Below are 60,948 nucleotides of genomic sequence, written 5' to 3'. Positions count from 1 at the left end.
GTGGATAGTACTTACGGGTTAAAAAGATCAATGGCAAGAGCAATGCATTCCTCAAGGGGGTACACAACATTACATGTGCGTTCATTAAGAGATTGTGAACCAAACAGTCCCAGTGATAAGCAGCTCATTCTGCAGTGGCACAGGGAATGCTTCATTCATTTGGTTGGTGGGTGCTTCTGCATCCAAGACATAAAATGACTGATGCTTCACAGGGAACAGTCTCAATGTATTTTTGGTGTTCTGCAACTTCCCTGAAGAAACAAGGCAGGAAACCTCCACATAACCCACACGGACAACATGTAACTTTCAAATTAACTCACTACACTGTCTCTACAGACATAGCATTCATTTCATTCACTTCTCAGCAGCAAACAGGATGTGCCTGACTGTTGATCTATTTTATTAAAAAGATGCCCAAAGGTACATTTCCTCATTGAAAACCATCTGTCACTTTCATATGGACACAGAATGTAATAACAAAGTTGCTGTTCAAAACTTATTTCATTGTTATAAAACATTTAACATCTGAATCTGACTTCTTGATAACCCACTATTAGGTGGTAAAATAATTTCTATTGAGGAGATGAATACTGTCTCTTAGATGACCATGGTCCACTGCACAATGACTTGATTCCACATTATTTCATTCACTGATACAACTGGCTGCAGCCTCTTTAACCCTTCAGTCACTGGCTCTTTGGGGGTTTATAGTGAACCCGACAGCGCTCGTTAAACACCTAAATAAAAAATACAAAAAGAAATTTTAGACCTATTTCAAACTTCAGGTCAGATTATAAAAAATAATATTAAAAAAGGTCATTTATAAGTCGTTTCATTTTAGTTTTGTAACATTTTTGTGTTCTCTTACCTTTATACTTCTATCATTAACCACCTCTTCAACATTCAGTTCTGACTGCAGAAGCTTTACCTGATAAGATAAAAACGAAATAAGAACATTTGTATTTCACGACATGTACAATTATATAACTGAAGAGCTTGCAAGAACGTAGCCAAACATGTTCTGGTTTTGGTGGTTAAATCATAGATTACCTTGGTTTGCTCTTTTCTGAGTTGCTTTATTAGTGTTAAATTGTCAGTGTCCTTCTCCCTCTCCCCTCGCAGTTGGCTTACTACACAAGATGTCTGGGCTATACAAGTTTTAATGGCTTTGTCTCGACTGCTGTGAGCCTCCATTAACTAAAAAGAAAAAACACATTTTACTGTCATTTATACAGTGAAACAGGAATTTAACATACAGTATGGAACAGATTCCTTATTAAATCTGGTTTTATATCTAAACTACAATATTATTATTATTATTATTATTATTATTATTATTATTATTATTATTATTATTAATCCAGGGCGACTTACAGTTGAAACAAAATATCACAATACAGAATATCACATTACAGATAAAAGCAGTTATAAAGTACAGTAAAATCAGTAGAAAATAAGATCAAATTCAAATAAGAGCAAAATAAATACAGTAAATAATTATATGTAAGAGCGAATTCAACTAAGAGCAGTTAAACTTCTAGTAAATACTTGCTTATAAGAGTAATCTCCATTAAGAGCATGAAGTAAGTATGATAAATGGATAAGAATGATTTCAAATAAGAGCGTGAATCACCTATAAGAGTAAAATCAAGTACAAGATACAGGAGATGGTTATAATTAAGAGCAGCAGTAGAATACGGCAAAGTATGGAGCAGTTCAGTGCAAGTACACATTGCATTATGGCTGATAACGGAGTGATCATTATAGATGATCACTCACTTTTAAGGATAGTAAACATTGTATTTTTAAGTGTTACGTGCACTAATATCTGCCCTTTTGCCAGAATACATGTGCATGCTAGCTCCACCTTTAAGACTCTTGGTCACTAGTTGCATGTGTTTATTCAAATCTAAAACAAAATACAATTACATTTGGGCAAAGAAAACACTTTAACACAGACCTAGTAAATACTGTAGATACTGGGATGAAAACCTCCAAAAACTTTTGCTTCAGTATGCATTGTAAAATACAATTAGGATACATTTCTAGCAGTTTATAAAGCACTAACTTACTATTCTGAATGAAGAGGTATTTACTAAAGGGATACTGAAGGCAATGGAGCACTTGGTTTAACTTAAATCAAGCAGTTTGCATACTTACAGATTCATAAAGTTGTTTACATGTTTCAGTAGCATCAACCTTCCCTTCAAATGAAACGGTGGGAAGTGAGGTGTTTAATTTATGGATTATTCGGTCGTCGATGGTTCGCATCAGCCTGAGTGTTTCCTGAATCAAACACATAAGATAAAGTTAAAACAATCTATTCAGGCAGAATTTAGAAACAAACATGCAAAAGTACACGGCATCACATTGCATGTTTACACAATTAATTTCCTAGACCAGATGTCACATATTTGGAGGCAAATAGGCAACCTAGAACATCTTTTCATTCATAATTTATGTTCTAAAACAGCTGCATTGTTCATTTCAGGACGGCAAACTGCAAATGATCAAAGGGCATAGTGTCATGTACCTCAAGATATACACAAACACATTATTTATTTATATATATATATATATATTTTTTTTTTTTTTTTTTTTTAGTCCTCTGAGTCCCTGGAAGCCCTCGATCCAGGGAAAATTGTGACAGGTCAGTGCTAGATGTACTGTACAGGTTTATTCAATTTTGCAATTCAAATTTAAAAATTACGTATCAAAAGTTTCAACTAAAAAACAACAATGCTGCATGTTATTTGTTGTTATGCAAGCGTATTTATGACATATTTTAATATTTACAAAACAACAAGTAGCTGCACGTGTGATCATTCTGACTGGAAACTAAACAGGTAGTTGAACTACAGAAAGGGTCAATGGAATTACAAGTACAGTAACATAATGCAATCAAATGAATCGCTCAAAACCTTGCTCATCATATCAGCAACATGCCATTTCAAGAGGATCGTGCACTGTTTGTAACGGCGTGGGTTTCAGTAATAATTGTGCATTTATTACCTGAAACTCCGAGAAGTCCTCACAGTTAAAACTTGTGCTGGGCGCCGCCATATTAGATAAACCAGGGTCCTTACAACTCAGTGCAGTGCAGGGATAGCTAAAGAAAAGCCTGGGTAACCGATAACACAAACATTAATAATAATAATAATAATAATAATAATAATAATAATAATAATAATAATAATAATAATACCTGCCCATATCTGAATCGTGGTTTTTTTTTTAAATCACAGCTTTATGATGTTGTCCCTGAGTTTTACCAGTCTGTTGGCTATTTTCGCTGCTCTCACTTTTTTTTTTAGTCTGTGAAGAGATCTGTCTGGATCTCGCCCCCTTCTGAACTCCACTAATTACACTCTCAGTAGGGCGCTGGGTCGCAGGAAGTGTTTTTAATGGGCAAGCCCGGGCACCTTCCTGGCCGCTGCTTTTCCTGTCACAGCCACAGGGTCTCGACTGACACACCGGCCTGTCTGACTTTGAGACCGGACTCTTTCACAGGAAGCACCCGTGACTTGTACCGCTTAAGAGTCTTTAAAATATACCTGCCAGCATGTTTTTAAATCAGATTAGCGGAGTTCGCAGCCTTAGTCTTGTCCGGAGTTTTGCTGTTAAGTAGAATCACAGTACACTGTTTACTGTAACTTACTGTCGTGTAGTACTGGCTGTGTTTCACATTGCCAACTTTAATGAAATAAGAACACAATAGTGTTAGCTGTTTATTTATTTATTTATGTATGTATTTATTTATTTGAGCCGTCACCGTTCCGTTGTTAAAGTGTTGATTGTGTTGAAGTTCACTTCAGTTATGTCTCCTGTGATTGAAGTTCACTTCAGTTATGTCTCCTGTGATTGAGAAGATGATTCTGTTTCATTGATAATGATGTATAACAACAGTGGCAGCTCCTTATGTTTAATACAAACAGCGAGTGGAGTTAACTGGATTTCATTAAATCGCAGTTAAGCGGTATTATTTGCAACAAGGCTATAACATTTTTTTTTTTTTTTGCTATGAGTCATTTTAAATCCGGTGTTACGGGAAAAAAAAAAAAAAGTATATCGCCTTCACTGCGCTTGCGCGATTTCCTTACACAGGGTGGTTTTCCTTCCTGAATTTGTAAAATGTAGCAAAATGTCGTCAGAATCTCTGTTAATTATATTTTGCGTGAAAAATATTTCAGTAATGTTGACATAAATCACATCGTTTTAATATACCGTTAAATTAATATAATAGACAGTATTTTGTTTTAGTGTCTTATGATTTAATCATAGTTTTGATCTTTACTACCCTGTTTAGAAAGGGTACAAATAAGCAGCAGCCTTTTTTACATTATAATTGAAACAGGAGAAAAAGCAAGTGATCGTGTTTCACAGCTTTTAACGCTTTTCCAAGAGTTTATTAAGTAATGGAGCTGGCTGAAAATAACTTTAAAGTGACATTACGCGATTAAAAAAATAGTCAGCCTGCTAATAATGTAATCTGTATTTTACTAGCAAGAACTCTCGTGTGTTGTCATATATGACTGAACTCCTGTTTCGTTAATGGGAAATGTGTGTTTTGTAATTATATACACACACAGTGAAACTCTGATACAACGTACCGCCTTGCGACCATAAAATTAGTATGTTATAACCGAGATATATAATAACCAGGTACTGTACCACACACACTACGCAAATCTGACAAATTTGTGCAAAACCGTTGTGAACAAGCACTAAACCCTACAATGCATTGCACTCGTACTGTAAAATAATAATTAATTTATAATTTTTTAAATAAATTAATTAATTTTGGACAACCCCAGCTCACTACATAATTGTGCCTGCTTTCGTCCCTTTTTTGATTTCACTGATAACGTAGAGTTTATCCTGGAGCGAGATACGCACTCGTTTAGCGCTCGCATGTTAATACACTACATGTACTGTAATCAACAGCAACGTTCAAACAGCAGTACATAATATCCACCACACAGACGAGGTGCGTGTGTAATAACAGGAAGTATGTACTAAACGAGCTTTTTAAAAAGGATTTCATACGATATTTATTTGGGCCCACGATACAGGTACATTATATCAGAGTGTAGGTTATATACCGGGTATATTGTAAACGAATTTGACTCTCTGTATTGTTCTTGTTCAGTTCTACGGTTATGCCCCCATACAGCGCTGTGAACACGGTTTATATTTTCTGCACTCTTAAGGGTATTCACTATTGGGTGGTCCGTCAGCTGGTCCCTGTGAGATATTCAGATACAAACAAGCCCAGTATATAAATTTGCTATGAATCATATCAAAGTTAGGGGAGTACACTGAAAATGACATAGGAACCTGTTGAACCTGTTAATTGCAATATGATATTAACGAACTTTTACTTTATTTTCAGTTCAGGCCTGTATAGGCTTGACACTCAAATAGGTGTGTTTGTTTTACAGGACAGTTTCGAAGATGCCCCGCAGGAATTAAGACTCACAATGCAGTGGAACAGAGTGCACAGAGGAGATTCTGCATCAAGTCTCCAAGCTCTGAAACAGGCTCCCAGCCACAAGCTGTGCAAGGGACCGGAGGGGTTGCAGCAGGTACATGCAGTTTCTTACCTGATGTCCATATAAAACTGTGTGGGGCCAGGGGAGCCCTATTACATGAAATGCAAGAGTTGAACTGGCAGCACAGGATACTGAGATTGAAAAAACAAATTGTCAACCGCAAAACAAAAAGGAGCATTATGCTAACGAGAGGAACTAAAAAAACACACAAACATGGTTATTGTCCTTATTGTTATGCTTGTCTATGATCAGCATCATAACTGGGATTCCTTAAATACATGTTAAATTCCAGCCCCATAACTTAATATGGTATTTGGGTAAAGTGTCATCATTCTGCAGTGGCCTTGTGATGGCTGTATTGCTGAGCCACTGCAGTAACAGATTTGCATGCAGTGCCAATCTAACATGATATTGTATCCTTCTGGGCCGCTGCATATGTAATTCCTGAAGTAGCCTATTGAGAAATCCAATTGAGGATCGCCAGAATTAAGAGTTGATATAAAACTCCCAAGAAGAGTGAGCGCTTATATGGGACATGATAAAAACAGACAAGAACTTTTGCAAAAAACAACACATTCCTCTATTTCTTTTATGTTTAGCTTAAGCAAATAAACACATTTTAGGTAGTTTCTATTTTTCTTTTATATTTTATAGTATTTTGAGAATAGATTCAGGGCTTTTGGATTCTGACAGATTGACATCAGAATAAACTCCACCCACCTGCACAAGAGCAGTTGTAGGATTCTCCATAGTGGTTCTGCATGGACATCGCTTTTAATGGTCACAGTGTAGCTTGGTCAACATGCTAACGAGCAAGACCTTTCAAATGGAAACCTATATGTCAGAGTGAATCATTGTTGATTTTTTGTTTGTTTTTTGAATTGCACATATCTCCCACAAAGATCTCAAAAAAGAACCTGTGGTTTAATCCACTTTCAGCAGACTAACTACGACACCAAAAGACAATCGAAATTTAGTGTAATACATTGTAGGTTGGTGGTGTTAAGATCTATTGCGTATGGCCTATTATCCAAATGCCTGATTGGTGAGAAATTACTTGTTGTTTTCACAAAGAACAGTGTTCCACAGCTATGGAGGATGGCAGCACTCGCATACCTTTCTTTAAATGTTATTTATTTGCATATGCATCTTTTCTGAGTATGGTTCAAACTTGTGGAGTGTGAGGGAACATGGTCAAGTCTACACTTCCTGGCACACCAGCTAAATAAAATTAGTGAATTTAGAGGCTTTGTGAGAAGCATGCCCAAAAGGGGCTCATTTTTTGCTTGCAGTACGTTTCTGCACTTGCTGTTTTACACTTGCTGCATGACAGCAGACAGGTAATAGATATCTCCTGTATTTTGTTTCCTGAAGCTCGTCCTAGCTTTAAGGTTCCTGGATACAGACCTTCAGAGTTTGATAAGACACTCCTCATTTGGACAGGCCGTTTCAAGAGAAAAGAAGATGTACCAGAGCAGGTTTCGTAAGTAACAAGTGACAAATGGAATCTCAAGGTCGGCAGAAATATTTTGCAAATTTGGCTATTGCAGTTTGTGTAAAGCTCAATATATGTTGTTTTTTTATCTGTTTTTTAGATTTGAAATGATTGATGCAGCAAGGAATAAGGTGAGAGTGAAGGCCTGCTACGGAATGGTCATCCTGTCAATTGTAGCCTGCATTGGAATGGTCATTCTGGGAAAAGAGGTGAGTTCCCTATGTCATGACATCAATTATTAGATGTGCCTCAGTGTTACTCATAATCCATGACTGTAATTTCATCTTTTAAGTAAGTTAAGTACTTGCCTGTTAGACAATGCCAGTATGAGTAAATGATCTACTAGAAAAGAATAATATCTTCTACAGTGTCCACGTCCAGTCCACACATAACTTTGGGTCAGTTTACATACTACAAGGTTGAGTTCAGTAGGATTACAAGTAAAACATATGCACTGACTACTCACTGATCAGCTGGTAACAGGACCAAGAGGAGTATGACTTTTGTGACTTGCAGGGGAGAAGATTGGTTTGTCTAATAAACAAAATAAACTGCATCTTGTCATTGCAGGCAGCTGGTCGGCATGAAAATCTGACAGCCCAGAACATGGAGAAGAAAGCGCGCTATAGAGAGGAGGCTCGCAAAGAGAGAGAAGCTGCTGCCATTGATAAAGCCCAATAAAAAAAAAAAAAAGTTGTTTTTTTAAAACTTTTTTTTTTTACTTTATTTTCAGAAATACAATTCTATATCTATAAACAAGAAGGTGGCCAAATCATCCTATTTGATTAATTTGGGTTTAGAGTGCTGTACGCTAGACACCACATTACCACTGCTAATAGGACACCCAGCTGGCTTTGTGACCAGAGCAGCAGGCAGTTGCCAGTGTCTGCGGCCATTCCCTGCCTGTTTCCTGTGCAGAACAGTAAACAAGCTTAATAAATGCAGGACATTTCCAGCTTCCTCTCAATCTCTGAGTGCAGTCTCTGGTGTACAGTTCCTACATGTAAATATGAAAGCATAGTGTTATAATGGAGATTCTTGCATCTATCCACCATGTGTAGTATTGCAGAAAGTCCAGCAGGGATGCAGACAAATCCAGCAGGCACCACTGTTAAAACCAATGTATTGCCTTGTTTGTGTTAGCAGTGCTTCTCCTCTGTTTTGCCCAGGTAAACTTACGCTATAATAATACACCCAAACAATAGTTGCGTTTGCATTAAATTGTACAATTACTTGTCTCAGAATACTGTTTTTGCCTTTTCCAGATACTATAGCAAAGCTTATACAGGAGCTTGCTTGTCAGCCCTGTTTTTTTACTTCACTGATCAGCTTTGTGTAGTGAATGTCAACGCAGAACATTACTTAAGCGTATAAAAACATTCAGTCCTTGAAATGATTACCATCAGTGCTGGGGATCTTACTATAGAGACAGACAGGGATGTGGATAGAGGGAGCAGTATGATCTACGTGAATGGATTGCTCTTGATTGTATGAGCAAGATCTAACAATGAGGATGGGTATTATTATATGCACTTTAATAGACTGTATATTTCTTGAATTTACTGTTTCAAATAGAGATTGCTGCTTTTAAATGTAATGCCTAAAACGGTACAAAAAAAAAAAAAAATTTAGGCCTATATGAACTTGGATGATATTTTTTGAAATTCTTCTATTAAATGTAATAAAACAACAGCAAAAACTCCTGTGTTATTTTCCTGCACTGTCACTGTAAAGATATGGTATGTTTCAGTGTTTGGACAAATATCTGAATATTGTAATTTTTTGAGATGTTTGTATTCACTAGAAATGGTAAAAATACCTTTCATTATGTACTGCTATGAATGATGGCATGAATTATTAGTATATAGCTGTCTTTCATCCATCGATATATTATTTGTTGACTGGTACATCTCCCTGGAATCTGCAAGAATAATTGTGATTGTCTGATATCTAAACCATCTTGGAAAGAAAAGCACACACAAATGTATCAGAAAACAGATTTTATTCAGAAGACAAGCTTGAACCATCTCACACCCTACATTGGTACAATTTATTAAACCGCACATCTCTTCAGCTTGGCATTCTCTGGTCCTGATTTCAGGAGTTAGAAATACACAATCTCGTCATGCTGAGTCTTGTTGGTCTGCACACTGTGTAAGCTCACTGGTTTGTTTTCATGAGGAAGAGGCTGGTGAACACAGAGGTGCAAATACTCATCTCCTCCAACATGGACCTGAAATGCAAACAGAACAAAGTGAACTCCACAAATGAGCATGGGATTCAAGACTGGTGGGTATGAGCAGCAAGCAAAAACAGCTTGGTGATTATCAGCAATGAGGTTGAAGCAAAAGGTTTTTAATCAATGGAAAAGTTGTAATTATCTACTATCAAACGTTGAATTAGGAAATTGACCTTTTGCCTTGACTAAGGTGTTCTATAAAGTCTGGAAAACCTACAAACTGATAGAAAGTTGATAGTCTAATAAGCGGTTACCGCTTTTAGCACAAGCAGCCCCTGACTTTGGGTATTTCTGCTCAGGAAATGAATGAAAAGGGACTTGTGAGAAAGTTGTTATGCTGGCAAAGGGTAAGAAAACTGCCCCTTTAAAAAAAAAAAAGGTAACAGGTGAGAATAAAAGGTTTCGTTTTACCTTTATGAAGTAGTTTGTACCTGCCACTACCTGTGTCTTGAACTCCTTGGCAGCGAATACAGCAAAAGTCTTGGCAGCATGTTCTTCTGCCTTAGGCTTAACCTGAACAAAACAAAAACCACAGGAACGTCAGTAACAAACGGCTGTAAAGTCATGGAAAAATACAAATGCAGTACCTAATGGACAAGTGAATCACAAGGTGCCCACCATGACATACAGTATGTTGAGAAACTACAAAGACATCTTTAACAGCACCAAACTAAGACTTCAGCACAACTGGATAAGCAGTTCAAGATGCAAAACACACAATATACACATGTGGACGTACACAGCAAAAAACAAAACAAAAACCAACACACATTATATAAGCGTTTAATCATAGTCCAGAATATGCCTTTGCATTGTATTCATAAAGCCTGGTGCATTTACTTCCCTGCTTTTAGGAATATGCTTCTTATTTCTACTCCTGATAAAAAGCCCTGTTAAGATCTGACAAACTATTCTAAAACCTCAAAGCTGCCACACCCAATTCTTAAATCCTTAGTAATACACTTGCATTTCACAAGCTGAAGCTTTAAATACTGGAAAATGAGAACTAAAAACTACAGAAGCAACCGGTTTTTTTTTTTTTTTTTTTCGCCAACAACCCTGTGATAATGGCTCATACCCCTCTCCCTTTGATTAATAAAACAAACAGGGTCATGTGATCCTTATGATTCAAATTACCTGTGAAACGGAAAGAATTTATTAGAAATGCTTCCAGTCGAGAAGTCTGTCAAATAATATTGCCAAGTTTTACAAAATATTCTACCATGCAGTGTTGTTTTTAACTTATGAGGAGTGACTACTGTAAAACATTTCTACTGACAAACACACAAAGCGTTCTAAATTCAGAGAGAATCTGAAAATCTAGGCACAGCTAAACATACACACTCGAGCAACACTATGCTAACACGTTTGGCAACAGTTGCTTAAAAAAAAAAAAAAAAAAAAAAAAACACGTTATGGTACAAAGTAAAACAAACAACAAAGCCCGAAGGGATTCTGCCATACACCCCGTCTCGGACCATCATAAATATGTGGAAAGTGCTCCGCAGCAGAGCATTTTGTTAAACCTCCCTCAAGACACCCTCGTCACTGCTTTCCAAATAATGTGGAATGAAAAAAAAAAAAATAATAAAATAAAATAAATGAATAAATTAAGATTGTCACTAGATTCTGGTGTACACTGCTTACCTTGTTACATATCTGCTGCACTTCATCGGTGGCTGGTTTAGATTCACTGGTTCCTCCACACATCATGGGCATCTTGATTACTGGCACTTAGACTTGCTAAAGATCGCAAAAACAGTAGAACAATGCTTCCCACAGCGCAGCTTCGCTTCTTGTGGCACAGAGCTGTCAGGTGACTACAGCAGTCTCAGCAGTCACGTGTTACGGTTCTGCTGATTGGCTCAGAACTCGACCATTTCCTAATCTAGGAGAATATACACACCTACGAGAAAAGAACTAGAACTGGGGTAAAGCGTTGTGTTAAAAAACAAATACATTTCTTCTTATAATTCATTAGGGAGCTGATAGAATATAATGTGTGTACCTCATACACTTTAAATTCTGCACTTCAAATATGTTCGTCCCCAAATGTTGGTATTCTTAATAACTTGCTAAAGAATGTCCTTTGAATAAATGGATCGGCCAGGTGCTGCATTGGTCTCTGGTTCAAGTGGGAACCGATGTCACCGCCTGATCTCCAGACCACCTGGCTGGGAAGTGGGTTATAAAAGAGACAGAACGTACCAAGGCCCAAGTAATCAGGGGCATATTCAATTTTATTCTGTTATTTTAGACAATGTATGATTTGTTTTTGTATTTGAGTAAGCTACAGTTCCATAAAAGAGAAACTCCACAGTGTTTGAGAGTAATAAGATGATGTAATCTTGTTAGGCACCACTATATATAGTATTGGACACATAGATGTCTAAGTGAAAATGGAACAGGACATAAATGTATATTTACTACACAATTTACTTCCCTTTGAAAAAAAAAGTGTCACAAATTAAGAGTCTGGACACACGGGGACAACATGGAGCCTACAAGATGACTGTAGTGAACACTTGTTTACACATGTGCATGCCAAGGGTTCATAAAACCCAGCCTGTGGGACTGAAATACTGCATTGCACACAAACACTGTAGTTCACTTAGTAGGTGATGTGTTTGTTTGGCAACGAGTCAAAATATCTCACTGCTCAAATGTGAAAAACATACAAGTTTGATAACTTGAAATGACAAAAACCTTAACAGCCTCCAGAGGGAGATAGTAGTTAACCGCATGACCAGCCTGCTACAAGTCATGGGACGGGAAAATCAATTTACCCAGCGTCTCTCTCAGCTAGCCCCGGTCTCCCCTAAATATTGTTATTGTATATCAGGAGGAAACACTGTCCCATACACTCAGTACAGCACGCAACCCATTGCAATTTCACCTTTTCCAAATATATATATATATATATATATATATATATATATATATATATATATATATATATATATATATATATATATATATTATATATATTTTATCTTTGGTGCAAATAATAAGCTTCATTGGCTTGTTATGTAAACTGGCGTTATTTTATCACGCGAGACGCCGTTCTCTCGCACATGCGCAAGGATCGCAAGGAAATCACCTGGTACTGGAAGAACAGGAGCAGATGCATTGCTCTGCTGCTCGGTACTGTTTGTTTGAATTTAGACTCTTAACTATATATTGCAATCCGGCGATTTGAAGGTGTATATAATATATTTGCATTACCCTTTCTCAAAATATAAACGGATTTTAAGCACCTTTTTTTATTAGATTTGTTGCAGCTTATCGCTGCACATCCACCGATACAATTGCGGCCCCGATATCTAACAGGATACCCGACGAGGATGACGATCCAGGCGTAAGTTCATTATTAAGAAAATTAACACAAAATACTCGTTATAAATGTGGCTAAGTCTTTGTGTTTTAGGTATTCGAGTGGAGGATACCGTAACCGCATTCCATTTTAAAGCAACACTGATGTTTACTAATCACAATTATTAAGCTAAAGATATGAACAGGAAATGACAGAATATATATGTATTTTCAGGGCCAGTGCCGTTACAGTATTAGAGTGGAATTAGGATAAACGCATACCAGAAGCACAGTAATGTTGGTGAGCCCATTTAATAGGGCATGCATTCAAGTCACCAAAATGCATATTCAGATAAAGAGCAAAACCTGGTTCAGTGCTTTTAGGTGTGGTGGATATGCACAAACCCCTTTGACAAAACTTGATACACATCGTTGAGAGTATAATAGTCTTGTGGGTGTTTTTTTAAAATCAGCAGTTAAAAATGTACTTTTCATTATCTAGTGAAAAAATACTTCTTTCCTTTTAATTCCAGTTTGAAGAAGATATCGAGGAGGCAGGTAGCGGAGCAGAAGGTCAAGGAAAAAGAAAACGACTGTTCTCAAAAGAACGTGAGTGCTTCTGTAGGAGGAGTAAAACAACTTTTTTGGAAACGAAACAAAAACAATGCAAGGAATAGGACCGAGTGTTGAAATTATTTTCCACATTTGAGAGAGTAATATAATTCTGTACAATATTAATGTATCTGATCCTGGGAGGCGTTGTCATGCTTTATAGATTGAACCACTACTGTGTGTCAGAGTGGATCAAGGAAACCAGAGTCTGCTCTTAAAACTGTGATGCATCTAATTCTACAAACAAAGGGCAGTGCAATAACAATTCATAGGAAATCTAGCAAATAAAATTAATACTTGTAATTGGGTCTTGGCATTCTTGTTTTTTTTTTTTCACAGTGCGGTGCATGATGTATGGTTTTGGAGATGATCAAAACCCTTACACAGAATCGGTGGATATTTTGGAGGACCTAGTTATAGAGTTCATTACAGAAATGGTAGGTGTGGATGAGGCGTGGGAACAGTGCTTGCTGACTCATTATTAAAATGAAGGTTGAATAGAAAGGTATGATTCTTCAAAGTCGTTTTGAGGCGTCAAATTATTCAAAGCATTTGTCATATTGCCCATCTTCAGTACATAGACTGAAGGTATGTGTTTTTTTGTATGTGCTTCTGTTGCCATTTTAGAAACTTTTTTTTTTTTTTTGCTGTAATATGAAAACAATCCAGTAATAGTAAATTACTTACAAGGATATATGTTGGGAGCAGGACTGTCTTTTTTCACTTTAAAGTTAAACTTGTTGAATGGATATGCCATACATATATTGAAACATAAATGAAGTGCAGTAGATTGTATGAGTAATTCAGATGTTTTTTTTATTTTTTATTTTTTTATCCCCCCCCCCCCAGACACACAAAGCTATGTCGATTGGACGACAGGGCCGTGTTCAAGTTGAAGACATAGTTTTTCTGATCAGAAAAGATCCCAGAAAGTTTGCCAGGGTTAAAGATCTGCTCACAATGAATGAAGAGCTGAAAAGAGCCCGGAAGGCGTTTGATGAAGCTAACTATGGTTCTTAGTCTGTCGAATACATGAGATTTGTTGGAAGCGTTCATATTTACATTTGCAGGACCACTTTTTAAAAAGATGATTACTTTTCAACTCCAGAAGCGCAATCAAAGATTGACTTTTTACAGTGTTGGGATGATCAGAACGTAATGTTTGTTCACTCATTTTTTTAATGTAAATACAAATATACTTTAAAATAAAGAGCCCTTCAAATGAATTGACCGTTTTAATTTTAATGCAGCAAAGCTAACTGCTGTTGCAAAGTTTATGAAGAACAGTTGTTAATTATGTATTACTTCCTTAAACTCCTTATCTGCTGCATTACAGGATGTTTTTTTTTTTTTTGGGGGGGGGGTGCTGCTAACATAATAACTTTGCATGGACATGCATTACATCAAGTTACTGTACCCTGCTCCAGACAGTTAAGGGATATTCAGAGATGTGTATATTAACGGATATCCATTCCCAAATACTGTATTGAAGTCATGCTTGACATCCCTTATCTGGGATTTACCACACTTAACGTGCATAGGAGAAACATGTTATTGTCTGGAGCACTGTACTTGCATTGTTCATCATAGTGAGATAGATATATATAGTTAGTGAAGTTGTCTTTCAGTGAGTTAAGTATTTATTTATTTTTGTTACAGTTAAGATACCTCTAAGCTAATGAAGGCTATATTGATATAACTGGCGTGCCAACAATGATGTCAAGTCCTTAAAAGTGAATGGGGTTCTGTTTTGAGGAGGGCGGTTTTAGCAATGCAGTTCTCCTGTGCTGGTTACACTGGAAATGAGACAGTAATACCAGTCTGCCTGGAGGTCATTAGGATGTGGATTCAGGTAATTGCATAAGACCGTGATGTGATGTGTGTGTGTGTGTGTTTTTTTTTTTAAACATCTAATAAATACTGTACATTTACCATTTTAAATAACAATGTGCTAACTATGAAGTGATATAAACGTGATTCTGATTTCATGAAATACATTCTTCTCCCAGTTAACAGCTTTTTTTTCTCGAATGTACATTTGGCTTTAAGTACTTGAGCCACCAAATGTCAGACCCTGGCACAGAAATTAAGTTTCAACAAATGCTTGGCTAACGGTTCACTTTTTTTGTGAAATCAATCAATCTTTATTTTATATAGCACCTTTCATAGTGGACCACCATCGCAAAGCGCTTTACAAGATGCAGTAACAACACGAAATATATACTGGACCAATACAAATGTGTTGGAAAAACAACTGATCAATGAATTAAGGTTTATTGTAGGCTATATTGCTTTAAATCACACTGAACCTATTTCGCTCCCCATAGAAACACATTCAGTGCCTAAGCGTCGAGGCGCGCATGCGTGGGGAGTGTTCCATTCATGCGCTGTTTGAGGCACCGAAAAATCAGGGAGCAGGCGCAGTATCACACCGGCAGCGGCCTGGATAGAAATACATAGCAATTATACAGAAAACACAGGTAATCAGCTTAAATACGATGTGCTGCTAGATGGAAAAGATATATATGTGATATCCAAACCAATACACGCACGCGAGGTATATGCGTAAATATTGCTAATGTGATAACATTCATGGTGTGTTTAGAGTGGTGTTGAATGAGCTCGTTAATAAGATAGAATAGTCGAGTTCTGTTTTCGGTGCAATTCCTGGGTGAAGCATCTAGTTACTACGTAACTGAAAGCAATTGAAAAGCAGTTATTTAAAACCGCAATACATGTTTTAATATTGCATTGCGGTTTTACTAAAATACAGTGTGTTTAATAGAATATATAGGTATTCTGATAATATATCCACAGACTGGACAAACCGTTTGAGACAGCCACTATGGCCGTGATCTCCTTATGTAATATAAATGACTAATAATGTATGGATTGAACGAGTGAGCAACCCAGAAACACAAAACTCGTTACCTGCCAACAATCCCGATTTCGTCCCGAGGCGTGATCTCCTGTCTCCCGGTGAGACTAACGAAACCCCCCGAGATTATTTAGCTTGTCAATTGAAATGCACTATTTATTACCTTCATTTTTAGTTACGCTGTATTACTGATTTAACTTGATAGTTCTTGTATCTCTGAATATACCAAGTTGATTCTTTTAATTATTAATTTAATGGTAATTAGTAAATGTGGGGACCTCATTCAAAAGGGAAAAAAGAAAATAAAGATTACAAACTCAGTTTATGTATGGTGCGGCAACATTGTCTGCTCTATCGTCCTGCATAATGGGCGTGGTTTCGTTTGCTATCCGATTCCTTGTAACTCGCAACAAGTTTTTTTAATATGAAATTAAACATTAATTATTATAATCCATATATTTTAGTATTTTATATATACATATATGTGTATATTTCAATTTACAATTTGAGTTTAAAATAATTATGTTCAGGAATATACAGATTTTCAGAATATATTTGACTGTTTATTTCAACAATGTTCATTTAGTTAATATACACATTTTAATACAAGCACGCTTTAGTTACACCAGAAATAACCTTCAATATTCATCCTTCTGAAAGATACGATTTTTAGTAAGTTACACATAAGAGAATCAGTGAGGCCTAATTGTAACAATGAAACCACGCAATTTCAACAGGATCTGATGGATGTCCCAAAGTGTCAGGAGTAACATTACAAATAATAATAATAATAATAATAATAATAATAATACAACATGAATTGATTCTTAGTACTGGTATCACTGCTGCACAATGGCATTCCAAATTGAACCCCTGCTTTTTCCTTATCCTGTACAATGGGAATAAAGTGGAGGGGATAGAGTTAGAGGTCAAACTCATTCAGTTGTGTTTAATGGATATCTGTTAGTTCTTGGTAGTATAACAATGATGTAACCTATTTATTCTCCTGGCTCACGATTGGCAGTGATTTATCGATTATTACGTTTCACAATATTTCCTCAACCTACTGTAGTTCTTATTTGCATGTTCCTTATTTATTTATTTATTTAATCTATATCTGTATCGGACTGTGATATTGGTGTACTGATTCTTATAATCACAATATTCTTTGCTGTTCTTGTGGTGGCTGTTATCTGTGTGCAGACAACATGACGAGCTCAGGAAAGGAGAATCTGCGGCTGAAACGCTACAAGAATAAATCTCTGAACACGGATGAGATGAGGAGGAGGAGGGAAGAGGAAGGACTGCAGCTGCGGAAACAGAAGAGAGAGGAGCAGGTGCAATCCTTCACCCCTTACATAACTGAACAAATGCTAGTTCAGCTCCAACACAAGATAGACTTAATGAAATAAAGTTAAAAAATGGGTGTGTCATTTCGTTTGAACCTGTGCTGAGGTGCAAACAACATTCCCTTTGCAAAGTCATTCCTGTTTTTATTTCTGCACCCAGAGCCCTTACCTTACCAGGTCATTCAAATTCCTGTCTTGTGGCTCAAGCTTCTTCATAACCTTTCATGACCAGCACAGACCTATCTGTTCTTGTTCTAAATCTTTGAACAAGTTGAAATAAGAGATGATGGAGCTGGAGCACTGTCAGGGAGTGCTGTTTGCGCAGTCTACTTTTGTGCCTCTTTTCAGCTGTTTTTTTGCATTTACAGTAAGAGCACCCTCTCTATTGCAGTTATTTAAGAGGCGTAATGTAGCAACAGCAGAAGAGTCTGGGGCAGAGGTGGAGGGGATGTCGGACAGCGGCTTCCTCGAGTCTCAAGTCAATAACATGGACATGATCTCAGTGAGTAACCCCAAATGTACATCATTGTCACATTTTCACTGCACTGTGAATACATATACTGTATTTGTAAAGTGTTACATGTGTTAAATATAGTTAAAAGGTTATTTTTTCAAAGGGCTAGGGAGTGTATTGTTATCCAGCATTCTCAAGCAAACCTTGATTTCATTTCTGGAAAAAGTCTATAAAATAAAACATCTCTGTTTGGATTGCAGACAGGTGTCATAACAGCAGACATGACACAGATGATCTTTTCAGAAACTCCAGAGCAGCAGTTAGCCGGCACCCAGAAATTTAGAAAACTGCTTTCAAAAGGTGAGGACGCACCTGCTCTCCCATCACGTAAGCATTGCAATCGCATTCTAGGGTTTCCTCACTGATGTAATGGCATCTTAGAAGAAACAGTGCAGAAGAAAGCCCTGAGCAAATCAGTAAATCTAGAGGTCTGTTCAAATATGCTTAGAAAAAAACATCAGGATGTGTTTGAGTCTGATCAGATTGTGATTAATTCAAATGAAATGTCGTCCTGTAGCTTTACTCAGATACAAGGATTCAGTTACATCCACCATTCATAGTCATTTGGGTTTTGCTTTTTAGAGATCACTTACAATAATAAATCTAACAAACAAATGAAAAAAAACACTATATACCACTATATACACATACTATATATATATATATATATATATATATATATATATATATATATATATATATATATATATATATATATATATATATATATATATATATATATATATATATATATATATATATATATATATATATATATATATATATATATATATATAAAATATGTATTGTCTCTTTCTTTTTGTAATTTTTTTAAACAGAGCCTTGCCCTCCTATTAATGAGGTAATTGCAACCCCAGGTGTGGTTGAGAGGTTCGTGGAGTTTCTCAAACGGAGAGAAAACTGTACCCTTCAGGTAGCTGCTGTTTTCTTTTAATTGCTTATGAGCCTAAAAAAGGTTGTGCATTTTAGATTGATTCCATGTGAGCTGGAGCCACTGGTGTATCAGAACAGTGTCCTAATATATTCTCTAATGGTCTTACTGGGTGGCAGGTTTGCTCCAGTGCTCAGGTTAGCTATGGGAACACATTTCTGTATGCTCATGTCTTCTGTTCAGAGTGTGAAAAGTGTATATGAAAACCACATGAAGAACACACACCAGGAGCTTAAAGCACAGTATTGTACATGGCTAAACTTCTCCAGTGTTGTGTAGTTCTGAGCTTTCAATGTGTAAAATGCAGGTGCTGTAAAGTGAATGTTTGTTTTCAGTTTGAAGCAGCATGGGTGCTGACAAACATTGCATCAGGAACCTCCCACCAAACCAGGGTTGTGATCCAAGCAGGGGCCGTGCCAGTTTTCATAGAGTTACTCAGCTCAGAGTTCGAGGATGTGCAAGAGCAGGTACAAAGCACTCCCTTTTAACCAGTGTATTGTTACATTTCACCACTCGGTGTGAGTTGCTACTTTTAGCACTTGAACCCATGAGCACTATATACTGCAACACGAGATATTTCTATCCTCTAATGGGGAAGGAGACACCTGTATTATGTCACCCTTAAACTTTTGGCTATTTCTGTGTTAAGGGCTACTAAAATCTGAATGTGTAAAAGTACATCTAAATTGTTACAAAACGTGCAACAAGGAGGGATGTAAATTTGAGTTAATAAATTAACTTTCAGAGTTTCTTGTTTTTAGTTTTATAACAATACAAGTTGTATTTTCTGTTAACAATGAAATAGTAAACCATGGTTGTGTTATCTTTGGGAAACCCATAGAGGCTGTTTATTGACCCTTTCTTTGCTGTGCGCCTTTTTAACTTCTTGTTTGTGTGCTGCAGGCAGTGTGGGCGCTTGGAAACATAGCTGGAGACAGCACTGTGTGCCGGGACTATGTGCTAGACTGCAACATTCTGCCCCCTCTGCTCCAGTAAGTACACCTAGCGCTGTGCAATCACGAAAGAAACACATAAACCATGCATCCAAAGGGAAACCGTTTAACAAAGTTTAAGAAAGCTAAGAAAGTGCACCCAGTGTTTTGCCAATGCCTTTGTTTCAGGTTGCTCTCTAAGCAGAACCGGCTAGCAATGATGAGGAATGCAGTGTGGGCCCTTTCCAATCTGTGCAGAGGGAAGAATCCTCCCCCAGACTTTGCCAAGGTAACAAGAGCCATCACATTTCAATAAGTGATTAAGTGTTTTTACATTGGGGGTGAATTGGAGTAGAGGTGTGCATTGCAGTGGAAGTGGTATTATACCGAGCTGTGCGAGTCTGGCATTGAATCCATTACCTTTGTTAGTGTCCATTTTCTAATTCATTTGATCGTGTTAGCAATGGCTGTTATAAACACGTCTCTGCCTGTGTAATGCCCAGGTGTCCCCCAGTCTCAGTGTGCTGTCCTGGCTGCTGTTTATCAATGATGTAGACGTCCTTGCGGATGCCTGCTGGGCCTTGTCATACCTGTCAGACGGACCCAATGACAAGATTCAGGCTGTCATTGATGCTGGGCTCTGCAGGAGATTAGTAGAACTTTTAATGTAAGTTAATTCAATTAAGGGTTACTAGTTTGGGGATGTTTTTGTGTCTGAACCTTTTAAATATATAGTAATAAAGCTTACACTTCTTCAAAACTGCTCATCCAGTTGTGTGAACATTTCTGTTGACATGACATGTCACAGATTCTTTATTTTTTATTGTTACCTGCTTTTTGTGTGAGTTCTGGTCTTGTTTAGGCTAATAGCTGATGATGGGTTTGGAGAAGAACCTCTACAAGTGACAGTCAGTTCATGCTAATAACTGTGGTCACTTTGACCATAGCTGTATACAAGTCTCTTACCTGCATTGTGCATTTGTGTGTTCCTGCAGGCACAGTGACTACAAGGTGGTTTCTCCATCTCTCCGAGCAGTGGGTAACATTGTGACAGGAGATGATGTACAGACACAGGTACAAACTGCCATGCTCTCAATGGATTGGTGAATGTTTACATTTTAAGAATCCTGTCTCTACTTTTAAATTAAATTTCAGATTAAGATATGTTTGAATTATTTACACTTTGATCATTGTGTAGATTGTTTCTCATTCTGTATTTTGTTATTGATGCCTTTGTCCTGCTATTCCAGTGGATACCTAAAAATAACTGCCTGTTTTAGACTCAAGCAATGGTGGGTACAGCCTTAATCTGCCACAGAAGAGAAAAGCCATTGGTCTGGAATCACAAAGGTTGTGAACAAAAGTGTCTAATTACTGCCTATACATTCTGCACCTTGTTTTTTGTAGGTTGTTCTAAATTGCTCAGTTCTACAGAGTTTATTGCACTTACTTAGTAGCCCTAAAGAGTCCATTAAGAAAGAAGCCTGCTGGACAATATCAAACATCACTGCTGGTAACAGGGCGCAGATCCAGGTAGGAAACGCATGGGCGTCTGCTCAGCCTGTCAGTGACTGCTATGTAATCTGTAAAGCAGGAGATCACATTGTGCAAAGAGGAGCGTTTGCTTGTACTTGAATGTATTCCTACGGTTTCATGCACTGGCCCGTGAGCTGACTCCGATATACTCACAGTGAGTGCAGATGCACAGTTTGGCTGAGATGTTAACACAGGTTTATTTTATACGTGATTTGCAATACAGCAGTATTTTAAAAAAGAGTAAGGACCCAGGACATGCGTATACAACACCAAAATTGGATATGTAATATGGAGGGGCAGTTCACTAACGCAGGAGATAAACAGCAATCGGTAATGGCAGTGCACTCCAGAGTGATAGAACTGACATTTTATACACACCAGGGATTCAATTACAGTAACCTAATATGTTTCTCAGCAATAATCTCATATGTATTTAATATTTTTCCCGTTTTACCTAATATTTTTTTTAGACTGTAATAGATGCCAACATATTCCCAGCATTGATAAACATTCTACAAGTAGCAGAATTCAGAACAAGGAAGGAAGCAGCATGGGCTATTACAAACACAACATCTGGAGGCTCGGCAGAACAGATAAGGTATGGACAGGAAGGACTATAGCACGGCTTCACTCTTAGTGCTAACAGTCCTTTAAAATGAGTGAATTTGTACTCCAAATGCAAGTATAAAATATAACAAGACTACCACTATACACATCCTAGCCCTGGGATGTTTGTTTTTTCTTCTGATTGTTTTCATAGGATATATTCCATGAAGCACTGTGTGTGTTATTTTCACCACTCCTGCATGTGGGCTGGTAAAGTGTGTTCTGAGATGTGCTGGTGAGGCTGGGTGTTGTTTCTCCAGGTACCTGGTTGAGCTGGGCTGTATAAAACCCCTGTGTGACCTGCTCACTGTCATGGACTCGAAGATCGTGCAGCTGGCTCTCAACGGCCTGGAGAACATCCTGCGGCTTGGGGAGCAGGAGGCCAAAAGGAGTGGCAGTGGTGTTAACCCTTACTGCGCCCTCATAGAGGAGGCATACGGTGAGGCAAACAGAGCTGCAGGCAATGGATTTCCAGGACAATTCAGCATTGATTTGTTTATCCTGCACCCGTAGCTAGATTGCCACATCTGTGCATACAGTTATCCACTGCGTAAGCTGCTGTTGTGGGAAACACATTCAGCTCACAGCTGTGAAACAGCTCAGTATGGCCAGCATCAGTATAACATTACAAATATAATACAGCGATTTCACCCTCTGATATCTTTTATGTGTTATTGCAATGTCTAAATCGTGGGTAAAACATCAGATACACAAATTTACTTTCCTTACACTGTCTATCAAAAAACACATCAGCCCTAACGTGCCTTCACCTATCATACAGTATGCTATAATGGCAGAAGATATCTTATGCTTAGTGTGAAATTGCTCTGACCAAGAGTTTCTTTTCCCAGAGTTACATTTTTTGATAACATCAGTAGGTTGGATTTAAAGAAAACAAGCCAGAAAGGTTGATCTGTGACCCTCTTGTGTTTCAGGTCTGGATAAGATCGAGTTCCTGCAGGGCCACGAGAACCTGGAGATCTACCAGAAGGCCTTCGACTTGATCGAGCATTACTTCAGCTCGGAGGATGAGGACACGAGCATCGCCCCGCAAGTGGACCTCGACCAGCAGCAGTACATCTTCCAGCAGTGTGAGGCCCCCATGGAAGGCTTCCAGCTATAAGCATGCAGCCTGAGCACTGCATGAAAACCAGAGGAGATGAGAAGACGATGTACAAAAGTGACTTGTGCTCCCCCAGGGAACCCCAGCCCACTGTCCTGGAGAAATTATTTAATAATAAATAATAATGATAATGATTATAGGAACACGTGCCACCGATTGCCTCAAATGACAAGAATTCTTTGCCTCTCATTCCCAAACACTGAACAACAAAATTCATTTTTACTCAATATGTGTACTGAATTTGGATGTGAAATGGACATTTTTCAGAAAGACAAGCAATTCTTTAATATCCATTCCTTGTCTGTTACCGGCACTAGCTGCATTAACATTGATCTCCCTTTTCTTGCACTAAACATCCCTTGAGTTATTTTACTAGATAAATACAAAACAATATATTGAGTCAGACCATGGAAACAAACAAAGGACCAAAAGATCTTCAGCACACCATGGGGAATGGTGATAATGCTGCTGTGCTGACAAAGCCTTGATTATCACTGTGTCAACTGACAATTGGATTGACCTACTTTTTGAAAAAAATGACTGATCTTTTTTGTGGAGCTGGTTCTGTTCAATATGGATTCAAAATATATCAATGGCCCCCTTTTTTACATTGTTTTATTACCAGGGACTCATGAGCAAATACAAAGTATACAGGAAGCCCAAAATCCACTATCGCATCTTAAATGTTCTTCAGACTGGGATCAATAGAACGATTTATGTTCTTATTGCTGTGTCTTTCAAGATGGGGTCACTGAAGACAAGGATTGAAAGACTGTCAGGAAGAAGGCCTTCATATTTTTGTGTCGTCTATTATGAACACATGGGTTATAGTGGTCACATTGACATCATTAACAGTGCTGTGTATCATCGTGCCTATTCTGGGACATCACTGCTACTGTCCTGATTTTACATGAAAAAAGGGCCAGGATCGATGTTTGCCTGCTAGGTTTCCGAGACCCGTAACCATTCCTCTGTCAGTCAAAGCATCAGCGTCCAGCGTTGCATTCTTTGACGCGATGCGCTTGGTGTAAAAAGACGTGAAGCCTCGTTTCCACAGTAAAACCCCCATAATCACAGCCTTTGCTATTCAGTCTTGAGCCTCATTGCTTAGCTGACTGTATAAAGTGAAATATGTAAAGGAGTATAATAGGCAGCGCTGCTTGCTTCCCACTGATCTCTTCCTATTGAAGCGAGCCCAGTAACCTGTAGAGTCACTTCATGTCTAGTTAAATGGCATCTTGTTGAACTTAATTTGAAAGATTGTATCTCATGGTCATTAGATTTAGTCCTCCCTATTTTTTTTAAATGAACACTAAGGAAAATAGAACAATAATAAATTGAAGTTGCTGGATCCATAAACAAGACCAGTTGAAATGTTGCAGTTGGCACAAAAGAATATTTTGGATTTCACATTGAAATTTTGAGAAGGCTTTTCATTTGGTACAGGGTTCTATCTGTATATTGCCAAATCATTTTAGATTTTACATTACATGTCTGGAGTTTTTTTTTTTTTTTTTCAAAGGAATGTTAATGTGGGCTGCCTTACCTATACACGGCATAGTTGTCTTATAATTGCTAAGCCTTGGTCATAAGGATTACCATAAAAACAGATGGGTTTTTGTTGAAGACATTGGGAGAATTCACAAAACCTTTTTTTTTTTTTTTTTTTTTTTTTTTTTTACTCTAAATTGTGATTAGCACCTTTTTGTGAAATAAACCACTTAAGAAAATATTATTTGTGATTCTGGTGTTGTTTATTTCTAGTTTTGTATATAACCACCCCTCTCTTCAGGTTTGGACTGATTTAATCATACAGACAGAAAACTGATTTTTAATATATTTAGGTCTGGAAGTAACTGAAAAAGCATTAGAGCACATCCCCCCTTAGGTATTCTGAAGACAGTTCTAGTTAGTTCCACTATTAAACATCTGAACTGTATAATGATATGATTATTCCACTCATTCAGGGAAAGTAGGCTGTTCTTTAAAGTGCTGATGTTGCATGCGTTGTAATATTTGTGTGCTCAATCAATGATGGGTTTCATTCTTAAAGAGTTTTACTTGTATTGAAATCATTGCGCTTTGACAGCCACTTTTGTAAAGTAAAGATTCAACATCTGTTATGCTACAGTATTTCATCTTCTGGTTTGGATTTTCAGACGCCCTGCCTAACAATTAAATGACACAGAGAATGTGACTCAAGAATATAAAGTGTACCCTTCTATACACAGCCAGTGTGCAATATAACAAATACAGCAGGAGGTTCAAACCTAATACAGTCACTTCTACAGAAATGTGTCACATTTTATTTTTGGATTCATTTTTTCTGTGCTTCCACAATGAATGACCAATATTAGATAGTGATGAATACTTTTGTGTAAAAGTTGTGTTATGTTGGTTTGCATAAATGCTGCTTTCATGGTACAACATTGCCATCTACTGTCTACTTTGATGACGCATACTCCCATGCTCGTTTTTTTTTTTTTTTTTTTTTTTTTTTAAACAAAGTTGGGTTTTGTGTATCGCCTGTTTGATCATTTGAAAAAGTTTTTTGATCCCAGGTGCATTGCAGAATTGAATGGAGAAAATACCTGCCTGTGTGTCAGTTTTGAAGTACAGGTAACACACTGACTAAATTCAATAAAATAAAAATAAAAATAAAGTACAGTGAGAGAGATCGGTGATAGAGCAGGGTTACACGTTTCAGTATTTTGTAGATTACAGTAAATTTTAATATTTTTTTCTGCATCATGCAATACGCCATTTATTCAGCACGCATGATGCCACATGTAAAAAGTCGCACCTATATTGAAAACCTGTTGAACGTAACTGAAAATACATGTTTATGTTGTTTTCCACAGTGATCTCTTTTCGCGTGTCCCAATAGAGTCCGCTGTAGAATTAATGGCAAAGAAAGCACTTTTTTTTTTCTTTCAGTAATGTTGCCCAAGCGCTCAGGATCAACTGGAGAGTGCTGTGTTTGAAAATAGCAGTTACACCACAGAGACATCCACGAAACAGCGGCGACGGGTTCCTTCCACGTTACACTACAGTTACTGACGTACTGACGTCAGCACGCAACGGTGGCTTGCAGCCACTCTAGTGTTTGTGTGTGATATCTGTGGAATGCGCACCAGGAAGGTAAACAAACACTTGAAATGCGTTGGCGAAATTGTACAGTATTTTGTAAAACTGTAACATGTAATAATATGTGCAATGAAAGTGACTATTAGCCCAAGTTGTCGCATTGAATGAAACATATAAAGCAGCTATTGTAGTTAGCATGTTTTGTTTATAATGATAATACTTATATAACTGCTGGTCCGGACGCCAGTGTCTGTCGCAGTACAGTGTTCAAATCTACGAGGCGACAGTTACACAGTTACATCTCAAAATTACAACCCCGCACTGAACAGGTGAGAACTCCGACTGCGACTAATAATGCACGACTCCAGCTGCGAACTGCAATGTGCAATCAAACGGTTACAGTAAACATTTCGTTTTTCTATGTATCTGTTTTTGTTTTGTTTAATGTGTTATAATTAATACAGTACTCATAATGTCAAAGCCTGTGTCGTTTTTACTGGTAGTATTTCCGTACAATTTATGAAAACTATATATATATATATATAATATATATATATATATATATATATATATATATATATATATATATATATATATATATATAGTGTGTTTATTACTATTTTGTAATCTCTTTATATATTCTTTAAAGAATTACTGTTGATCAAGTTAGGCAGAGGAAGTAGCGATGACTACAAGAAAGGCGGGCTCCCGTTCAATGCTATAGTGTTGTGCCTTTTCACTTTTCAAAGTGAAGAAAACATTAAACATGCAAAGTTGAATAACTTGTGAGACTTTAACCTATGAAGTTCTGGGATTCGAATCTGGTCACAGATGTTTGATGGTCTCAGTTAACGACAAAAATGGGTACCAATCCAAGATTAGTTCTGATTGGGGTCTGTGAAACCAGCCACTGAAGGCTCTTAAAAACGATGTACTGGCAAGACACAGTGTCATTAATTTGTAAGAGCCCATTACAGTAAAAAAAGAAATCAGATATTTTTATTAGATCCAACCAGAACCTCATTTTGGAAAACAAAAGTTACCCTTGAGCATGAATACAATGGAGAAGGCTATAGTTGCAAAGGCTGGCATTTGGAATAATTAGCACACTGTGTGTTTTACCTTGCCAGGTTGTGCATGATGGAAAGTGCTAACAGTAGCATCGCCTATAAAATGAGAAGAAGGACACGATCAGAGGAAAAGACAGTGAAATCCCGTATTGACCGTCGAAGAACCAGGATTGGCTTTCTGTCTCACTTGCAAGACAGCGATGATGATTCAGATTTGGGTTTCAGCAGCAAAGCTTCAGATATCCAGTCCCAGTTTGGCGAGAGTGATTCTGTTAGCTCTTCCAGCAGCAGGGCAGAAGAGGGGAACCCAAGTCAGGAAAACCCTGTCGGAGACGACTGTGACAGGGAGTGTGTAGCACCCAAGAACCGGCGCAAAAGGACCTCTTCAAACGCTTTTCTTGAGAGCGACAGCGAATCGAACAGTGGCACTGAGGGAGCCCCAGTCAGGAAGTGCAAAGCGAAAAAGCGTTATGCTTCCTTTAGAGAAGATTCTGAGGCATCTGATGAAAATACAGAGTGTGATAAATCTTCTTTTAATGAAAAGAAGGAGAGAGAGGACAGTAACAGGGTAAAAGAGAGACAGATTAAGCTGAAACAGCTTTCGCAGAAGATAAGGGCCAGAAGAGGAAGCTACAGCAATGTAACATTGGAGGTGAAGTGTGGCATTCAAGATGGTTAATCATATCATACTGAAAAGATCTGCTCTGATTACCATTATACTAAAATAACTAAATCTGTCTAGTGATAACTATACATCCATCATACAACAAAATGTGCCTCATCCATTAGTTGGTATAACACAAAAAAACATGGGAATTTCTGATTACAAAATCATATATGCAAGGTGGAAAAAATGTAATATGATTATTTAGCAATTTTATTCGCTGCATGATGACACTACTGCATTTTAGGGAAAACAAAATTGTTGAGGCTTGGGTGCTTTCTGCAGTGCACCCAAACCTCGCTGAAAGGAACTTGGTATCAAATATTACACTATCAGATCATCTCCATATTTTAATCCGCACATTTTATGAAGGCTTATCATTCAATGCAATCTGAAAGGTTCTGTTTTGGTGCAGTCATGATATCATGAAGGTTTCCAGACAGCTGTATTGGACAGAAAGTAAAAGTCAATGTCAGCAACAAATTCACTATTGGTGGTTTAAAATAGTCCTGCAGCTACAAGCAATATGCCAGTCATCAATCACAAAGGTTGCTCTTTGAACTGCTCCCCTGGAAACCTTTCTTTTCTCAAAACCTGCTTTGCATTGGTTTTGTTGTGGTCCTGTTTTAGCAACAGGTTTTATTGAACGATATACATGTAACAGGAAAATAGAAATGAAGATTAAAAAGGAAAGCATTTAGTTTCTAGAGAGCTTGGTGTTACAGTATCTGCATTGTGCCATGAGGGATTCTTTAGTTTTTGCCAGCAAAGACACACATTTCTAGTTCTTGTTGTTATCCATTTGTTTTTAGGACTCTGATGATGAATCATTTCAAGGTTACCCAGCCACACTGTCAGAAAGCAACAGTGATGAGGAGAATGGCAGCATGAAAGATTTTATTGATGATGATGAAGAAAAAGAGGAGAATGGTGGTGCTGAGTTTGAAATAAAAGACGAGGCACCAGCAGAACAATTATTTATGACAAACCACATTCCACTTTGTAAGTTAATAATTTTAGTTGTCTGGTTATAAACGATTGTGTTACATCAGGAAGAGTTTTGCAATGTAGAGAAACTGAGAGGAGTCCAGAATAATCACATACTGTTAGGTGGGGCAATGTGTGAAATAAATGTTTTATGTAGGTGGCAAAATGTATAATATCTATCTATCTCTGTCTTTCTTTTCAGTTTCATCATGCAGTCATTACTCCCACTTCCAGACTGTCGTCAAAGCGCTTCTTATCAGTGCACTCGACAAAACCTTCCTAAAGTCTGTCTATGGTAAGTTCACCATTTAACATGTGGATGTGTGGCATTTGATTGGAGTAAATGTTAACTGCTCCCAGTCACAGGACTAGGAACCTGTAGTTTTGTAACCCATGATTAGGGCTCAATCATAAAGCTCTTATTTAAGCAATAGAACCCACAGAAGAGGGCTTCATGCCCGTCTTGTTAAATGCTGTGTTCATTTTATTTTTGACATTTTAAAGGTTTTCTATTTTTTTCGTGATTTTATGTAGCACACATTTTGCAGCTAACGAATGCAAACGTTTTCCTCAATATGCTGTGAGTAATGCTCAGAATTCCATTAATTATCCCTGTTGAAATTGTGAATTCTCATGACTTCACAATGTTAAAATACTGTTCTTCTGTATTTATAATGTTTTCAATGTTGTTAACCTTGGGGTCATGTGCTGTATCAATCTTTAAATTACCAGGGGTGGACGATGTAACGCTGTAGGTATTTCTAAACAATAACTTACTACTAAAATATCAGTTGAGGCACCTCATACACAAAGGCATACATAAAGTTGCTGAAAGTAATCAGTTTGCATCCAGTTGTTTGATTTCTACAACTTGTCGGTCAAACCAGACTAGTTGCTTTTGCTGTTGTGCTTTACTGCTGACAGCAAGCACTATTCTCGGTTTTTATTTTTCAACTTCATTTTCCATACTAAATTTAAAAATAGAAAGATGTTTCTGACAGAGAGAAAGCAGACAGCATTCAAAGTGAGTGTACTAGAACAGAGATGTTCTTTCATCAAACAGAACAAAGGTAACATGCTTTTCTGGCGGATTTGGAACAGAGAGTAAACATAGTTTGAATGGTAACATTTGAGGTCCTCTACCAGAGGTTAGGGATCTCTTATCAAGTTAAAGGACATCTCTGATCCAATTTCTATTAAGGAGAATCGCATAAAGTTATCTATAAATATATATCACTAACATTTTTGAATGTATGATTTCAATTGAAAATCGAAATTGTTTTAGAGATATACTGAAATCAACCTCAAAACCACTTACTTTTTGCCTTTAAAATCAGATGGCACCCGAAGGAAAAGGTATGCACAGGAAATGAGGACTTCACTTCATTACTTTGAAGAACGCTTTGTTCTGCCCCGGCTTGAGAATTTAAAACAAAGGAGTCGGTGGAAGGAACGATACAAGGTTATATTTTTTATTTAACTTAGAATGTTGTACTCTTGTCTGGTGTTTTAATGTACATCTAACATTAGAAGAATGTAGTAACCTGGCTCAACTGTTAAACTAAACATTATGGGACACGCATATATTACAGCTTATATTTTATATATTCTTATACTGCCCAGCCTCTTTCAAGTGCAGACCCTGCTTGATCTCAGTTAACAGCAACATAAATGGATTCCACCGGATTCCAAGATTCAGTTAAATATATGTCTATGATTACTGTTTCTGTCAGATACTGTAGGGTATGACAATACGCCATGTACACCTCAGATCTTCTGATTTCATGATTGCTCATAAAAAGCCTCGTTGTAATAAAGTGATCAGAAAGTAAATTGTTTGTAAATGGGTTAAGATTGAGAATTATTAAATCTGTAAATGCCATGAAGATTATTATTGGTAAGGTTTAGAGTGTGTTTACTGCTGTCTTTGAGTTCAGTCCCACTTTTGCATAGCAGTTTTGTGAAATTTGTTTTACAGGAGCGTGTGGAGTGCTACCCAAGCATGAAGGTCGTTTCTATTGGAGTCCGACGTGGACCATGTCAGGCCTGTGAGATGCACAGGCACAGCAAGTACATGGTCATCCTGTCAGGACAGCAATATGACCCCAAAACACTGGTGGACGACAACTTCATGCCACACGACAAACAAGTAAGACACTATAGTTAAAGATGCCCGTCTGCATTCCAGTGTCGTGTTGTCAGGTATAGCTGATTGAGGAAGCAGTAGTGCGAGAGTAAAGGTCATAGTGGATTGTGGGATTGATTCAATGTATGCAAACAAACAAAGAGGGACAAAGTTGAACAAACATCTGTTGCTGTTTTTATTTTCGGTCTTTTGACAAACCTCTGTACTGCAGTTTGATCCCCATTGGGTATGAGATACCAAACTGTACTGTGGGGTGTAGCATCAGTGGAAAGACCCTCCAGCTCAGCTCTACCTGGGGAAGGGCAGGGGAAACTGGGCACTAGAGTACATGTAAACTTCTTATAGCTCTGGCCTTTTTGATTTTTAAAGGGTTTGAACGTTGGCAGTGTTTGTGTTGAGCGGACTCAGGTCTATCATCGGCTGAGGCATTTCAAATACCACCTGTTCAAGCTGTGCTGCTCTGTGCTGGAGCAACAAGAACATCATGAGGATGAACCTGTGAAGGATGTGGTTTTGAGGGTGTACTCTCTATTGGAAGGTCAAGGTTGGATTAAAAAGGTATGTCATGAATTACAAGTAGCGTATTTTTAAAGAAAACTACACAATCTAGGGGTCCCCGAGTGGCTCATCCAGTTAAAGCGCTGGCATTGGGAGCGCAGGATGACTCGCACAGCTTGGATGGTGCCAGTTCACATCCGGGCTGTGCAAAGAGGCAAAACCTTGCTGGGGACTCTGAAGGGGGCGTCACATTGGCTCTGATGCTGGGTTGAAATAACTACAGAATGTACAAACTTGAATCCTTAGGTTACACTTCTTTGTGAATTAATGTTCATTTTCCATCAGTCTTTGTGTTTTTTGTTTCTGTTCTTGCAGCAGTATGATCAGTTTGAAGATTGTCTAAATGATGCAGATTACTTCCAGGAGGAGAAGTTGGATTAAATGCTGTTAGCATGTAGCGGTTTGCCTTTTGCATGCTGTAAAACGGGTCTTGTCAAGACAAATTTCACGCCGTTGACAGCAATGTGTACATAATATTTATTTTTCTATACTATATATAGAATTTAAGAATTGTTTTTTGTTTTTACTTTCTCTTCATTTTAAGTTGTTAATTTGAGACCGCAAAAATATAAACATAATTTACAGCTGTAATGACTGTGAAATATTCCATTTTTTTGGAATTCTGATCATTACAAATGTGTGGTTTCATGCTGTTCAGATCCAGTACTTAAATCAAACATTCTTATGGTGTAACTTATTTTTACAATTTTTACTTTGCCTTTATCGACTTGTAATTTATTTATTTTTCTGTCTTTAGAAACACAAAAAGAAACAGAAAACACAGAACCCTATTTAATGTTTATCCCCAGCAGAAATTATTTTTTTTATCTCTAGTTGTGACATGACAGCTCCATATCCAATTGTGATGACACCTGATACAGACCTTGCTTAGAAGTTAAGAATTTGCACACTGACGAAAAAATTGTCAACAAAACTGTAATTTGATTGTAAAACTTGGAAGAAATGCATTTTAAATTGTGTTTATTATTTCAACAAACCAATAAAAAAAAAATCTAATTCAATCTGAAGAATAACTAATCTTTATATTGTAAATACATGAAAACAAGAACAGAACCATTTTTATATCAAGCGTATTGTGTTTCTTGACATCAAATACAGAGAATGCCTTGGCTTTTATTTAAAAAGACAGTGCTATTCTTGAAGGAGCAAAAATAACAGTGATTTTATTATTTTACAACAAACCCAGTTTGTATTCAACCATGACATGTGGCTCTCCCATAACTTCACTTTGTGCTGGATCTGTAAATAAAAAACAGATCAGAATTAGTTTAGACATTTTACTAGTTTTGTCAATTAAAAAAAAGTTAGTTGTGTTTTTGAAAACACTGAAAATGCTGATCGGTGTTAGTTTAAACCTACTTTATTTTTATTTCAGTTACAGAAAGTGCACATCAACCAGCATTAAGATGATGGGATAAGAAAATGTGAATATAAAGCAGTGTTATAGATCAACTAGTATATACCTATATGTGCTTAACACATAACTAATATTAAAAATAAAACAATCAGTTAACAGCGTGATTTTTGAAGCTGTTAAGGTGAACATTTTATGATTGAATTAGAAGAACGCAACCCGTGTGATGTCAGAGGTCCTTTATAATACCAAAGCCATTGAAAGCAATGGGGGGGGGGGGGGGGGGGGGGGGGAATCTCAACGATATCTTGAAATATATACCGGGATATATTTTATTTTAAATCAGTGCTTTTGCGTTGATTATGATTTAAACAAGTAACAAATCAAATTCTATTTACAAGATGCAGCACATTGATAACATGCCTCTTTGGTGCCAGGAGTACAAATCTAATGTGGATTTGATCAGGACCTCACTTAGAAAACAGATCCCGTAATCGGACACTATTTTCACGTAGAGACCCTCAAACAGTGACAGTACAGTATGATGGGCCTAATCCGCCGCCACAGCTCTATGCTAAACATTGGGATGTTCCATTTCTTGTTTTTATTGCAGCAGTAGTTCTTAGCAAAAGATAGGCAATGACTAGTGGATTGGACTAGACAGAGTATCAGAAAGCAAATGTGCTCAAAATACAGTGTCTGATGGACCACGTGAGTTTGCAATGCTCTGTACTGAGAAGGAATCAAGGCAAGTTACTGGAGTCCACTGTATGCACTACTGTAGGCCTGCTTTTAAATTTAAATGCCATTGTATTTTTTTTAATACCAAACAAATACCAGTAAAAGTGTGTATTTGTACGAAGGTGCATATTCTATAACACGTGCATTCTGTTTGACTAGAGTTCAGTTGTGAATTATGTAAAATAAGGAGGGAATGTATTGATTTTATACTTTATAATAAACAATAGAACCAACATGAGTGCTGGCTTTACATCCAGTGTGACATTTAATTTAAATCAAAATTCTGCAGTACAACATGCATTTATGGATCTAAATTGTTTTTAGTGATAAAGTATAAACTATATCAATGACGTGTGTATATTATTGTATATTGTGTGATTATTTTCATCACAATAAAACAAATAACTTACAACTATTCTTCCGTTGCACACTTGGGCTTTGTAAATTTGAGTACATTTTGTGTCAAATGGAGTCAAAATCAAAGGGGGATGTTTCTCAGTATAACGCTAGAGTATAGATGTACTTTTATTGGGGGGAGATTCAAGTCCAGTTTTCATAATTAATTTATCTGCTCTAAAATTGTTTGCTGATTTAACTTTATTGAAAATATAAGTGATGGTTTAAGAACCATTTATTTGAATCTTGTATTTAATACCCTTATATACACTATTTTGCACATTGAACTACAGCACTTTCACTTAGACCAGGACGTCACGTCAGAACGGTCAGGTCTCGTTCATTTCTGAGCGCTTCCAAACGGCACCAGAATACGCCCTTTTAGTGACGATTTTAAAGGTGCCTTAAATCCCGTAAGCAAGCCTCCATTCCTAATTGTAATCTTTTAAATCTCGCAAGCGGCGTCTCCAATAGAAATGTAGGAATGTGCTGCCACTCAGTAGTTGGGCGGGTTTAAAGTATTCAGAAGGAATCAATGATAGATACAAGGCAGGAAAGCTGCCATTATTTGTAGTTTATTTTTTAATGGGAACAGGTTGAAGTGAACGTGAATTGATGAACCATTTCCACTGTTTTTTCTGGTGGTTTCCAATGTTTATTGGGGTTTTTTTGTATTGGGAAATCCTTTTAATCTTATCAAGCTTATTTTAGTTTTTAAGGCCACATAGGTCCCTTTAACAGGTTAAAAAGTAAACAATGGCACAGTTTCTTCCCATTCACTTTTACCTGGCAAAGGCTATTGTATTTGCATGACAATCTGTTTAATAATTTGGGTTCTTGAATAAGAACAGTGACATTGTCAAATTCCCTTGCAAGCTTACCATTCAATATATCTTCAAAACCAATGGATTCGTCATTTCCTCTGAGTGTATCAAGTGCAATATTTGAGCTTTGGAGGAACGGCAGGCGCTGGATCTGAAAATAATAAATGTACATGATGACGAAATCATGTCCTTCACAATTTTCAGCAGACAAACAACAAAAAAATAAATAAATGTAGGGGCTACACAACCTTGAATCTCCACATACTATGAGCTTGAACCTTGAACATTACAGCCAAGCAGCTGAGAGTTTGATGTGATGTTTTTAATATTTAAAACTTCTATAAAATGTATTGTATAACACTGCCTAGAACAAATAGAAGAAATACTGAATATGAAAAACAAGTAGACACTGTACATATGGTAGCCCATACACTTAGACCAGCACTTATTTGACATGTATATTTTTTGACAATGGTTAAATTGTTAGTTGAACACATGTCAATCCTGGATTATACAGGATTTACATGCAAAAAAAGGTCAGTGATTTGGAGGACACCACTGGTTCATTTGCTGCAATATAACCAAATTCATGTTTTAAAAGGTTTGTCGTGCCAGAATACCTGTTTTGTTGCCCTGAACTCCATTTGCAGTTTCAAAGGTGCATGTATTCCCTGAATGTTTCTCAGAGTGCTGAAGTTCATTTGATCTTGACTGAGCTGAAACTAAAAAGAAAAGGAGCACAAAACAGAATTTGCTGAGTATCACAAAAATACTGATTACAAAAGCGGTGGCTATCAAGAGACAACAGTGTTTAGTAGCAAAATACATGCAAGAAAAATGTAAAATGGAACTGTTGAATGGGCCCGTCTACTCACGTTCTTTTCAGAAAGCTCCAAAGGATGACTTGGTAGAAGTTCATTCTTCACACTGGTGAATCTGTAGCAGAGTAATCAGTGTAAAAGTTCCACAGCATTGTAAACACAATTTTTATATATAAAATCATATACTATTAATGACAATTCATGTGAAGCTGTTAAAAACAAACCCTTTGCGAAGTGTGTCCGGTACCCCATACGCTCCTGCCTGTGGAGACAGCTCTGCCACTGGGATGCTGTCCTTCAGCTGAGATCGAAATCCTCTGGTATTCTGTAAATCACACATCATATCACGACAGTGTACTACACCTCACCTTTTGGGGTGGAGAGTTAACTGTGAGGCACAGAGCAACATTACTAGGCTATCCTTAATTGCACCATGCACTTGGAATTTATCTAAAGCCTACATGGCAAGGAGGCATCCTAAAACACTTGATGTGATTACTACCTTAGTTAACGAGAATCACATTTTTGGGAAAAAGACTGGGAAGTTTTAAGCTTGCTAGTTGTAAAGTTTGTTACCATTTGTATTCATCTTTTCATATTGGTTAACGTCACATTAAGTGTTTTTTTTTTTTTTTGGTAAGGTTTAAAGTGATTATTATATTTTGTATATCAATGAAAATCCTACTTTGTTTAGGGCAGTGTTGGTAAGTGCTGGGTTTCCCATTAGCAAGGTTTCTAGGTGTCTGGGTTGAATTTAAGTACAATAAGCCACATTAGGCTATCCCCATGGCAAGTGCTGGATATATTTTCTTTTAAATAGTTAATTTTCCTCATTATATAAACCACTGACGACTAGAAAAATGTATATCTTACACAAAGGGTTTCACTTTCGATTTCTATTCGCTTATCCAATATTACTAAATCAAGTAACAACGTTAAATGTAAAATGATTAAACGATGGGCGAGCTCAGATAACACCTCTCAAAGTTTAAATAACAATGTGAACACAGATCCCTGGAACAGACAAGACCGCTTTAGTCTTGTCATCATGGACGCACCGATGCAGGGACGAGTCCTACCTGCAATAACTTTGCCGAATACAAACCTCTAAATTGTTTGTATTGTGCTTTGTCAAAACGCACATTCCAAATAAAACACTCTCACAGCTTTGTGTTATTTCACTATAAGTTCATTTCCACTCACCATTTTCATCAATGTGCAAATTCACTCTGTACCTCAGACTCCCAACGACAACTTCCGGATCGTGGCTGTTACGTAAGGAGTGACGGTGTTTCCGATTAAGTAACGCGCTCAATAACCGAAAGAAACGGAAGAATTGTAATGTTACAGAGCGCCATTCTATCGCAATTTACCTTAATGACATTAATTCGGAATAGTTTCTCAATAAAGTTCACACTTTTAAACACGTAGTTAAATTACAATACAGTTTTCTTGAATAGCTATTTCCATGAAAAACATGCACCTATCGAGTGGGGGTATAGCTCAGTGGTAGAGCATTTGACTGCAGATCAAGAGGTCTCCGGTTCAAATCCGGATGCCCCCTTTTTAGAAATACTATGTATACATTTTTGTTTATAAAAATACGTTATATTATTATTATATAGAAATATGTGCAAATTATATACCATGTTATTGGAGAGGCACTAATGCTCAATAATTATTCATCTCTGTAAAATGTAATAAGCAGAGTTTTAATGACATACATGTTTGACACAAAACATTAATAAATTACATTTGTTATAACCCAACATGGTGCGAAGTAGGCAGTTCTATGTTTAAAAAATGTTACATTACTGTACTGTTTCTAGTTAACTAGAAAGACCTGCATGGTGGGACGACCTCTTGTGGGTTAATCCAGTGTTGTAAAACAAATTTAAAGCACAGAACAGTTCACCACCAGGAGGCGCTGCTCCATTATACCCAAATGAAGACTTTGCAGTGTTAACAACTCATCAAGATTGACTGGGGAAAAAAAAAAGCATGGACTAGTCTAGAAAGTTTGCTTAAAATGTGACAGCACATGTATGCGCTAGTATCCTTGTCTATGCATAGGCATGATTTTGAACACATTTATCTTTTTTCCCCCCATTGTCCCTCAGACAATATTATTGGATTAATAGTAGCTTTATTAGTATCTAAGAAAAGGAAGATGCACTTGTTTTCTTATGCAAAAACATGTGTTATAAAAAGTAGCGGAATGATTGTACATCAGCTAACTCTCCTTAAAGAGTAAGTAGCTGGGTTCCGAATTAAATATAGCATTACACGTACCTACGTGTTGCTACAACTGTTTAAATAACATACCTGTCATTTTTACTGTGAACATCTTGACAACTTTTTACACTTTATAACTTTTAAGTCTGTTTCAATGTGGGCAATTATCCTTACACTATCAGTGCACTAGAGCAGACATTTTGAAAAGAGCTTTGAAACAGACTTAAAAGTTATAAAGTGTAAAACTGTCAGGATGTTAACAATGAAAAGAAACATTACAGGTTTGTTATTTAAACAGTTGTAGCTGCATGTGGGGGCGGATAACGCTATATTTTTTGGAACACCGCTACTTACTCTTTAAACTTATTCATAGGAGAAATGTTCTCTTCAAACAAACAAAAAGAAACAATTATCTTATCAGTCTGCAGTCTAGACCCTCCAGGAGTTTGAGTTTTTAACTATATTTGACTTTCCAAAACATTTTCATGTCACACACAACAAACAAATGACACACAAACAAACACATGGTCTTTTTTTCGGTTGTTCGTGATACCTTAATTAGCTTTTGATGTACTGTTTTGTAGGAATTGTCCAGTTGTTTTGGCTTTATTGTCAGTAATGTTATGAGTCAACAATTTTTTTAAACAGTGTGCATAATAATGGAACACACGGTGCAACAATATGAAACTAAAATATAGAAATACTATTGTGCATTGCTCACTTTATTATGTAAAGGCTGAGTTGTAAAGTTTGCACTGCTTGTGTGTATGAAGATTCATGGCAGTACTGCCTCTCTGTTGCCTAGCTGTCCACCTCCGAGAGTTTTGTGAACTCATACTGGTCGTATGCAGAGAAAATAAATCTTGAACCTGAAACACAGAAATAAATCATTTGGTTAAGCTACTGACCCTAATGAATACTGTACACTGGCTGCAAGGCAACACCTCTTTACACTATACAGGCCAAGGTTCTGCACTTGCAAATGCAGCTTCAACAAACAAACAGCAGGTGGCAGCATTGTTACATTGCAATCTTCTCTGTGGTTACGGATTCAAACAATGAAAAAGTAGATATTAAATACACAGCACTCCAGAGCTCAAGTATTTATTTTGGTAGCAAAAGTTGTACCTTATAATATTGTTACCTTTGTATGAGTCTGACGAGTTACTGATTCCCATTTCCTTCCATTTATTCATGTACCTAAAATAAGTAAAATAACATTTCTCAAACAATTTTCTCCACTTACAATATTATTATTATTATTATTATTATGCATTTATTTTTTTTTATCCACAATGTACTGTATTTATTCTTGATAACCTTGTAATACTGTCAATGACATGTCTTTTTTTCTGGATCTATCTTTCTAAAATGAAAAAAACCCATACTTTTCAAAGTTGAGTGAATTAGTCCACTCCAGCAGTTCATCCACTTCCCACTCCACCACTGAGTGGGCCCCGTTCTGGTCCACTGCAGCAATCATTCCTTCTGTTGCTCTCTTCACCAGAACAGCTGTGTCTGGGTCGTCGGTACGTGCCTGTAGGAGACCTTGGTGATACCTAAATACAGAGAGGTGATGTTACACAAACTGGCTGTGTGACAGAAAGCAAGTCCATAATCAAATTATTCTCAGAAGAACACAAGCACATGCTAGTAAACTAATAAAATGTATATAAAGTCTGTTTTAAAACAATCATACAGTAAGCATCTGCTGGTTGGCAAAACCAGACACATCTTCTGGGAAGCTGCTAGCTGATAATCTAGACTGCAGGGAGCCTAATCATTACATGGCTGGTTGTGTATCTGATGGTTGTTGGCCTGCCTTGTCAAATAAATATGTGGAAAGAAAGAGATTCTTACACTTGACAGGATCAAGTGTTCATATTCCTTTATTATAAAACATCTTTATCTTAAACAGGACGAATACATTTAGTTAATTTAAAGCACATGAAAGTACATCCAGCTTACATCTTTTTCATCCATTCAATTTTTTTCTGTTTACGCCTTCTTTCTACCTCCTGGCGCCTCTTGATTTTAGAGTAATGAAATTCGATTGCTTTTGTGTCGGATTCACTTGTGCCCATCACTGAGCTAATCTAGCAAATGAAAAATGAAACATGTAAAACAAAATCAAGAGTGGAACATTACTTTAAGGCAAACATAAGGGTGCATTTTTTTTTTTTTACATTAAGAATTTGTAACTGTAATTGCTACTGTGAAATAAATGTAATGAAACGTTTCATTTTGCAGATTAAACAATTAGTTTCCATTAGCCTGGGTGAGCAGGAGGTAGAAGGTCACCACCTTGTCAGAGAGAAGCCTCCAGCCATTGTTTTCTATCCGTTTATACCAGCCGGCTTGATCATCTTCTGCAGCTTTCCATCGATTATGGATTTGTTTGGGCACAGACTGTTTTAAAGCAACATTAGTGTAGTCTTTGGGGCTGTTTGCACACATATCCACAATGGGCCGATGGGTGAATATCTTGTAATAGATACTTGGAGGAAATTTGATCTATAAATGAAAATACAAAATAAATAAATACGTTGAAGGTACAACGCAGGGAGTTAGATGTACTATGCATACTTTCAATGTTTCTAAAATAAACTAGTTTCTATTGCGTGACGAGTGGCACTGCCAGATCTTTATAGCTGTGCAGAGAAAGGGAACAGGGGCCTATTCTGTAAACCAGGGCTTGGTATGCAAATTTAGGGCTGGGTGTAGGAAATGCTGATAGTAAGATAACTGGGAAGCCTACATCAAAACAAGGTGCTACATGTCCTTTAAAAACAATACAGTAATATCTTACCACAGAGGTAAACAATACCTGACAATATACTTACTCCGCACAGCCTAAATCTTATATGGATTCCTGCTGCAGAATCTAATAATTCAGCCTGAAAGAGAAAACAAACCAGGAGCTTCAGGTAGCAGCTACTGTTTTGGAAATAACAATCGTGTTCAAGCAAATCAATACTAATAGCAGAAAGTATTTTTTTTGACAGTTACATCAAAACAATGACAGGTTGAGTGTACTTTTAAAATAACACAGCCTGTCCCTTTGAGGACATTTGTAAGTGTTGTTAAATAATATATTTTTTGGGAAAATAATACATGGTTAATCACTGTTTTCCCTTTTCATGTTTAAATGTTTTTTTTTTAACTGTACAGAAAAAAATATATACTATAGTGATATAGACTAAACTGTATAGAGACTTGAAAAGTGACAGTGCATATTTATATTGTCCTTACTTCTTTAGGAATGATATATTTAAGAAGCAAGCGAGGATCCCCTTTCTGTCTGAAGTTAATCAAGTCCTTGAAGTATTGAAACACACGGGTGTCCTGTAAATATGAAAATGCAATTATTTAACTTCAGCTGATTAGACATAAAATACATAATTCAGCATATTAAAGGCTCCATACAGATGAGAAACCTGGACCCTCAACGGAAAAAGGCCTCAAAAATTACAAACGACTCAATGGAGTATGGAAAGATGCATGCTGGGAATATCAAGAAGTGACAGGAAAAGGAAGGAATGGATAAGAGCGCAAACAAAAGTATGCAATGTTATTATAAGAGTGAAAAAACTGAAATGGTGGTGGGCTGGACATGCAGCAAGAAGAATAGAACATCGCTGGACCAAGGAGATACTAGACTGGATCCCAAGAGTTATAAAGAGACCAAGAAGAAGACCTCCAGGGAGATAGCAAGATGAAATTAAGAAACACTCTGGAGCAACATGGATGAGGGATGCAGCAGACAGGCTTTTGTGGAAGAATCTTGGGCAGGCCTTCATCCAGCAGTGATTGAAACAGGCTGAAGATGATGAATAATGGAAATGGAAAAATACCATAATGGAAAAATACAGAAACACTGAAATTGAAAAAGGTTGCATGTGCTACACTTACATTATAATTTGTTTAGGACCTTCAAAAGTTACTTAAAGAATCCTTATTCTTTTAACTTTTACAGTTCTTATCAGTGACATTAAGGTTAAGAAAATTGCAAGCCTCATAATTCTGAACTATTCAAAGCATAGTTTCATAATCAGCGACAAAATCACCCTATCACACTCTGGAATACTATATATATATATATATATATATATATATATATATATATATATATATATATATATATATATATATATATAGAGTAAAAAAACATAGAGGTTATGATGTGGTAAGTTTAAAAAAAAATCAGCAATTATTGCTCAACCTTGAGGAAAAAGATGGTTACGTGGAGACACTAGAAACAATAAATCAATATGACTGGTGTGCTAAGCTATATGAATGAGTACATGGCAAAATACTGCACATGTTCCGCAATATACAAATGATGTCTACAGAAAACAATTTACACAGGTTTGCCAGTGTCCACTGTTAATCAAAAACAGTGTCTATCCCCTGATGTAAGTTTAAATTGAACCCCAGTGTTTTGAGAATGCAGGTGGTCACTTCAGTCAGTGAAAGTTTACCAGCTTATTTGCCTTTCTGTCAGCACACCTACAGTGTGTTGCAGTACATTCCCATTTTAAGTGCTTGAAAGAAAGTTGGAGTTGTTTTAGAGCATCTATTTAAAATCTGATCTGGAATCATTTAAGTAGTTCATAGCAGCTAGTTTGTTTACTGTGTGTGTGTAATCTTATAATGTAAGCTTGCTGTAGTTTGGACAGAGCAGAACAATCCCCCCCGCCACCCCCCTTACATAAATATACCTAACCTACCTGAATCCACGTATTCATTGTCATTCACGTGTGGCCTTCTCACATTGCACACGCCCTAATTGTACAACATTATTTGTAACCAGGGAAAGGAAGAAAAAACTAAAGAATTTCACAATTACTGCTGCTTCTGAGAGGGACTCAGTTAATATGGATTGGGTCTGGGACCTGCTTCTTTTTATTTCCCCAGAGTGACCAACTATTATTTTTATTTATTTTCCCCAATTTGAAATGCCCAATTATGTTTTGCTTCTCACCGCAGCGGGTTCCCACACAGCACAGACGTTATGAGGGCGTGTGAGCGTCCTCTGATCTCTCAAGCCTAAAGACAGATTCGCTTTTACACCGAGCAATCCAGAGCAGAGGTGGGCAGGCTACCGATCCCGGAGAACAGAGATCAGCCCTGCTTTTTATCCACTCTGAATATGCTCGGTCTGGCCAGTAGGGTTTGCTGTTGTGCGATGAGGAGAAAGAGTCCCTGCTGGTTTCCCACCCCTCACCCTGTCAGAGCCAATGTGATGCTCCCTTCACAGTCAGCCTCTCTGCACAAACCAGACCAACTCCAGACAGAATGCTCAGAGGTACCAAGATCCATTCCACACAAGTGGAAAAACAAATGAAATAATGTCCAGAAAAGATCCCCAAGAGAATGTAGCTGCCATGGCTTTTGTGTTTTGTAATAAATGGCTTTTGTATTTAAATCTGTTAGTTTATTTAATTCAGAGTTTTGGATTTAGCGCAAATAGTTTTGCAGGCTTTAAAAACTTTAATTTTGGCTGCTTTGGTCATTGATTTCCATATGCCTTATAATAAACGTTTTAGCTTGAGGTTTTAATATGTGCTGGGATACAATTAAACAGCTATATTAAAGACATGCATGTATAGGTGAAGAACAGTTTGTGTATGTCTCACCTAGGCAAGCCTGACATTATTCCCCTGCAGAGTCCCAGCTTGTCATTATGATGCCCCAGCGGACAGGGGGGTGTCCCCCGGTAATGCTATATCAGGAAGTCAAATTCATTTTCATATCCTCTGTGGTGGGTATAAAATGATATGACAGCAAATGGAAACATGGTTTGGACTGGAGAAAATATGTACACTTACAATGTGCCTTCTCCATGTCCTCTGTATCACTTTGGCAGCTAGAACTTGCTTAACATCGCCACAGTCATCATTTACTGAGCCGCTCTTTATATATTGCTCATCTACATAGTCAGCCTGGGTCCCATCTTCTTCAGGGCTGCTTTTCAAAACCGGAACCTGTACATCCACAGAACTACAAAAAAAGTAAATAGTTAAATTGAATGAATAAAATTCATACAATAGTTATGTTATACTGCCAAGTCTGGCATACCATTTCATTTTAAACTCCTTTTAAACTCTGTTAAAACTTAGTTTCACCACAATTTGTAAAAAACTTACTAACATCTAACTTCTCTGGGTCTCATATGCTGCAAAGTTACCTAATAAAGTGGGCATAAACTGTACTGCAAACAGATGGCTAAAATACCAGAGACAAGGGTCTGTCACAATAAGCATACTTTAACTTAAACAGACACGACAGTACCACTGTACCTTTACCTGTAGAATAAGTAAAACCACAGCATATGTAAATCAGTAACTGCTAAATAAGAAGTTCAATTAGTGCATATAACCTTTGAGTGGTATCACTAGGAACAATCAGTAATGCAAGAACTGTATCCAAATTCATACTAATTAGGCACATTTTAATGACTGAGTCATCCTAAGAGCAATATGTTTTAATGCACTTTCTTCAGCTTTAACTTTAATGATTACATTCCAGTCAAAAAAAGGTCTAAGGAAAGGTCACCCAGAGATAATGATCTAGTGATAACTGGCTTTTCATGAGCTCAACTGAGCTTGAATTGCAGGTACTGCATAGAAATGTATAGAAATGCTTTTTTTTTTGGCCTGAAACAATAATTTGGTGTTAATGATTATTTCAGTACTGCAGTGGGGAAATCAAGAAATCACTTCAATGCTCAAGACATACTTTACCTTGAAGTTTGAATGCAGCATGCCTTGAAATGTGACTGCTTTACAGAACATACTCCCTTGCCACAGGGTAGAAATATTTGGCACCTATTGTAGGTACTCCTTAAATGTCTGTAAACTCTCACCAATTCAACAGGAGAATGCAGTTTGAACACTTTTGATCTGTGTTGACAACAGTATCTACTGCATCCCATTTACAAAGCAGAGCTCAACAAATGTGAACCTGGGATGTGTCAAGCACACACGGCTCGCCATGTTTAAATGTTTGTATATGGAATACCATAGATTCATAAATTTAAAACTTGAATAGTTTATGAAATGTCACAGAGCCACTGCCCAGAATGCAATTATGATGCAAAACAAGCTGAACTGTGGGAAAACACTGTTTGAGACAGGAGATTACTTTATGAACTGTGAATTGTGACTAGGTCATGTGAAAGTTAATAGTCAGTCACATCATTATTATTATTATTATTATTATTATTATTATTATTAGAGAACTGCTGACAATTTGTGCACTTACCCTATTGTCAGGGTTTGAAACCTGCTGAAGCCACAGGTTACAGGGTTTTGCTGTGTTCACTTATTCCTAACTGGATTTGCCTGCAGGGCTGCTCAGTCATGGACAAAACATCCAGCTTAAAAGGCATGTGGCCTAGGCTTTTGCACCGCCTGACAAATCTATCAAGTTGTAGATTTAATTATTCTGTATTGTTGTTGATGTATGTTTGTGTTATGTATTGTTGCTGACGTATGATTATGTATGTGGAAACAAATGAACTCTGTGCCACTGCCACCTGGGACACCTTGAGAGAAAGACCCAGCGGTTTATCCCGGTACACACTTTAAAATAAACAAATCAAAGCAATTTAAAGATATATTTAATTGCTTTTGTTTTGAAACAATTGTGGGTTAGTAGGGAAGCCTTGAGCATGCCTTATAAAACACCAGAAGAATGACTTCAAATCCCACCTTGGATCTGTTATACCTACATGTGTGAGCCACAGAAAGAGAGTGTGCTTCCTTCGGATGTCTGGAATGTGTGCTTTGGGCATACCCCCACCTGGAAATCCAGCATCTGCACAGGAGTTTACTACATACATGTAACAGTACAGATATCCACTCAAACACAGGTTTAATTTCAACTCGTAACAGAACCCTATAATACGCTGCATGAAGAAATAAAAGCAAATACAGTGTACCATATTCTGTATCATCTTATTTGGACAATCACGCATTAGATTTAAACAGACAATCTCCGCGGTGGGTAACAATAGACAGCAGTGTCACATGCAGGTGGTGTTTTATCTTAAAGGGTGTGTTGTGAAAACAGCACAAGTGAAAGGTAATATTCCAGGCCTTTAGCTGGGTGTTACTAAGGTGTGGCCACAGGAATGTTAAGTGTTTTTAACAAATAAATCATTCTTTAGTAACCATTTTTAACTGTTTAAAAAGTACAAAAAAGCATTTGCACAATAGTGTAAAACCCAGTTAAACAGGCGTGGGAGTCTATGTCTCTAAAAATATGATTGAACAGTTATAAAGGACAGGGGAAATCACAGGTCATACAGCTTAATTTGTGATAGAAGTTCACGTTTTCAAGACTGCTCAGCTATACAGTCAGTGAAAGCCTTTGTGGTGCCCCTTTATACCAAAAGTGGACATTGTCCATACTGAGTTAATTCTACTTGTCACACTCTATATAACATTGTTTATTAGTATCTGACAGAACATTATTGGATGGAAAACCACTGATTGATGGTAATGTTTAGGTTATAGTTTAAGCAAGGTGTAACATTATAATAGCTTTGCTATGAAGTCAAGGTCAGCTGTTCCGATGAGGATTTCTAATAACCAATTCCACAACAAATGTTTTAGCATCTGTACTTCTGATCTAGTAAAAATCAAAAATAAAAAACATGGATATTCTACAAAGTTATGCAATGAAGACCATGGCACATACACATTACCTTACTTTGTGTTCTTCAGAGGATCCCTTTTCAGTCATCTCTGTAGGTGATGGGGTTCTAACATCATGTAAAGCAAGGCTGCGAAAGGGAATCGAGCGCCTGATTGGTGAGCTTGAGCCCAGGACGCTGTTCGGCAAAAATGTCACACCTGAAAAAATATGATATTCTGCTAGAGTCACGCACCATCTGCAGAACATACAGTATGCAATGTATTTACATAAAGAAGTGCTTGCCTTCTTATGAAGATAATCTAAAAGGGCATAAGTTATGAAGAATATCAGAATATGTGATTATTTTTACGCTCCCTGTCTCTGTATGTCTGTCTGTTTGTCCATCCATAAGACAATGTTGCATGTTTACACAGATCTAGAGATGCATTTATTCAAGCTTGATGAAACTTGCTTTGGACTGTCTGTATGTGAAACTGATTTTTACATCTGCATACGATATACTGTAGGTCATGGTTACCTACTTTTTAATGTTACTGATAGATTTTGTACTGTTCGTTTATTTGTTGCGAAGAATGTATCTTATTATTACAAAACTAAGTTTCATTTTTATTTTCTATAACTGCCCTATAACGTCTTCTAAACTTTTCTAATGTAGATATTTCCATATCTGGTTATTTACTGGTTCCACAGAGCCTGCTCCAGCACACCATTGCATTAGACCTTCCATTCTGCTTTCGAGCTCCGTCTTAGAGGTCTGGTAATCACAATCACAAGTTTACATGACTAAGAAATTCAAGTAGAAAAGGTCCTCCGACAAGATTATGAGAAATCTGTTTTACTCTACCCGTACCTCAAAGAGTACCCACAACCTGATTCCCAAGTCTCAAAGCATAGTTTACATGACCAGTTTTCATGTGCCACATAGACTGCAGGTACCAAGTGCTTGCTGGCCAGCCAAAATAACAATTTTTCCTTTTAACCAATTAAACAATAATATGCTTGTCTTCTTATCTGTAGAATGAGCCGTACATAAACACTAGATTTAGACACTTCCGATAACAATAATGTAAAAAAGTTATGAATAGTATAACATTTGCAGATTTTAAAAATGAAAGGTCTCTGCTTGTTCTTAATTAAAGGACGTGGTTTGCCCAAGGCAAAATGTATAAGAAGCTAAAATAACTGCAGCTGCCAAATAAACCCAAACCCTTGACAGCACCCAAGGTACATAATTACATGCTGGAGCAGGTCTGAGACATGTCAGCGTCTGTCCTGCTTTATTCATTTTACAGGGGGGGGGGGGCATATTTTGTGCAGACACCTGAAATGGCACATTATTTCAATACGGCAGCTATATTGGGTCAGATGCTAATTTCAAGGTCACTTGTACATTTAGCGAGCAGTTTTCACAACAGTGCCTCACATGAGGGTTAAAGCACTTGGTTTCTCAAAAGGTTTATGAGATATGAGCAGGTTGTAAAAGCTGTGTCATATGAAAAACATATAAAACACTTTATATATTTACGTGAATACCTTTTGAAAAAAGAACATTTTTTTTTTCTCAACAATAGTTAGTAAGCACGGGTAATAATATAAAATACATAATTATACAAAATACAGGTTGGCAAGAAATTAAATATTCCAAAAACTGTACACAAAATGGATGACAACTGCTTGGTAGTCATCATCACCTTGGTCTTGCAATGTTTTATATGTAAACAGAACTAAACACATTCTGCCACAGCTGGTTATTTGGTCATCCAACTTAAATAACTTGCAATTATGTTGCACCAGACAATGCACACAAATCACCTTCAAACAGTACTGGATACTGGCCTCCAGTTAAACCTTCAGTAAATAAGAGCTGCAGATCCCAGACCTGCCCACTGTAGATGGGATTCCATTGCCTGCCGTTAGTTTTTTGTAATGTAGCATCTGCTCACATCCACTATGCAGTGCTTCTCAGTTTTGTTTCTCTGGGACCCCCGTGCCTGCTGGCTTTCATTCCAAATGAGCTCTCAATCACTTTACCAGACCTTTAATTGAACTGAGAATTTGCTTTATTAGACGTTTTTAATTGTTTTCAGCTCTTTGCAGAGTTCAGCTCCCACTTGCATGGTTTAAGTTCTTACAAAATGTTACAGCTAACTTAAAATCTGCAACTGTTTAAACTGGAATAAAATCCAGCAGACACAGAGGTCCCGGAGTGCCAGGACTGAGAACCACTGCCGGTGAGCAGCGTAAAGGAATATTCGAGGGCATTTGCTGCTAAGCACGCCCACCTATAACTTACAGAGCTCGGCAACTCTACGAAGTCGTCGTAACAAATTCGACTTCTTTGACTTACGTAAATGTTAATTGCATAAATGGCAGACAAGTTGAAATTATTTACCTTATATATTGTTTCTGTTCACTGCAAAAGCTCGGTCTGGGAGAGAGCGTTCAGTTGCTATAGTAACGACAACAGGGCGGATATGAGGTAAACCCTGCTGGAACTGAAACAAAGGAAGAGACGCAAGCTCAGTTGTTCTGTAGATTAAATTCTCGAATGTAAAGTGTAGCAGAAACTACGCACATCATTACTGGTTTACATTATTAAAGTTTAAAAAAGGGACAGAGGCTTTTTTGTTAGGGTTTTTTATTTTTATGTTTGTTCTGTAGAACTGCGCCTGAGAAGTTACTTAAACTGTCTCTGGGGAATGAAAGCAAACAATCAACAAACTGTTTGTAATAGAGTTTAACAAACCAGGAAAGTAAATCCACCGAGTATTACAAACTGTAAGGGGGCGCACTAAGGGCCATATTTATCAAGGTCAAATTGCAACGTCGCTTGTAACAATTATTACAACATTAACTGACTAGTTATATTTCTTCCACTAAGTATTATCCAAAACACGTTGAAGTGTAGACCTTAGCTAATCTGGCTCCACGTATTGAATATGATTATGGGACACATCAGCTTTAAAGATTACATTGGCATAATTATTTGAATGATGATTGATGCCCATCCTCTTTGTAAACAAGCTTTCCCCTCTGCTGCTTAGCAGGCAGTACCCATAAGAATCAAGTTGAAATTCTACAAAAAAAAAACAACACCTTTTGTATAAGTCTTTTTAAATGCCTTCAAGGTGTCTTAATTTAATCAGTTTCTTTTACTATTTCCAAGCATGATTTTATGCAATTTATAATAGGATGATAAACTTGTTTAAAGAAAGCAAATGAAGACCCATTGAAAACTCATAATATAATAAATAATAAAACCACAGTTTGTTTTTCTACAGTCGGCTTGGCTGTGTTCATAGCCCTGAGTCAGCTTTTGCATGTGGGTGTGTAGAGTACAGTGTATGTACTAAGTTACCTTAGTTACATTTAAGGTCGTTTAAACAGGAACGTTTGGCAGGGAGGTAAACTGCCAATTAGAAGAGTTTTTCTTGCTGATATTCATGTTCTTGTTCTTGCGTAACTGTCCAGATCACAAATTATGACATTAGGTGCGGTTCATATGCATCCAATGCAGATTGTTTTGATGGTTTAATCTAAAGTACAAGAAAGTGTGCCATGATAAAAGCTTTTTGGCGAGGTCATTCAAATGACTGAATTATAAGTAGTATGGTACACTTTTCAGCTTTCTAGAAGCACACTTTAGACAGATGGATAGGTGGATAGGCAATTTCTGCTTTATCAACTAGTACAAAAATAAGACTATGGGTCAGTCCACGCCATAAAAAAAAAAAAAAATCAATTACTGTAGGGTCTGGAAACCTGCAAACCCCAATCTCAATATGCCCAGATATATGGCTTAAAACTGAGAAAAAACTTATTTTCATTTTGAATCTATATAAACAGTCAACTTAATAATCAACACATTTTATGAAAGCATTACTATACTGTATTTATGCTTTAATCACCACCCCCCCTGACATAAATAATCGGTTTACAGTTATGCAATTCAAAACACAACACTGCAATCAGCTAGAACCGTTGCAGGAACACTTCCTCCTGCGATGATTCCTGCTGCTCAGTTCAGCATTAAATGAAGTCATAACAAGTGAATACAGTAGCACCAGGCTTTCTTTTTAAATTTTTATTTATTTATTTTTTCATCATTTTACAGGTGTTTTATACATTTTAATTGTAGTCAAAGTAAAATAAAAAAATATATATATATATATATATATATATATATATATATATATATATATATATATATATATAATAAAATATAATGAAAACGGCAGTGCGTACAATTTTTTGTGTGTACAAAGACGAATACAATACTAAACTGTTCTCCCCCCCACGCCCTTCCAGGACAGATTAAGAACCTACCAAAGGTGCTTCCCTTTGTTTTGGAGATCCCATATTTTAAATAGGGTCTATTTCTGTGTGGAGTACACAGAAAACGAAACCATCAACAGCTAACGTACTGCACAAAATGCAATACCTGTGGCACACCCTAACTTTAAACGCAGGCATTGCTCTTAAAACACCTGCCGGTTTATTAAATGCTTACTATCGCACTACTATCGCAGTGATATAGTTTTCAACACAATCACAGATTGTTGGGATATTTTTATTCACTCACTGGTGAAATTAAACCAAAAAAACACTGTAAATTTACAACTCGTCTTTCTCCTGTTTGTTTCTTTGGCAGCTGCAGAAAGAATCAAAGTCTGATGGCTGAGGAACAAATTCCATCCCCTTGCGTATTTCAGGCTTGCTTGCTTGCAATTTAGCATATTTCTAAAAATCAGAAGTAAGGAAGATTAAATGTATATTCAAGATATAGTCTCCCACATACAGGAATATACTACAGAGACTCCTAAAAACTGTTAGATGATTGTTCTCTCCAACATGGAATGGCCGGGGAGGACTTGGGTCGGCCAATTTTCAAAACCTTGGTAAAGATGTCTTTTAAAAATCAGAACATTGGAGGGATAAAGTGTACATCTGCTGTTGCACTGTAGTACACTGCTGTTTAGATCAACTGAATAAACACCTGTCTTAAATACAATTGTGGACCATACACTGAAGAAAAAAAAAAAAAAAAAAAAAAAAAGCTGCATCTTAGTTACTTCCAGTTTTCACATGTCAACATACCTGGAATACTGTGAAATAGTAACAGTAAAGCCTGAATGGCTGCAGTAGCTCCCTGGCAAGAGCTTGTCCTTCTCTGGCAATTTTCTCCGCTTTGGCATCATTTTCCTGTCAACAAATTGGTAAGAAAAACGGCACTTGGAATTATTCACGCAGCTTCTAAACTAATATTTATTGCTTGACATGCCAAGTTGGTCACTTACAAGGATATCTTTGCATTAGAAGAGAAAAATGTGATCTCTTATCTATAGGTTTACGACTGCAGCATTATACTCTAATGAGAAAGCACTTTAGCTGCACAGCAGAAGGTGAAAACTACAAAAAAAAAAAAAAAAAAAAAAATTAAAAATTACACTTTAGAATCATGTCTACCTGCAAAAGGAATAAGAGTACAAAAAGTCACATGACCATAATAAAACATGATATTTTGATACCTATAAGTTTCCTAAAGGAATTAAGACAGTATAGCAGAGCTTGGTAGCAGGAGAGGCCTGCTTGAAACAGGAGAGGGCCGTTTGAAAGAGAAAGTCGTCTCAAATGTGTCGTTTCTTTTGTCTCTGTTCCAGCAGCAACCTTGACATTTTACTTTCCGTAGGAGTTCCTTCAAAACACGATGTAGTGAAAAGGGTTTCTCACACAGATTTAGTTACGTTAATACAAAACCAGCAGCTCTGCATTTCTCTTTAAAATGACAAAAGCTACCGCTGAAAAACAACTAAGTGTACAGGACTTGGTACTCTGCTTTCCAGGCTAAAAAAGTAAAAAGACAAGAACAGAATTCAGCCATGATAAGATCAGTCTATACCCAGTCTGAATTTATATTACAAAGAGTAACAATAAACCCTGAGGTTTGGACCCCCTTTCTTGTTTAAATAAATGCTTGGGTATGGGTAACTATATTAAATGCAGTAGATGACGTGAATTTTTTTGTTATTGCAACCCTGTTGAGTTGAAGTTTAAAAATCCAAATCTGAATCAAGAACAATGGCTGAAAAAAAAAAAAAAAAAAAAAAAAAAGTCTCAGTTTTGTCACTTCAGCTACGAATTAATTTAAATTTCCAATGACACCTGGAAAGGTGTTACCGGTCGTGTTTAAACACCTTCCTCTCTCATTAAAAATAAACTAGAATGATTAGTTCAAAAACAAGACAGCAAAATCGCACGAGTAGCCATAGACTATGCAAATATCTTGCTGAACTCCATACCTTAGCCCAGGTGATCTTTTCAATGAGGTCAGACAGGTTTTGTTTAACCTGCACATAGTGTTTCCCTGGCTTCAGGTGTGTGTAGAAATGCTCATAGAAGGAGGAGGCTTGCTTGAGCACCAGACTGTTCCCAAGCATGAGGTATGGGAACCTGTACGCTGCCACTGTGCCATCCACGTTCACTTGATATTTATACTGGAGAAAAGGAAGAGGTCACAACACGTCAGGGGAGCACAGCGAAGCTGTCTTCTAATTCCACAAGTTTAACCAATCTGGTATAACAGTGATCTCAGGTGTGTATTGCAACAGATACCTTAAAAAAGTCAAAAAACCCAGTAAGTGGGACTGTGCCCAGCTCCTCTTCCTTTTCCCGAAAGAAGAAGTATCTCGTAATGCCAGCGTCCAGGAGCTCTGGGTGTTCTTTAGAAAGCTCCACTAGTCTGAGACGCTCTTCCCTGCTATCCCTCCCTCGGAAGAAGGCCTGCGCTGTCTTATTGCTCCAGACAGGGCCTGAGGAGGGGGAGAGGGATTCGCTGAATAGCAGCTGATGCACAAGTTGAACAAAAACATACCATCACTGGGGCTTTTACTTCTGCTTCTACTATTTGTGTCCCAACATATATCACAATGGAAGAAAACATAGCTCTTAACCATCGCAATGACTGAACAGAATGAAAATGGCCCTTCAATATAAGATGCCTTTTCAGGGAGCCTTTCATGGCAAGCTTCTGGTCACAACCACCACTGGCAAAGTTTTCAAAGTAGCAACAGTTTTCCTAAGCCATACATGTCCCTGGGAAGGGCGTTCTACAATCAGAGAGCACAGATGCTAAAAGCTTTTGCAGCTTAAATGTTACACGTGACTACGTACATAATTCATGGAAACTGGCAGAAATGTGTTTAGAATGGTACAGTACTGTTAGAGTGATAGTAAACTATGGTAAATGTATGTTAAAGTTGAAGATATGGTAGTAACATGTGTGTTTGGGAGACACTGTAGTAAATAGCACACCTGTATTTCCTTGAATAGACAGCAGGTCGTTGGAAACCCCGCGCAGTGTTTCCAGAGTGGAGTGTGTGATATCGTATGTAGGCAGGACGATATCCCTGGTATCTGTGGAGCCACACCAAGAAATTATAGGCACGGGGCCTGCCGGGGTGTCATTCACTTGACGATTCTCCATCGGCCAGTCTCCAACATTGACATAAAATTCAACGTCAGGCATGTGAACCTTAAACGAAATACACACATTTTTATAAAAAAAAAAAAAAAAAAAAAAAAAAAAAAGACCCAGTAAGCACTGAGTGACAGGACCAAAGCAGACTCATTTTATTACAAAACGGACAGTTAGAATGCTGCATGCTGATTGGTCCAAGCCGTTACAATATCCAGCACAATGTCACGATTAGGAACTACTTAGGAACAAAGGCAAATCACTGCACCTGTGCTAACCACGTATCACTGCGCCACCAAAATCAAAGAAAACACCATCTGTCATGGAAGATACTGACGACATCAAGGCGTCTTGTCATATCTTCCAGTTTATATTAATTTGCGCTATGAACCAGTTCGCTATTTTAAACAAGATGCTGTTTTGTTATTTTATTTGCAGTACATACCAGTCATTTTCTGTAACTTCGGTCGGATCCAGTTGTCAGATATTCAGCTTTATTTTCCTCATTTTATGGTATCAGCCGTCATTTTGTTTAACTGACTTCTTTCATTTTTAGCTGTGGATATTTTTTCGGCAGCATTTACATTACTACATGCAACATCTTAACCATCCGACTCTTGCTTTTCTCTCTTCTCCTTTACTGCAAACTTCAACTCACCTTTCTCGTCAAGGAAAGCAGCATTTCATCTGAGAACATTTTGAAGTCTGTGTATTTCCCCAAGGAGCGTCGGTAGATCTTGTTATTCAGAATGGTGTAGTGAACGATACCCCCTCTTGGGCCAAACCTCTTTGGGACCTCTACCAACATCCGCTGCAGGTTTATACTGGGGAAGGCGCTGAAGTCTCTGGAAGCCTGGAGCTCCTCAGCAGGACAAGACATAATCTCCTGCCAGAGCAGAGGGTCTGATTCTGGGCAGTCACAGTACTCATGGTACACTGGCCCTGGTCATTGAGAAAAAAATGTTTGAGTAAACGCTTTGTGATGTTGTCAGCTTGCTAAACCAGCAACTAGCAATCATCTTTATTTATTAAATGTGAAGTGTTGCAAACTGAGAAACACTAACTGGGGGGGAAAAAGGCAATAGATTAATGTTTCATTCATAGCATCCTACTGCTGCAGGGTAGTGGTAGGTGTGTGTATATTTACATCACAGAATAACTCTGGCAAGCCGGTTGGGGCAGACATGTGGTGAAGAAAGCTTACATCCCTGCAACTAAAATGGCTTTTGGAGAATTTATAAAAAGGTAAAAAAAAAAAAAAAAAAAAAAAGGTTTGCTTTTAGATTTAGTAATGCATACCACTCTAAACTTGGCCAGCAGCATTGATTTTGACATTTGTTCACTTGCCTTGACAAGTCTATGTTGTTTTTTAAATTGGGCATAAAAAGGGGTTACACCCTGTAAATACACTGTTTTGTCAAAAACAGCATCTCAAAAACCATCTGCTTTATGTTAAATTTGCATGAAGTAAATGACGCATGTCCAAAATTGTGCTCATGTAACTGGTTGCCACTGACAGCACCCATATCTTGTTAAATGTATCTCAATGCCAACAACCTCTCTTCTGGGATACTGAGGTATTGCTTTGTGTACACCCATGAAGGGCCCTGCTGAAGAAGATCAGTTAATGTAAAGGTTGTTTACCCTGGTTTAGATCACTACCTTGAGGTGCCTTTGTATACCACAGTTAATGTAAGGACATATTAAAACAGCCTGTGACAAGACACTTATCAGGTCTGTGAAAATGTGATTGTCTTGTTCCATCACACTCTCTTGCTGAAGTTATGTTTTAAGTAACCATCCTACAAAACATTATTAGTAAAAAAGGAATTTGTATTAAAAAAAAAAAAAAAAAGGTTTTCAGGCTAACGAGATGCTTTCTCTGTCACAAAGTGTTTCTGCTGGCACGTGGGCATTCTCAGTCTTACCTTTTAAAATGTAAGGAGACTGAGCTACATGCTTATTCCTGTGAAACACTTCAATCTTCAGCCCTTCTGTGGTGCTCTCGTACAGGCGGTATCTCATCAGAAACGACCCATCATTCCGATCCAAAGGCTTGGCCCAGTGAATCCGGATGCGCTCATTTTTGGAACGTGAGGTAATTTCTACTCTGAAGGGATCCCTTCCTGAAACAAACCACAAACACATTTCTCTTGTTAGGACAAGCAACCGTATCACTGGCCCCCTTTTGTGAAAGACCTTCTGATAATATATTTTATGCAAATATTTTTTAAAGACAACACTGCAGAAGAAAGAGCTGCTTCCAGGTTTAAAATCCTGTCATGCACTGTATGTAACACAGTTTCACGCCGTCGGTTCAGCTTCAATCAGATGGGTGAAGACTTTTAATGTCGTTTATGATAACAAAATGTGCAGATTTTACTAACAGAATAAAATAATTTAGAACATAGACTTACATACTCAACAAAGCGGAAGATTGTGTGGGAATTTTTTAAATAGATTTAAATTTCCTGAACAGTACCTATTACAAAAAGGAAAATATTCACTGAAAATCACTTCAAATTAAAATAATGAAGCCATGAATTTCAAATGGTGAGATACTGTACCCATGTGACAGGATAGCGCCACGGCCCAAGATGTCACCAGCAGGAATTAGAGACTCAGAGACAGAAGCTGCAGTGAAGTGCTGAATTAGAGACTCAGAGACAGAAGCTGCAGTGAAGTGCTGAATTAGAGACTCAGAGACAGAAGCTGCAGTGAAGTGCTGAATTAGAGACTCAGAGACAGAAGCTGCAGTGAAGTGCTGAATTAGAGACTCAGAGACAGAAGCTGCAGTGAAGTGCTGAATTAGAGACTCAGAGACAGAAGCTGCAGTGAAGTGCTGAATTAGAGACTCAGAGACAGAAGCTGCAGTGAAGTGTTGTTGAGCACTTTATTAAAAACACAAAAAAACAAAACACACAGGAACAAATAAATGTGGCACGAGGGCCAAAACAAATGTTCAAACAAAACAGAATACAGGCTGTACCTGTACCTTCACATTTCACATTTCACGATCTCATCTTGCCTCGCCCTCAACAACAAACAAAGGATTTCTGTCTCCTTTTATACATGTGGCCACTCCCCAGTTAGCATCAATTACCTAATTGGGGAATGGCCACACCTGTGACTGCTGGCAGAGGCAGATTTAACCCCATCCCTGCCACGCTTACATTCCCACACACACTTTACACAGGCCGGACTTTGGCCCTGCCACAACCCATATGAGGTGTTAAAGCCTATGAGGGGCACACCACGCAGAGAGAATCATAGAACACAGTTGTGTACAAAACTAGAAGCCAATATGTGAGATGAAAACAATTTGAAATCTGATTCTATCTGGGTCTATTTTAGTAATCTAAACTGCGGAGTATCTAAATACTGCTGCTCTAAAACTCCACCACTCTAGCCCATACATTATTAGATCAGATTTTATATTGCATTGCAAGCAATTTAGGCTTACAAGGGGCGGAGTTCTCCATTAAATCACCCCTTGGAGGAAAACATCACAGTTTAGTTGATTAAGAGAACTCTGAAGCTACAATGGTCTTTAATACGTGGAATTATGAGTGCTGTGGCTTTGGTTTTCATGTACCACAATACCTATAGTCAAACTTCAATAGGACTACCGGAAGGCTATGCTGGTTGCTTTATTTAAACATGCAAAACTCAATGAGGCAATAGATCTGTTGTTTAAAATGATTTACTGCCTTTACATGATCAAAGAGAAAGGAAGAGTTAGTTTCCAGCCATTCCTGAGCCAAATAAAATGAATTGTTATGAGGAATTAAACTGTGTGGCTGTAATATTATTGCTATAACCTGTGGGAAGGAAGTGGTAAACAGGTGTGTTTGCATTAACACAGATCTTGCAAGCTTGGAGATGTTCTGCAGTGTAATTACACAAGTCTTCCCATTTCAGAAGAGTAAGTAACTTTAAATTGAACTTTCCTTGTTTCTTTACTGTCATCTTATTTTTATGATGTTGCAATGCTTTCTCATAAAACTGGCACCAGACCAAATGCAAAACCAACATTAACTACATTAGATTGTTATTACACGGCTATATACTCTACAGTAGGTATTAAAGCAATTCTTCATACCATGTACAACTATGGCCAAAAGTTTTGCATCACCTAGAATTTTAGGATTGAAACAGTTAAAAAACAAACTATATAAACACAATTTAGATATTTTATTTAACAGCAAGACATCAAAGAAAATAAAAAATGATTTTGCAAAAGACTACCGGCAGTCATAATAGTAGTCCAGTATTTAAAGTTAGATTTCGAAATATCACATTTTTCCAGTTTTGTCAGTTTTTCGTTAAGTATGTGGAAAACTACAAAGCGGTACGCAATTCAATATGTTAACGTAGCATTATTCTGCACGTTTCATTCACAAACACAACTTAATTGCAAAATAGATCTGCGTCACCTGTAACCGGAAACAAACATAACACTGGTACTATGATCTGTCTGGTGCTAGCATGTAGTTTTTATAAACATAGGTGTGATCAAGATGTTACAAAGTCTGTTTAAATCTAGACAAATATTAAGGCCACTGCATTTTCGTGGCCAGATGAAACAAGAAAATTGCATGTTTGATTTTTGGATTTGGGGTTTGGTTTTTGATCGGGCTGGGTCTGATTCAAACTACAGTAAACACTCTTCTTAATGAGCTGTCTGGGGCAGGCTAACTGTCTGTCTAGAACATATTATAGTTTCCTGTTCAAGACAGATAAAACTATTGTGGGAATAATATTCAGAAGCTAGTCTCGAAAACTCCAGCTGAAGAAAGCATCTGCAGGTGTATAAATAAACCAAGACCTTAAATGAATTTCCACTGGGTTTCGGTCTTGGAGGTCATATCTTCAGCGAGGGGGCTGCAAAGCCTAAAAGTATAATCTAGCTAAGCTACACCACCATGTTATAAGGAACTTCTGTGCAGTAATTGTGAGACTCAATGCACAGGGTAAATGGGCTACATTCAATAGCAACAAATACAAGTATTGCAAATTAAAAAGCTGTAAAGCAAAATAAGGCACTACTGAGAAAAAACAACAACAACAACAACAACAAAAAAAACATTGTCAATAATTAAAACATACATGTACTATACAAGATATACACTGCTAGCATGCAAGAAGACACACAAATATTTAAAATAAACTAGGCCTTACACAAAATGCTGACCAATAATAGGGATACTAAAATAATAATCCCCTGGTTTCTGATAGAATATATCAATCCTATTGAATGCTGTGAAAATATTTGAAAAAATATTTGAAATCATCTGTTTGTCTGATAGTATTGATAAATGACTATAAACGTCGTTTACCTGGCGAGTGGGTGAAGTTTTCTCCTGCAGTGTTTACAGCCTGAATAAAGAAGTATCGCACAGGCAGGACTACCCCAGACTGCAGCCCGGCACCCCAAACCAGGGATCTTTCCGGACTAACGTCACTGTGAGCAGCATCGCCGTGAATGAAGTTATGGTCACTCAGAAATAAACAAATAGCTGCTGAATATAAAGCATGTAGGTAATGAGTAGAATGCGGGCTTTGGTTCATACGAATCATATCAAAGCCCCAAAACTAGTTTTGCTGGACAACTTTTCTTTCAAATGATGGCTAAACTTTTCCCTGAGATTTGGCTACCTTTGATTGGACAACAGGAGGACCAATCGGTGCAAAGATTATCGGTTATACATCCTTTAAAATTACTCGCATATATATTCCTTATTAGACATGTCTAGTAATTAATATTTGCAGTGTAACAAACGGTTTTGTTTTTGTTTTTGTTTTGTTTTTTACATTCACTAAAAATCAGACACTGTTGATCTGCTTGGTGCGTATACCATAATATTTACCGTGTTACAAAACTGTAGCGTACTTGGTTCCGCTAGCCATTACAAACAGCTTTTGCAGGCATATTCAATATATCATTTTTAAAGACACCGTTTAACAATACAACTATTACTATTGCACTTAAAGATCACATGATTACTGCTTTCTGTCCTACATCTAGTGGCGTTGATGAGTCGCCCTTGGTACCAGCTTGCTACACTACATAGACCGTGTGTCACAAATAAGCATGCAGTGGTTACCACTTTAGGTAATAGGCACTTATAACGAAGAATAACCACCTAATGTAGCGAAATCTATGCAACTACACTGGCAGTCTAACTGTGGCGTCTCGTATAAAATGTTGAAAAGCAACTACAGTACAGTGAAGCACAGCGACAAAATGGCCGATACAGTAACAGGTAAAGTAATGTTTCGGTATTGCAAAAAAACAAAATAAAAAAAAGTACACGCCAATCACGATGACCACCAAAGAAGACCCGAAACAATTTCCATTCAATCCACTTTTTATTTTTTTCCCCCAAGACCAGTTCTGAAAGGCACATGTGTGTGCCTTCCATTGATAAGGGTTTTTTTCAGGCAATGTGCTGTCAACTAATAACCACTTGTTGACTACAGCAAAAAGCAATCAATCACTTTTAATCTGTAGCGTACATTAGCTCCACTCCTGTAAGAAAACAACCTACTCTTGGCTTCTCCTTGAAGTTTCAGAATGAAAGTAATCGGTATTTATTGAAGACATGACTTGCCATACTGGTGGCTGTTTACATTTTACAGTCTATATATCATGTAACAATTTCTCAGCGTGGGTGTTGGGCGGTAAACAGGGACTAAGAGGCTCTACAGCAGAAACTAATGAAAACAGTGAACTAAATCAAAACAAACCTTTCCAATTGGTAAAAAAAAAAAAAAAAAAAAAATGAAGCAAGTACATACATGAA

At 37.3% G+C, this 60,948-nt stretch overlaps 9 protein-coding genes and 1 non-coding gene across 19 annotated transcripts in view; 5 read left to right on the top strand and 5 right to left on the bottom strand.

The window, feature by feature from the left end:
• Window positions 1-383: 383 nt before the first annotated feature.
• On the bottom strand, window positions 384-3,297 carry mix23 (mitochondrial matrix import factor 23). The gene is made up of 6 exons (XM_041232661.1): window positions 3,206-3,297; window positions 3,013-3,121; window positions 2,161-2,286; window positions 1,051-1,197; window positions 869-928; window positions 384-737 (listed from the first exon to the last, which is right to left on the bottom strand). Exons 1-6 carry the CDS (start codon window positions 3,211-3,213, stop codon window positions 687-689), a joined length of 501 nt encoding a protein of 166 aa, XP_041088595.1. The 5' UTR covers window positions 3,214-3,297; the 3' UTR covers window positions 384-686.
• A 172-nt stretch (window positions 3,298-3,469) lies between these two features.
• fam162a (family with sequence similarity 162 member A) lies at window positions 3,470-8,737 on the top strand. Its single transcript, XM_041232659.1, has 5 exons — window positions 3,470-3,620; window positions 5,442-5,585; window positions 6,927-7,035; window positions 7,148-7,256; window positions 7,618-8,737. Exons 1-5 carry the CDS (start codon window positions 3,563-3,565, stop codon window positions 7,726-7,728), a joined length of 531 nt encoding a protein of 176 aa, XP_041088593.1. The 5' UTR covers window positions 3,470-3,562; the 3' UTR covers window positions 7,729-8,737.
• A 295-nt stretch (window positions 8,738-9,032) lies between these two features.
• Window positions 9,033-11,093, bottom strand: LOC121302646 (cystatin-B-like). The gene is made up of 3 exons (XM_041232662.1): window positions 10,934-11,093; window positions 9,698-9,799; window positions 9,033-9,280 (listed from the first exon to the last, which is right to left on the bottom strand). Exons 1-3 carry the CDS (start codon window positions 11,003-11,005, stop codon window positions 9,152-9,154), a joined length of 303 nt encoding a protein of 100 aa, XP_041088596.1. The 5' UTR covers window positions 11,006-11,093; the 3' UTR covers window positions 9,033-9,151.
• A 1,236-nt stretch (window positions 11,094-12,329) lies between these two features.
• Window positions 12,330-14,436, top strand: taf13 (TATA-box binding protein associated factor 13). The gene is made up of 5 exons (XM_041233018.1): window positions 12,330-12,430; window positions 12,557-12,644; window positions 13,132-13,207; window positions 13,550-13,647; window positions 14,060-14,436. Exons 1-5 carry the CDS (start codon window positions 12,411-12,413, stop codon window positions 14,228-14,230), a joined length of 453 nt encoding a protein of 150 aa, XP_041088952.1. The 5' UTR covers window positions 12,330-12,410; the 3' UTR covers window positions 14,231-14,436.
• Window positions 14,437-14,525: 89 nt separating this feature from the next.
• kpna1 (karyopherin alpha 1 (importin alpha 5)) lies at window positions 14,526-24,762 on the top strand. 5 transcript variants are annotated; one of them, XM_041233014.1, is made up of 15 exons: window positions 14,526-15,062; window positions 15,538-15,690; window positions 17,292-17,425; window positions 17,829-17,939; window positions 18,152-18,278; window positions 18,791-18,885; window positions 19,239-19,370; window positions 19,807-19,895; window positions 20,025-20,124; window positions 20,339-20,502; window positions 20,831-20,909; window positions 21,243-21,368; window positions 21,842-21,969; window positions 22,238-22,416; window positions 22,913-24,762. In XM_041233014.1, the coding sequence occupies exons 3-15, from the start codon at window positions 17,297-17,299 to the stop codon at window positions 23,098-23,100; spliced, it is 1,647 nt and encodes a 548-aa protein (XP_041088948.1). In that variant the 5' UTR covers window positions 14,526-15,062; window positions 15,538-15,690; window positions 17,292-17,296; the 3' UTR covers window positions 23,101-24,762. The 5 variants fall into 5 exon arrangements, with proteins under 5 accessions (XP_041088948.1, XP_041088949.1, XP_041088951.1 ...); XM_041233015.1 differs by lacking the exon at window positions 15,538-15,690; XM_041233017.1 differs by lacking the exon at window positions 14,526-15,062 and having other exon boundaries at window positions 15,109-15,690; window positions 18,152-18,251.
• Window positions 24,763-26,177: 1,415 nt separating this feature from the next.
• On the top strand, window positions 26,178-32,540 carry ccdc82 (coiled-coil domain containing 82). 2 transcript variants are annotated; one of them, XM_041233157.1, is made up of 8 exons: window positions 26,178-26,241; window positions 27,318-27,909; window positions 28,734-28,923; window positions 29,111-29,203; window positions 30,246-30,370; window positions 30,887-31,057; window positions 31,424-31,612; window positions 31,928-32,540. In XM_041233157.1, exons 2-8 carry the CDS (start codon window positions 27,325-27,327, stop codon window positions 31,991-31,993), a joined length of 1,419 nt encoding a protein of 472 aa, XP_041089091.1. In that variant the 5' UTR covers window positions 26,178-26,241; window positions 27,318-27,324; the 3' UTR covers window positions 31,994-32,540. The 2 variants fall into 2 exon arrangements, with proteins under 2 accessions (XP_041089091.1, XP_041089090.1); XM_041233156.1 differs by having other exon boundaries at window positions 26,218-26,516.
• Window positions 32,541-32,636: 96 nt separating this feature from the next.
• On the bottom strand, window positions 32,637-37,069 carry LOC121302867 (proteasome maturation protein). The gene is made up of 6 exons (XM_041233159.1): window positions 36,973-37,069; window positions 35,994-36,094; window positions 35,824-35,884; window positions 35,569-35,670; window positions 35,006-35,099; window positions 32,637-32,872 (listed from the first exon to the last, which is right to left on the bottom strand). Exons 1-6 carry the CDS (start codon window positions 36,979-36,981, stop codon window positions 32,805-32,807), a joined length of 435 nt encoding a protein of 144 aa, XP_041089093.1. The 5' UTR covers window positions 36,982-37,069; the 3' UTR covers window positions 32,637-32,804.
• Window positions 37,070-37,261: 192 nt separating this feature from the next.
• trnac-gca lies at window positions 37,262-37,333 on the top strand. Its single transcript has one exon. It is a non-coding gene; the product is annotated as a tRNA-Cys (tRNA).
• Window positions 37,334-38,299: 966 nt separating this feature from the next.
• c30h11orf65 (chromosome 30 C11orf65 homolog) lies at window positions 38,300-49,190 on the bottom strand. Of its 2 annotated transcripts, none has more exons than XM_041232698.1 (10): window positions 49,061-49,190; window positions 46,718-46,865; window positions 43,836-44,007; window positions 41,257-41,349; window positions 40,848-40,901; window positions 40,309-40,518; window positions 39,973-40,100; window positions 39,393-39,563; window positions 39,149-39,204; window positions 38,300-38,873 (listed from the first exon to the last, which is right to left on the bottom strand). In XM_041232698.1, the coding sequence occupies exons 2-10, from the start codon at window positions 46,753-46,755 to the stop codon at window positions 38,806-38,808; spliced, it is 990 nt and encodes a 329-aa protein (XP_041088632.1). In that variant the 5' UTR covers window positions 46,756-46,865; window positions 49,061-49,190; the 3' UTR covers window positions 38,300-38,805. The 2 variants fall into 2 exon arrangements, with proteins under 2 accessions (XP_041088632.1, XP_041088633.1); XM_041232699.1 differs by lacking the exon at window positions 49,061-49,190 and adding an exon at window positions 48,481-48,868.
• A 1,721-nt stretch (window positions 49,191-50,911) lies between these two features.
• The window catches only part of LOC121302797 (protein O-glucosyltransferase 3-like), a 33,206-nt gene continuing 23,169 nt past the window's right edge, over window positions 50,912-60,948 (bottom strand). Inside the window, exons 1-8 of one of the 4 annotated variants that reach the window (XM_041233029.1) lie at window positions 59,482-59,846; window positions 56,071-56,268; window positions 54,801-55,084; window positions 53,980-54,199; window positions 53,281-53,477; window positions 52,968-53,162; window positions 51,766-51,870; window positions 50,912-51,408 (exon numbers count right to left, since the gene is read on the bottom strand). In XM_041233029.1, coding sequence (XP_041088963.1) covers window positions 51,283-51,408; window positions 51,766-51,870; window positions 52,968-53,162; window positions 53,281-53,477; window positions 53,980-54,199; window positions 54,801-55,084; window positions 56,071-56,268; window positions 59,482-59,722 — 1,566 coding nt within the window. In that variant the 5' untranslated portion in view covers window positions 59,723-59,846 and the 3' untranslated portion in view covers window positions 50,912-51,282. Of the gene's footprint in view, window positions 51,409-51,765; window positions 51,871-52,967; window positions 53,163-53,280; window positions 53,478-53,979; window positions 54,200-54,800; window positions 55,085-56,070; window positions 56,269-56,709; window positions 56,816-57,137; window positions 57,177-59,481; window positions 59,847-60,948 lie in introns of those variants that run through there. The other 3 variants (XM_041233031.1, XM_041233030.1, XM_041233027.1) reach the window with 3 other exon arrangements.

This window comes from Polyodon spathula, chromosome 30 (assembly GCF_017654505.1).
Source record: "Polyodon spathula isolate WHYD16114869_AA chromosome 30, ASM1765450v1, whole genome shotgun sequence".
Lineage (NCBI taxonomy): Eukaryota > Metazoa > Chordata > Actinopteri > Acipenseriformes > Polyodontidae > Polyodon > Polyodon spathula.
The sequence above is the reverse complement of the archived record's forward strand: the minus strand, read 5'-3'. Positions and strand labels throughout refer to the sequence as shown.

Coding starts and splice junctions, on each gene's coding strand:
- ccdc82 (XM_041233157.1), top strand. CDS start 27,325: ATGATGGAAAGTGCTAACAGTAGCATCGCCTATAAAATGAGAAGAAGG. Junction 27,910..28,733: donor ACAGCAATGTAACATTGGAG/GTGAAGTGTGGC, acceptor ATTTGTTTTTAG/GACTCTGATGATGAATCATT. Junction 31,613..31,927: donor GTCAAGGTTGGATTAAAAAG/GTATGTCATGAA, acceptor CTGTTCTTGCAG/CAGTATGATCAGTTTGAAGA.
- LOC121302646 (XM_041232662.1), bottom strand. CDS start 11,005: ATGCCCATGATGTGTGGAGGAACCAGTGAATCTAAACCAGCCACCGAT. Junction 9,800..10,933: donor TGCAGCAGATATGTAACAAG/GTAAGCAGTGTA, acceptor TGTTTTGTTCAG/GTTAAGCCTAAGGCAGAAGA. Junction 9,281..9,697: donor GTACAAACTACTTCATAAAG/GTAAAACGAAAC, acceptor TTTGCATTTCAG/GTCCATGTTGGAGGAGATGA.
- fam162a (XM_041232659.1), top strand. CDS start 3,563: ATGTTTTTAAATCAGATTAGCGGAGTTCGCAGCCTTAGTCTTGTCCGG. Junction 5,586..6,926: donor GACCGGAGGGGTTGCAGCAG/GTACATGCAGTT, acceptor TGTTTCCTGAAG/CTCGTCCTAGCTTTAAGGTT. Junction 7,036..7,147: donor GATGTACCAGAGCAGGTTTC/GTAAGTAACAAG, acceptor TCTGTTTTTTAG/ATTTGAAATGATTGATGCAG.
- LOC121302867 (XM_041233159.1), bottom strand. Junction 35,671..35,823: donor TGGAGCTTTCTGAAAAGAAC/GTGAGTAGACGG, acceptor TTTTCTTTTTAG/TTTCAGCTCAGTCAAGATCA. Junction 35,100..35,568: donor AGTTCAGGGCAACAAAACAG/GTATTCTGGCAC, acceptor TATTATTTTCAG/ATCCAGCGCCTGCCGTTCCT.
- c30h11orf65 (XM_041232698.1), bottom strand. CDS start 46,755: ATGACTGAAAAGGGATCCTCTGAAGAACACAAAGTAAG. Junction 40,101..40,308: donor GGAGGCTTCTCTCTGACAAG/GTGGTGACCTTC, acceptor TTCATTTGCTAG/ATTAGCTCAGTGATGGGCAC. Junction 39,205..39,392: donor AATTCACTCAACTTTGAAAA/GTATGGGTTTTT, acceptor TACTTATTTTAG/GTACATGAATAAATGGAAGG.
- taf13 (XM_041233018.1), top strand. CDS start 12,411: ATGCATTGCTCTGCTGCTCG. Junction 12,645..13,131: donor ACGAGGATGACGATCCAGGC/GTAAGTTCATTA, acceptor TTTTAATTCCAG/TTTGAAGAAGATATCGAGGA. Junction 13,648..14,059: donor TAGAGTTCATTACAGAAATG/GTAGGTGTGGAT, acceptor CCCCCCCCCCAG/ACACACAAAGCTATGTCGAT.
- kpna1 (XM_041233015.1), top strand. CDS start 17,297: ATGACGAGCTCAGGAAAGGAGAATCTGCGGCTGAAACGCTACAAGAAT. Junction 19,896..20,024: donor ATTCTGCCCCCTCTGCTCCA/GTAAGTACACCT, acceptor CCTTTGTTTCAG/GTTGCTCTCTAAGCAGAACC. Junction 20,125..20,338: donor CTCCCCCAGACTTTGCCAAG/GTAACAAGAGCC, acceptor TGTAATGCCCAG/GTGTCCCCCAGTCTCAGTGT.
- mix23 (XM_041232661.1), bottom strand. Junction 2,287..3,012: donor AGGACTTCTCGGAGTTTCAG/GTAATAAATGCA, acceptor TGTTTGATTCAG/GAAACACTCAGGCTGATGCG. Junction 738..868: donor TTAATGATAGAAGTATAAAG/GTAAGAGAACAC, acceptor TTTTTTATTTAG/GTGTTTAACGAGCGCTGTCG.